At 30.7% G+C, this 72,089-nt stretch overlaps 2 protein-coding genes across 2 annotated transcripts; one reads left to right on the top strand and one right to left on the bottom strand.

The window, feature by feature from the left end:
• Positions 1-476: 476 nt before the first annotated feature.
• Positions 477-28,570, top strand: aos (protein argos). The gene is made up of 4 exons (XM_015509839.2): positions 477-1,269; positions 23,721-23,897; positions 24,974-25,180; positions 27,567-28,570. The coding sequence occupies exons 1-4, from the start codon at positions 970-972 to the stop codon at positions 27,783-27,785; spliced, it is 903 nt and encodes a 300-aa protein (XP_015365325.2). The 5' UTR covers positions 477-969; the 3' UTR covers positions 27,786-28,570.
• A 20,616-nt stretch (positions 28,571-49,186) lies between these two features.
• Positions 49,187-54,007, bottom strand: LOC149055875 (uncharacterized). Its single transcript, XM_089227267.1, has 7 exons — positions 53,248-54,007; positions 52,476-52,557; positions 51,975-52,074; positions 51,791-51,907; positions 50,699-50,857; positions 49,497-49,620; positions 49,187-49,361 (listed from the first exon to the last, which is right to left on the bottom strand). The coding sequence occupies exons 1-6, from the start codon at positions 54,005-54,007 to the stop codon at positions 49,549-49,551; spliced, it is 1,290 nt and encodes a 429-aa protein (XP_089083393.1). The 3' UTR covers positions 49,187-49,361; positions 49,497-49,548.
• Positions 54,008-72,089: the final 18,082 nt, after the last annotated feature.

Genomic DNA, 72,089 nt, shown 5'->3' on the forward strand with positions numbered 1-72,089 from the left:
CGAGGACCAGGTGCGCGCCGTCAACCGACCCGCGCCGTCAACCGACCCGCGCCGTTCATCCGCCCATCCTTCGTAGTCGACGTCGTCGTCGTCGGCCGCCGCCACCGCCTCATTCACCCGTCGCTCGTACCGTCTTTCCCCCGCCCGCACAGGACCCGCAAAGCGCACCGCCCCACCGCCACCACCGCTGCCGCACCACGCGATCGTCCGTCCGGCGGCGGCCCGTTCATTCATAAAAACATCCCTACTACTATACTCCATCCGGATCGGCGGCAGTGCGTGCGTGTCGAAGGCCTCTCCACTCCATACATACATACCCGCACACACGTATACACGCGTACACACACTCACACACACACACACACACACACACACATATATACACGCGGGTTCTAGCGCGCGCGCGCGCCGCTACACGCGCTCGCGAGCGCTTGGGTTTCTTGAATGGGGAAAACGCGCGCGGCAACTGCAGCAGCAGCAGTAGACGACGACGACACACACACAGACACACCGACCGCGATCGTCAACGGTCACACACGCGCTTTGTTGTCACACCACACACACGAGTCAACTGCTCGGCGTCGTCGATCTTTTCTACGCACACGTACTCATAACATAATATTTTTCATAGTTTATTATACACATTATCGTTTTTTAGATATTTTTTGCGACGTCGTGTGCGTTAACGCGAATTCAACAACATTTGAATTACATATTTTAATAAATCTGTAATTTTTTTCGCGCATTTTACCGACACGGCTCGATCGGATTAAAATATTCTTAACATCTGTCATCGCGTTCGAAATAATATGCAAACGATTTGAGTGAAAAAAAAAACTGTGATAATAATATTATATTATAATATACAGTACACGAACACGCGCGCACGACAAGTGTTCTTCGCCGACGGACGTTTCCCGGTCGTTTGAGTTCGCGTGAAAATCTTTTTTTGGGGGCCGGTGATGCGTGATGGTCGGACCGCGTGCGGTAACCGTGATGTTTTACGTGACGGCTGCGTTGACGTTGGCTGCGGCTGCAGTGGCGTCGGCGGCGGCGACGGCAGAGGCGTCGGAGTTCGTGGAGTTGACGACTAACAACGTCAACAACAACAACAACGACATCGACCACAACAACAATAACGGCCACGACGACCGGCGGCCGACGACCGTGCAACCAGCTTTGGTTGACCAACAACAGCCTCAGCAACAACCACAGCCCAGGAGGTTCAGACACGAAGCGTCCGCAGTCAGAGTCCTCTACCAGACAGGGGTAAATATTTTTGAATTTTTTTTCACACTTTTTACCTGCCATATTTTAAACGAAAACCCTTTCAAATTACATACTCGTATTGGTAATATTTATATATCATATTATTATTATCATTAAAATCGGTACAATCATAATATTATATTATAAGTCGTCTCGTTAATATTTTAAGCACCACTGGTGTGGCTGCAGTAGCGCGCTATAATATAGCGATCGTGCAGTGTGTGTGTGTGTTCGTGCTAAGACCCGCGGGCCGCAGTCGCGGTCAACTAGGCGCCTTTATAACTTTGTCGCGGACAGGCGCCACCATAATATGTATATATGTATATAATATATATGCGCACAAACAGCCAGAGCTGCAGAGATTGTATAGACCGATACGTATACTACATCATGTGTGTATGTTTTTTTCTTTCTATTATTATTATTATTATTATTATTATTATTGTGCGTATCTACAAATGTATATATATATATATATCTACACACACACAACATATACACGATGTAAACCAGATTGGTGGTAGGCATTTTGAATAGGAAGCTGGTTTGACCGGATCGCGCGCGCGCGGGTGTGTGTGTGTGCGTATGTGTAGAGTGTCTTAGCGTACCTATACTTGTATATAAGATAATATATAACGTATGTAACATTAATATAATATAATATTAATATTATCACCATCATCGTGATCTCGTCGAGGATTCCCCCGGGACCTCTTCGCATAACGAATGCGAATTTCGTCGGAATATTATTTTATATTTCCCGGCGGCAACGTGCGCGAGCGACCGAAAGCGATCGGCCGCTCGGCGGTGGCTACATTAACGCGCGAGTATCGCGCGTGTTCGTTATTATTTTCATATCATAAATTTGCGTCTTATATACATCACCTCAAATCGCGGTTGGTTCCGGCTACGACCTATGCAATAAAATATTATTATTAACGTGTGATAGGTTGTAAGAAACAATAAAAATAATAATAAATATAAAAAACAATATGTTTTTCGCCACCCCCTTCTAAGTAAATTATTGAGGTTTTAATGTCCTTGTAATAAATTAATGAAGTATAATAAAACATGGTAATACGTTGATATTTTAATTAGAACACTGCATACTTAACACGTATTAAAAGCCTAATACAACAGTACTTATAATCAATTTATTACCTACAGTAAAACGAGATATTTTAGAACAATCTAATGTTTTTTGGGAATGAATTAAATTCATACAAATTATATAAATATGATTAAGTATTAATTTTATATATTCTACATATTTGAGTATAGCAGTTGTTTCATAAATATTGCAGATAAATTCATATTTTATTACCACCACCCGGTGGTTATTATATAATGCACACATCATATATATAATATATTTGTATGTGCTGACTGTCGAAGAACTCTTGCGCGCTTATACACATATCCAATGCATATTAAATATAAATGACGTGTGCAGGAGACGCTATATATACGACATATGCGTATATGAATTAAGCGGCCGTTGGCCTATACGTATAATAATATAATACCTTTTTAGAATTTACCTCCCGACGATCCGTCGACGATGGGTGGTAGGGTATTGCTCTCGAACGTCTGACCCGTTACTATATTGTAAAATTATAACACATCGTATATGTGCATTAAATTTGTATTTGTATTACTGTCATGAATAGGTTAGAAGTATAATATAGAACGTATAAAGGTATATCGATCATTTTAATGTTTCAAAAATTAGTTCACTAACTGCTAAGCATACCCTATTAATATCATATTACTAATATTTTTATGGATCGATTACGACGAGGGCGTCAAGAATATTATCAAATTTTACCTACTCTGCGAACCATAGTTCTATTTGCAGGGCGAATAAACTATGTTTTATTCCACACGAATGTTGAGTAAATGGTCAATCACTCGCTAATCCGTCACACATACACACACGTATATATGCATATGTATTATATATACACATATACTTTGTTTCAAAGTTGTCAACAAACATCGGTCAAGATGAGGAAGCGTTGTGTATAATATAATATGACTAAATTATTGATGTTTAGGATAACACTATATGCGATGATGATGGGTATTATATGTGCATGGATGAGCACTGCGTTCATTGATATGTTGTTAAGCAACTTTCGATATATACGATTTAGGTTATGAATTAAATGGCAGTATACTGCAGCTGTACAGATACTCTACAGTACCACATAGTTTCAAACTGCTACAGTGATCAATTATGAAAATCGCCTTTAAAACAATGTACGCGTCATTCATAAGCAGCGGTGTAGGTAATGTATTATTTGACCGTTGCACTATACGCATCGTCGTCGTCGTCGCCCCGTCGTTATATTATTTGATCGTGACTCGTGATCACGGCCTCGTCATTAGACGTTAATGAATGATAGTGGCGAAGTGAGATGGAATTTTTTAATATTTTTTTAATTCGTAAACGTAATTGAATTACCGTTAATAATAAGGCGCCGGGCGTCTCATATATTATCGTCCCTTATGTTGGCAATCTCGTCATCGTACAATATTACAAATGACAAGATAACTAGTATAATAATATGGTCTGTAACGCTGTTTACATTCTAAAACCAGCATCAATCATTGTTTAGATAATATGCGATTTGTAAAAAAATAATTATTTTATTATTACCCGCAAAGTAATTTTTTCAAACCTTTTCGGAAATTATTCGTGTGTTATTTATTTACCGCACAAGATTTTATTATAACTAAATTATTAAATATTTAAGCTTATACAGCATAAGTTACTTAGATATAGTTAGATACATAAATTTTGAGTTATTCAAAATGCATTCGCGTTTTCATAAAATAATATAACTATATAATATGTTTATCATACTGTTTATAGACGACAACCCTATTATACTGTTTTTCAGTGGTCGTTCGGTCTGCTGTCATTTATATATAAATCCATCAGAAATTCAGAACTATAAAGACTGCGTTTACGGGTATTTAATTTCTCATTTTAAATTATAATAAAAACATAAAATTTTTAAAATATTTTAACAGAACTCCGAAAGACGTTTTAATGTATTAAAATTAATGTAAATGTGATTTCTCGTCCATATAAATAGTTTCCCGATTGGGTAATACTGATTTTTTATTAAAATAATCATCTCGAGAAATATAACAACAATCTTTATATCATAATAAATAATAACTGTACTGTGTATTGTATATAGCGTTCAGCACAGTATGAATAAAATCGTTACATTTTTTTATAAACACAGTAAAAATAAAACTACATCGCATTCTTCGATCTATCATCTTACCTGTGCAATATATTATGAGTAACTGAGAAAAACTTGTAAAGACTTTATACTTTAGTATTACTAAAACAACATACCTTAACTATTAAATTATACATTATGATTGATATTTATTTTTTAAACATGCACTTCGAGTTCTTGTATAAACTCATTTACCATGTTTATTTTGTCTATCGTATTTTCTTAGACACATGTTGTGTACACATTATTATGTTTAGAAAACACTATATGATTAAGTTATATAGACGTTAATGATTAGAGAGAACTTAAGGACCATTAAAATACTCTAATCTGATACAATTATTATCAAATGAGAATTTCAAAAGAGTGAAATTATGTTATATGTATTAATACGAATAGTGTATTCCCAAATGTTTTTTGTGTTCTGTCTGTTGATTACTTTTAAACGACGATATTAGAAAAAAATAAACATTTATATAATTAATATAATTTTCATTTCAGACGATTTAAAAATAATAAGTAGTCATAAGAATAATAATATATATTATATGCATACCTATATACGAATAATATTTGTTTAACGCATTTTAAATTGGATACAGATACCATAATTTTAATGTTAATGCACGCATACCAGTTTTACGTATCCAACTTACCCGACATCGTCATACCCATATGGTTTGAGATATATTATTAAGTACATCTTACATATATATAATATATATACATCCGCAGTTATAAATTTCTATCTGAATCGCAAACGGAATTCGAACATAGACTTTCACATCTACATATAAAATATATAAATACACCGTTGCGGGTACCTATATATTATATTATTCTACGAGTATAAAATATAAAAAGGCATTAGCGTGGAATTTCCTTGAAAAACTTTGCAAATATGTACCTACTTATATAACACGCGCATAAAACGTATGTATAGTGTAACATGGTGCTGTACGTGGGCCGATCAAATCAATATTGTACATCCAAAAACCGTTAAACTCGTTGCCGGTCACAATATAATCATTATAATCTATAATACGTATACCAAATAAAACAGTAATATTATTATAACGATACAACATATTCAACACACATACACACACACACACACACACACATACACCTACACACATTAACACGCATGATTTCAATAGATTTTAATTCTCACCCAACATGCAAACGCTTTAAAATTTCCATCTTAGTGTGAAACTTTTTCGTCAGTCGAGTCAACGGCGGGTTGTTGTGCAACACGCTGCACATATTATGATAATAATGATTATTGTACTACCGTCGTACCACCTGTGAGTGTGCGGCGTTATAAATAAATTGTAATACTGTCGATGTGCGGCATTTATTATTATTTCGCCGTGTCATCGACCAGACGAAATTTTACACCTATATGGCGACAATTACAGTCGACATGTATAATAATAATATATATATATATTATTTTACATATACTATAACGGCCGAGTTTCACAATGTTTCAGTTACCTGTGTATAATAAACTATGTATATATATATATATATATCATATACCATCGTAGTGTATTATATATCTAGTGTTAACTTCCTGGTGGTGTGAATTCGACAGGTAATTTTTTTTTTTGTTCCGATTTCGTCGGCGATAGTATATACATATGTCCGCGCACTTCCTGTCCGAGTGGTAAACGAATTTTCTCTCGGGTCTCCTATAACGTGCGTAATATACGTACACGTTATAAATATATATTAATATTATATTATACTCTATTATGCATTCGGTACGCGGACACGAACCACCCGCCGAACCGGCCGACTGTCCGTCGCCGCCACCGCAACAGCTACTGTGCGCCGCAATGATTATCATTATTCCGAGGGACTACAAGACGATGGGGATGCGGGGCGGGCGCCGTATCATCGCGTTTGTCCTATAATAATGCGGTGCGTGTATAGAGCTACTGGTTTTCGTCCGAGGGGGTGTAAAAAACCGAAAAAAAAAAAGAATAAAAGCATTGGAGGACGCACCACGCAGACAAAAAAAAAAGATATGAATGTATTTTTAAAAAAATAATACCTAATATAATAAATTCTTTGTAATATCATTATGTAGAGAACTCGGAAATTATATTTACCCACGAGATTGGTACCACAGTGCGTTTTTTTTCGCGTCGACTCTATACGGTCACTGTTTATTTGATATTTACCTATTATATTATTTATGTGCCTACAAAGCTGAGCTCCCGCGTAGTAATAATAATATTATATATACACACGTACAGCCCCGTCGTATTTACAACCTATACTGCAAGACGACGACGTACTACGAATATTATACATTGATCCGTATAAAATATACCTAGGTATTATACATGTATACTTATTAGTTAACCATTTTATCGGGAGAAAGAAAAACCCCGTTCCGGTTAATTTACCGGCCAAATCTGGTAGAACGGAAGCAGACGAAAAAATATCGTTAAATAATAATAATAATAATAATAACAATAATATATATATATATATTTATAAATAAGAAGAAAAAGAAAACGAAAAATGTAATAAGTTTTTTTTCCTCGTTGTTCATCCGATGGGCGCACATATATTTCTTCCAGCACGGCGTCGTCTTAAGGAATGCGGTTCTAGGATAGGCGTGCGCGATAAGGAACATCCGGTCCTGCGGATAGGGTCAATGGGTTTTTTGTGTATAAGGACGAGCCATGGTCGTGTTGTACACATTTATTTATTATTATATATTATATTATATATATGTACATTATATTATGTTATGTGTGTTTGTATATAATATGTACGTGTGTGCAGTTGGCGACTGCGTTTTTGATCCGCGCTTCCGGTACGGGAGGGATCCATTACACAAAAGGATAAATGTCCTTTTCGGCGGAAAGGTCAGCCGAACAAATATAATAGTACTATACTTTGCATTATATATTTATGGCGAGCATGTTGTACATTATACACACTATATATACTTACGTCCTATACATGATACCGCACCCACGCCCCTGGGGATTCTTATAGTGTCGTATGTGTATACATACATGTCCGCTACTAATACGATCGTCCTCCGTGTCTATATCCTTCTATATCTCGGAATTTTGACGTCCGAACAACCGTTTTTCCCATTTGTCATGTGTGATTATTAGAAGCAATTGCTCGCTTTTGTTGGTGACTTTCTTCATCGCTCTATTAATAAAAAAAAAAGTTTTTATGTCGTATGAATGCAAACGAGTTCCTTTTATGCATGCATGTGCCAGCTATATATTATATATTATAATACATATTATGAATGCAAAGTAATATTTATATAAATATAATTTCTAAAGCTTTTGATCGTGAACAACGCGGAGTTGAAACTTGGCTACATTATGCTAATAATATTATTCTATAGGTGCAGAACTCCGTTATTATTACGGACGATGATAATATATACATATATTGCTAATAATTGTTTTCAAACACTCATTTTCCAAGCCATGAATGTGCGTATAAGAAGATTATCGTTGTCTCGAGAATACATCACATGTATTTTAATGTGTATATAAGCTGAAATAAAACGACAATCGTTTAAAATTTCAATAATATAATGAAATACATAAATAAACGTAAAACGTTAGCATAATAATATATGCATAGGTATGCCGTATTCATATATATGTTATATATATTTAGATTATAGACGCACTTCGAAAAGAAATTATTCAATTATACGTTGTTTTTTAAAGTTTTATTTTATATTATACGGTTGGGTTGAATTTTGGTCATTACATTTAAGCTAATAAAATTTCCGAACGTTAAATCAAACAAATATGGAAAACGTTTCCATAGAAGCGTTAATGAAAACAGTATTTTATTTTTGCTATAATATTCTGTTTAGATGTTTGAGATATTTCTCCTCTCGTCAAAATCAAGTTCTCTATTTTGAACTGGTTTTGTTCATCTAGCAATTCGAAATAAATACCAACGTGTACGTCATATACGATATACCTCATAACCACAAGCTACGAAATACAATATAATCATACAAAATGTCCAACCTTACATTCCATCAGTCGTGTGTATGCGGTTAACTTTGGATTGTGTTTTTTTTTCAGACTCATCACTATAATAATTAAGGTATATAATATGATGTTGGTAGGTATAAATACTTTTTTTCATTAACATTTTTTGAATACTATGTAGTATATTATGTATACTGTACACGTATATAATATTATATACGGCCTGTATAATACAGCAGTGTGACTATAGTCGGTAACGTCCCGATGTTTTATAGTGCCCAGCCAATACGATCGATTCTGTGTAATGATTTTTAATGTTCTTCTAGAGGTAAATCAACAGGTGCGCAAATCTGGAGTAATATATAAATATATAATACATACTATATATATTATACACATAATATAGTAGCATAAAAATACATACATCATATAAATCTATTTATGTATTTCGTATACACATACAATATACGTATACAATAATAATAATAAAAAGCATATATATATATTTTTTTATTATCACTGTAAGCAGTCTAAAGAAGATGAAGAATAAACGAAGAATAATATAATAGTTAATTTCAAATACTTTTTTTTTATTTGGCCGACTACGGTCGTATATATATTACAATATATAGGTATAAAATATATACCTATACATAGAGGGAGTGATATTGATTTACGAGTAGATTTGAATAACAACGTGTCCGTGCCCCCTCACCTCAGGGGGGCAAGACTATATATATATATATAAGATGGAGGATCGTGTGATTATCTTCTCGCACAAAAGGAACACGCCAGACCATTGGAATGCAACGTGTTCGATAATACTGTTGTTTTTCCCTCCTTTTTCATTCCTTGGCACCCTAAAACAAAGCGAATTATATATACATGCGCACACAAACGCACGCACGAGCTCACTGACAAACTCAGATATTTATATAGGTACAAAATATATGTATAATATACATGATACATACATATATACACGTTTATATATATAAAATATACTCATCGAAGTCATAAACATTCACCAACGGTCCTTTGTTGCGGGTTATAATAATTATATATAGTGGTAGGCCCTTCTCCTCTTTGTGCGTCCTCAACATGTCTGTGTAACGTATAAGAATAAATAAAACCTATTATGTGTTTATTCATCACGGGTGTGTCCTTGAGCAAGGGCATTTGACGATTTTTCTTCGAACCGACAGAAATGCCATATAATTTTAAGGCGCATACATAAAGGTACGATAGTTTATAGGTATCTAATTCGGGCGACGCACTGTCTGCTGCTGATGGAACATTATTGCGTACTTCAACAGTTACGACAGTGATGCATGGGGTGGCAAAATTACCGACATTTTACACGTTGTATACTAATAAGTCATTAAATAAATAATAATTTTGATGCGCATGTACCAGGTAGGTTTTTTTTTAACCGTCGTCCGTCACTGCTTCACTGGTTAATATTATATACAACTGTATAGCTAGAAATCCCACTTGTGTATTGCGATGGGGAGGGTGTAGGTAATGTGACGAGTTTCATAAAAAAATTATTGATTACCGATTTATCATAATATTTATAGTATGATTACAATTTCAATACAATAACCAGTACTCAGCAGTATACGACAATCAATCCGTAATGTAATACTGACTAATAATAAACAATAATAAGACACATCGTGCGTGACATACATGGCTAATGAAAAAAAAATGTTCGTTCTACATAATCGTCTAATTGATTTTGATTGATACAACGACAACGTTCTCCGTAGCTGGCGCATGCAATCTTATGCGGACTTGTTGAGCAAGGACAGTTTACCCCCAACGGCCCAACCTCATCCACATCACAATGTGTAAATTAGCCTAAATAATCAGCTTTTGGTTAAACAATTTAATTTTAGTTTACGTATAGAGTATAAAAATATGTAGAAGTTTCGTAATAGCAGAGCACTGAAGTCTGAAATACTTGAATACAAGTTCCGCAGTAAAAACCATTCTGTATATTTGTATAATGTATATAGGTACTATAAATTGTGGAGCACGTATATACGTATTTAACTACAAAAAATAATTTTATTTACACACACACACACGCACACACATACAATACACATATATATAATCTTAGTATACCTACTATTTACTTGAAAATAAATGGTTTTCAAGCAATTTTTTAATAATTGTGTAATTATAGAGAAAGATGATCATGGTTTATATGAATCAACTCGTAATCCGTATATATATATATACTATGTATTATTTATTATATATAGGCATATATATTATATTATTATCGATGGCGTATATATAAATTAATTTTTTTTTTTTTGGTGGGGGGGGGGGTTACAAAATAAAATTAATATTTCAACACTCACTTTTAAATTCTAATTAGTTAAGCTCGAACCAAGGGTTGAACCCCCCCCCCCCCCCTAAATACGCCACTGTATATTATATATATATATATATATATATATATATATATATATATATATATATAGGTAGTCTGCATAAATTAATTTACACCATTTATGTGATAAGACGCAAAGTATATTATCGTGATGTGATGTGGTCAGCTGATACTCAAGGATTTATGATACGTTATCACGGAATAAATAAATAGTATATAATATACAACTTTGAACTTTGACATTAACTCTTGAGAAAGTGGCGCCAACGTAGTAAAATCGAATCACAATTTTAAATTTATATGCTATATTATGTACAATATTAATATTTATATTATTAAACAATTTATAATGACTTATTATTTACATACATAATGTATATAATATACGTATATATAGGTCAAAACGAGCACGCATAGGCAAATAATTTTATGTTTATTAACGAATATTGAACCGAAAGAAGTAAATACAAATTCTATAGACTAACGCTATAAAATGTTCGACCGTGGTTTATATAGCATATTATGTATGCAGTCGATCCGGTTCGAACGCGTATATAGATGTATGTATAATATGTATATTATGATATACACTGCACGTGGCTAAAAAAATCTTCGCAGAGGCAAGAAAAGACTATCATCGCTTCCTATATTGCTTACAAACTTACCTATTTTGGATTCTGAGCACAGAGTTAAGAAATGTACCAATATTGATTTAAAACCGTGGATTTTAACCTAACGTGGATTTTTTTAGATCACGGTCAGAGCGAGGAATGTATAAATGATTTTATAATACATTATAATCAATGTGTGTCTTTTTGTTTTTATGTCATCGCGTTTTGGAGCAGAATAAAGTATTGCGATTTGAGAGTGATGTCGAAAAGAATATTATCACTATTGGTACTTCTGGGGTATAAAGATAGGTCATTCAGACAGCAATTTTTTTTTACGTATTTAGGAAAAGTTAATAAAAAAAAATTGCTGTAAACGAGGATGTATTTTTGATCAAAATATCGATTTCGAAATAGTTCAGAAAAAAATAATTGTGTAGAGTTTTAAAATGTTCATAAAACTTTTATAAATCTAGACGTTCTGTAATAATTTAAATCTTTTTAAACGATTAAAACTGTTCATACTTTCTGAGTAATTTGTAGACACTTGAAATGTAAAATTTGTGTATGAATTATTCATTAAATATTCTACTAGAGTAAATTATTAAACAGTTGACAACTTATCAATGATAAGTATAACCACCGGTTCCTGCCTCTACTGCTAACCTAAATAGTTAAGAGCTATATTACCTATACTCTTAACATCACAAACAATTAACGTAGAAAATAAATATATAACTAAAACCAACGGAGCACTAAAATTCGGAAAATTTAAAGTTATAAAATGCTCATGATGTAATCATCACGATATATGAATATATTATGTAAGAAATAGTATAAAAAAGATTGAGTTCGTGACGTTCGTGTATTTATTATGTAGGCAGCTCATCATAACTATAATCCGGTGTGGCACTATCTTATACTAGTAGCTATGATATATTTATATGTACCTTTTAATAATATATGTCACATATATACGCGCGTATTATAATAATACAATTACGTCATAAAGAAAAGCGTATCGTGGGTAAAACAGTAGTTGACGGACGAGGTGCCGATTTTAATAGTCTAGGTCATGGATCACCATCAGTTTATATTTTCGGAGAGCCACTTTAGGAATTTGTGAAAGTTTTGATAGGGTCCATCAAAATGAAAGTCTTATAACTTATAAAATTTGTCCAAATCGGTATGACAAAATAAAAAAATAAAATATGTCTTGTTTGCTGGCGAGATAAATCTCGACCACTGGCTACAATTTTGGGGGACCACCGGTCAAGGTTTTAAACAGCACGACGCGTATTACATATATTTGAACGTGTGCAAGGGCGATGGTCGATAAAAAAAAAAAAAATTAAAGAAATGTCTTGCTGTTAGAGGGGTAAAAGGGGGCGGATAAGTATGTGTAGGCTATTATACAATGTATTATTATATTATCGTACATCGTAGGGTAGACTGCACATTAAGGTGCGTCCAATAATGAATTGCGTTCGCTCGTCCCGGCACGGCTGGTCGTGGCCGTCGTCGTCGTCGTCTTTAGCAATAGACTCGTCTTTAGGTTAGGCGCGCCGAGCGTGGCGAAACGCGTTTCCGAAGACATCACATAGACATCATATATATATATCATATATACCTAAATACACGATATAGACATCGTATTTACTTATAGACTTATAGTTACATACTTTTATGTATATAGACAATGTATAGGTACATACTTATATATTGTATACGAATATATGTGTGTGTGTGTGTTTGTATATACCTGAATATCCTATATATATATATATATATATATATATATATATATATAGATGTGTAGGCACGCCGTTTTTCTCAGTTCACGACCGGCGCCAAGCGCGGTTATCCGACGTCGTTATTATTATTATTACGCGGACGTGCCCCCGCACGGTGCGGCGTCAGTGCATGCGACGGCGAGTGAGTGCAGGCGACTGCGATATATGTTTGTAGTGGCGACGGACCTCGATTACGCGGCGGCGCGGCGACCGGGCATATGTATATAGGTACAATATATATGTATCTTTATGTGCGATCGAGTGGCGCCCAAATCGCGTCTGAAACCTGTCATTTCCTGTACACAGGGGCGTATATTCCGGTCACCGTCTCCGCGACGACGACGGCCCTTCGCATTATGTGTGCACCTTATACCTATATAATATGTGTTTGTTTATAGACAAACGTGCGAGCTAGATAATAATATTATGTATACGGCGAAAAAAACAAAATTGTACCGATTTATTATGACGTATGCGCTAGGCGCATTACAATACAAATCGGATATTTCAACATCTTTTTACATGAAAATATTTCACGGCATTCCTCTTTTTTTCGCTTTGCGTTCCGTACGCTTCCGGTCGTCCGCCGCGCCGACGTTCTCTCTCGCCGTTAGAAAACCCGTCGGAATCTCCGTCGCCTGTATAATATTATATATATGTACCTATCTGCAGTGCGTGCGGCTCGCTGTAGGATACCTACTTGTATATTATATTTATATAAGTACATGACAAGATTGAAGTCGTTATAATAATATAATACTATACGTTTCGAAATCTCGATGGCGTATCCACGGAAAGCTTCACGAACTGTACGATTCCGCGGGACACTGCAGAATTTGTCTGGTCGAGGGTTGTATGGCGCCCCGTCACCAAACGAAACGTATTCCAAAATCTTTAATACCTATATAATAGGTATCTATATCTGTATATTTGATACATATAGATACTTATGCAGGTAATTACACGCATCATAATATATTATATTACCTATATGTGGACGACGATTATGAGTGGCGCCACTATATTACAATATTATAATATAATATAATATTTAGGTCAGTATATTATATAAAATAGCAGCCGACCACGTCTGCCGCGTTTATATACATATACATAAGCATAATACGTAGGAGATACACGTCGACTTTGAAGAAAAAAAAGGACGCGTCGAAAAACTAGGTTATCATGGTATACGCATAATAGGTACAATGTATTTTTATATATAATAATAACATAATGTATGTACACTTGCCGCGATCTGTGCCGGGGCGCGATTATATATATTATAAATATAGGTACACGCGCAAGTAACCCCGACCGACAGCTGCAGCGCGCCTATATAGCCGACGAATAAGGACAATCGGCGAACACATTCAGTGACGACCGACCCTACATATATACATACATATACTTATTATTATATTTATACACATATACCTATCATATTCATACTTGTATATATATATGTGTGTATGTGTGTACAACCACTGCGCATATATTATTATATATTATTATATACTAAATAATATTATATATATAGGTGGGTATACGTATATATTCGGCGAGTTCCTCTTCTTCCTGCGCGCTATTGTCGTCGTCGTCTTGTTGAATGGCGCGCGGTAGTTGTTTTTATTCCGATTGTTTACCGCGAAAAAAGCATAGAAAAATTCTCCCACGATCGTCGTCGCGCATTTTCAACCACTGGCGGGTGGCCCCACGTGTTATGGTATGGGGTGGTGCGCACTTCCTCGTATCGTTGTCATATATGCAAATAATAATAATAATAACCATAGATTTCTTTACGGTGAATACACGTGCACAATATTATATTATTCTACAGCAACAACATCGCGGCTTGCAGTCGTGATCGTTCCATCAGAATTTATTATACGATATTGTTATATTATTATATATCGGTATCGATCACGAACGTTTCGCGTGGTTATAAACGCGACTTGACCTTAAAAAAATATATTAGCCCGTCGTACCCACTGCAACGCATACATTTCACGATGATATTATAATAATATACGCTGATATCCCGATACCGATTCGTATTACTCATTACTATTACATTTATCAGCGCGAGAGCAAACGTGAACATTAAACCGGTGCACGCTATATGTGTGTGAGTATATGCGAGTATATTATTATATATGAGTTGTCAATCACGGCGGCAGGCTACAGGTGATTGATGGGTCGCCGCGTCGTCGTCATCTCGTCGCTAGCGCGCGCGCGGCCAGAGGAAACAGGTGAGGTGGTGTGTCCGACCGTGACGTCGCGTTTCCGGTTATAATTTTTTTGGCGCGCATCGAGCGCTGCACACACGCGCGCGCGCTCACGGAATACAACAATAATAATAATAATGTGTACCGCGGCTGCTGTGTGTATATAATGGACGGAACGTACTCGGTCGAGTCGTGCAAGCCGGGAGAGCAGAGGAAAACCAGTTCCGAGCGCGCGCACGGAAACCCTTCGCCGCCCCGCGCGAAGACGGAACCGGTCGCACGGCATTGATCCCGGGTGGCGGCGGCGGCAGCGCGCGATTGTCCGACCGTTCGTTCCGTGAATGGAATGTCACGTGCGATCCGCTGTGCGCGCGCGCGCTCCTTACAGCGTTTCCGACGTCGCGGACCCGTGCGGTGACGATCTCTCTCGTTCGTCCGAGAAGGCAGCGGTTTCCCCTACCGAAACGCGTCCTCCCTCTGGCAGCAATCCACCCTAGCCCGCCCGCGCAGAGTCCGTTCAAAACAGAATAAAAATAATAATAATAAAAAAAGAACGAAATATATTAAAACCATGTACCCGCTCCGCCCCGTCCCGCCAGACTGTTGGAAACCGCTCCGCTCCCCTAACCCATTCACTGCAACCCCCCTCCCCACCCTCACACAAATCGCCTGGACCATTCACTGACGCTCACAGACCGATCTTTTTACGCCGCGCCGTCGTCGCATCAATGAAAATCGACTGCGACCGGCGGTGGCGACGGCGACGATTCAATAAAAAAAAAAACACGTTAGCGCGTGCTCGTTTTTTCATTCTTCCTGTCGCGCGGCCGTCGTTACAGTACATTGTTGCGTATCGCATATATTCTATATAAAATATGTATTGAATCATATTAATTTATATATATATATATATATATATATATATATACGAGTGTACATACCTATTTTGGTTTTTTTTACCTCATCATCTTTGACATTTTTCAACGTTTCTCTGAGTTTTCTATCGTAACCACCATCTGGTCAATTATAATATATATAAGCCACTGACATTGCGTGTGTATATTATGTGTGTGTGTGTATGAAGTTATTTTTATTATTACTATTATTTTTTTGATCGTTTTTTTCTCGAATTGTAGATAGACGGTTTCAAATACGATAATGATGGTTTTTTTTACATCTCAAATATACTATTACTTACATATTATTATAGCCTTCTGCGGGATGTTCCGTGCTAATGTTGTTTTGTTCTCTTTGTTTTGACGTCCGAGATAGAGTATAATAATATAACTGTTTATAAAACATAAAAGTTTTCAGTTGTAGGAACATAATATTTTGTAGTACCTAAGAACAGTTTTTGATAATATTACCTTTTATGAAATTGCTGTGGAGTCTTTATAGACAATTCATCTCAGTCTACAACTATGTAGCATACTAGATTATTAGTATATAATATAATACCATATATCCGAATTTTAATTCAATATTAAAATAATTCTGAAAATACCTTCTATAATGATTTAAAATCAAAATATTACAAAATTATGTTAATCGATAGGTTCAAGTATAGGTAATTTAAATTTATAACACGAGTATATTAACACAATTATTATTGTATTCATTCATAAACAAAACAGATATAATTGTTATATTATTTTTAACTGATATAGCCTAATGAAAACGAAAAAAGGCACAATAATACATTCGATATCGCTATTAATAATTTAAGAACATTATATAAGTACGGACCAATAAAATCGAAATTTACATCGTATCTTATAAAAATATAAAATAAAATATTACGCATAAAAATTTAAATCCTAAGCATATAACTATATATTGTGATATAATAGTTAGTATGTATTATTATAACATCATCAATTATACATTTTATATTATGAATGAAACCGGGAAAACATAATACATAGCATACGGTCGTTTTACCTAACTAAAATGTCCCGACTCCATAATAGTATATTATGTACTAAGAGTTACACAACAGTATAAACGTATATTATTATGTCCAGTGGATTTCCTGTAGCAGCAGATGTTATAGACTCGGAAAGACGTTTGATGCGTATTCACAAATTCTATAATGTATTATTATAAATTACAATGTTCAGTGTCAGTGTCGTAGTTATGATGTGAGGGGCGGTGGGAGTCCGAAGGGGTACGCTTAGTCACACACTCTCCCAGAAACTTTATTCACAATGAATAATGATGGACTTGTAAAACTATTTTATGCATATGTAAACTCTATAGTCTCTAGAAATAATACATTTACTCTAAAATAATATATAATATATTTAACAAAGGACGCGTAAAAATGCCCTAGGTAACTTTTTGGAATTGTTACCTTTTCGTTTCTATTTTAATTATTAATTAAACGTACTAAATCTTGTAAAAATATATAATGTTTTTTTGTTTATAACAAATCTCAAATAAAATAAATTTCAAAGCCTGAACTCAAATTTTCTGAGGTTCTGTCACTGGACAGTCTCCTCTTCATGTGTGACATGTCTTCTTTAAATCATTAAATCACTCATCATTGTTACTTATTGTTTTATGTGTAAACAGATTGTAATATATTTTTAATAAAAAAAAAAAAAAATCTTAAGGTGCCTCTAAAAAATGGTATCAGTACACTGCGATATATAGGTTAGGTACATTAACACAATAACGACATGTGTCATCGTGTCATGTATACATTACGTTGTATTATTGTGATTACACACATGGAGAATCCATTAGCCAGCAGGCAATATATTAGAGTAATTCCTGTACAAATGTAAAATACTTATGTTAGACGTTATCATACAACGCGTGTGTACTTATTGCTGTCAATGGTGGGTATACAAGGCCGTGGAGGGGGGGGGTTGGCCTAGCTCATGAACCGTTTTTTTTATCGTATATCTAATTCTAATAGTCTATAATTGTTTGTTCTGTTTATAGTATAAGCTTCATATGGTTGTAATATAATTATAATTTAGAGATTTAGACCATGTTTTCCGGAATTATAATTTCACAATAGTCTCTCATAATTCATATTTTTAAATTTTATATATAAGTAATTATTAGGTATTAGTTATTCGTGTCATAAAATTGTTTTTAAAAAACCAACCCCTCTCCATGAACAACCCCTGAATCAACTTCTGGATCCGTTACTGACTATACATGGTGCATTAGTTTGATAAAAATAAAATATCGTAAATAGGTATATTATAAAAATTATAGGTACAATATGTCAATATACTTAATATGTGTAGTTTCATATTATGTGCACAATGCACAAATATTTTAATGATATACCTAATACCTAGATATACACGAGCATCGCGTAGTCCCTCGTAATGCACGTGCGTATATAAATATGATAAACAATTTTAATATTTATTATATAACGTGTATAATGTGAGTGTGTTTGTGTGTTTTTTGCGCAATGTATTTGTTTGCGTCTTGCGCCGCAGATGTGTCGAATACTTGAATTGATGCCAACAGGGCCGATGCGATCAATTTTTTTTAAGGGGGTGGACTAGGTAAAAAATCGTGCCAAATCAAATTTTAATCACCAAATAACGACGCAAGTGTATGCACAAATATATACATTTATAATGCATAATATAATATATATTATCATGTCACCATCACCGTGTACAAATAACGTCACGTGGGACGATAGAATTTCGATGTGGAAAAAAAACATTACTAAAAATTAATAGCGCGTACATTTCGCAGTTTCGCACGGAAATGTGCATGTGCAATAACAAAATGCAATGACGTAACACGTTTCGACGCCAAATACGACGTCGTCATATTATTGTAAAATTGTCATTATTATCGACATTTTTTATTTTTATTTAATTGCAACGGAACCGGAATAAGCATAATACATAACCTCTCTGAAGTTTACATCATTAATGGTATACGCCGTGCAAACAACTTTAAAATATGGTGGCTCGTGGTTTCTACTTTATAGGTTACTTATGGTAATATAGGGTTTGACGTGAATCGGTCTGTATTATATTATATTATCTGTGTAAACTATAACTATTGACGGAATAGGAAGTGAGATTTATTTTGATTTTAACAATCCAAATCCACGAAAATTTGATTTTCAGAGATAGAGAAAGCCAACTTCAAATTCTTTAGATATATAGAAAAGTAAAGTAGTCACCTCGTATACAATATAATATGTAGTATGCACAGTTACGGACGTTACGGTAACTTATCGTATGCATGTTGAGACATATTTTATTATTGTGATAACAAGAGTAAAAAGAAAATAACACTTCGAATAACAATTACAAACTTTACCGACGTGTCGAACAGTATAATATTATGATTATATTATTGTTTGTTGGTAAAAACGTGTTCGCGGTGCGGATGTCCGACCGAATTATATGCAATTTTTAAAACGACACGCGCCACCGCCGTTTTCGGTGACAAACGTATTTAATAATAATAATAATTTGAGTCACATATTAATCATAATGTGCCAACGTTGATTATATCATGCGTATATATTGTAATAATATTTTGATCGTTAAAAAACTTAAAAAAGTAGTTAGTGCTACGTGTGGTTTTCTATCTATATTATCATCTTAATACGGTGCGTTCGCTGTATAAGTACATAATATTATCGTCTATGGTAAAAGTTACAACGCAAAAATAGCGCGAGGAAACAATATATACATATAAATACAATCCTTCTACTACAAAATTATTGTAATTACAATTTATGCTCTCTTTGAATAGAACCAAATAAAAAGAATATGATAACAATAACAAACGATTTGTACACTTACCTATACCTACGTGCATATATTACACACATAATACATATCATATAACATAAGTACGGAGATTGATACATTTTATTATTTTTTATTCTTTATTCATGAGAGCTTATTATATTATATACCATAACGTATCGTTTTGATCATGTGAGCTATTTTTATTTTTTTTCGCTCACACTAAAAATACATAATAACCCAAATACAATATTATATTATACTTATTATTATTATGTAAATAGCCAGTTACTATTGTCTAATGTCTATGTTATATAATATCGCATACAGTCATTACCCATTCACCTATTTACTATACGAAAGCTCATTGTACTTTAACGAAATCTAGATTCTGTGGTTTTCTCCTATCCTTGCACTCGTTCATGTCATCTCCTCAACGCAATCACACTGGAGAAGACAAGTATATAACAATTAACACGGCCTATTATTCTGTATGAACAAACGCTATATACACAACATGTGTATGGAAACAGCTAAAATTAAATGACAGCACATATTATATTTTTATATTGATATATTTTATTTTAAGCATATTTTGTCTGATTATTATTGTTATTATTTTCGATCGCGATTTTACATAATGTTGGAATAGTGTTGCACGTGCTGTAAAATCTTTTAATTTTGCACATGTTGAGTGATGACTATGTCTTACAACGTTTTTCACTACGTTCAATATAAACGAACTTACTGCATGTCACATGAATCTTTGGTAAGCAGGCCACGTCAGGCTTGTACTTCATACGACACGCATTTTATATTTATAGGTGTTTTAAAACGTTCTCTCAAATAAGACTTTAACATTTTTATTTTTGTTCAAAATGGACCGTGAAACTTTTTTAATTTTTGAATATGGCCAAAGATCCCACAAAGGTTGCTGGCCACTAATATATAGGCATACCTAAAACAATGGCATCTATTGTTTGTTGTTACCGTTTGGTTATTCCGTTAATGAATACTAAAATGTAATATATAGAACCCTAATAATATAATATGGTATAATAATACAATAATTTATAGGCATATAAATATGGTCTTCGATAATAATATTATATGGAGTTTTTAGAAATTTAAATAGTATTTTAGTAACTCTACTCGTAGACACTTTATAATTTTATTGTTTATTTTACTATTTAATTTAAATAAATATTGCACATAATTAATTTAAAAATGTATCATACCATATTCTTTTAATTCTGTGTAAAATACCTAGCTGCTATTTAGTTTAAAAAAAGATAATTTTTTTGACTCATCTACGTCAACTCGATTTCACGCCATAAGATTACACGTGTGGAGAGAGACAGCGAGATAATAAACCTCGGCGTGGTGTCTTCTTCTTAATCCAAATGTCTTATAAATTATAATACTGGACGAATGTTACGAGTTGGAAATTCAATAACTTGTTTTCTGTATACTACCAAATGGGCAAATATCTTTCTCGGTGGAGTGTTTCGGTCGTCGATCGCGGCAAATAACTTAATAAATATTATAATTATATATTTAGATACATAATATATCTATGTTGTCCTTACTATTCAGTCGTTAATTTTTACAAATTAAATGGTAATAATAAATTTCAGAACTTTAAACTGTACTTTTACTCTATTTGGGCACCGTTAAAGACCGATTGTAATTGAGTGGTATAATGGTTGTACTTGCTACGACAATCTTAAATAGTCAATAGGTACTATAACGATTCCTATAAAAGCTATTCGCCTCTTACGAATATCGGTTATGAATAGTGAATACTTAATAAAGATATGTATTTGGCCAAAATAAAAATATACCACACAGATGCAGCCACGTCGATACATGCCATAGTTTTTAATAAATGTTTATTTTTTATGAAAAATCTTACACTCATTAGTATTATCACCTAGCACATTCATAAAAGGTTATCACAAACAATGGGTCGTTTTAAAGTAGTTACCTATATGTGATGCACTACAATTGTAATTCTGCGCACACGTCTAGACGAGTTGTGATATGAAATATCGACTAAGATAGTGTATTAATTGGCACCAAAGTTTATCAAAAAATATAAAGAATGACAAAGTGGTTACATAAAGTATTCTGATAATCTTGACAACATTGAAAATAATGACCTACTTAAAAAAAAATGCATTAAGTCACCTTATTTTTTATCTCGTAGAAAACACGTTTTGAATACATTTTTATAGTACCTACTATAGATAGTTTAAATAATTTCCACAAAAATATTATTAATTATTATGTACTTTATATATGCATATATCTCATTTCTGTATAATAATACTGACTGTTGTTGTAACTTGTCATGCGCAGCAAATTATTACGCCACAATATTATAGAAAAAAAAAATGATGTTTAAATGAACTATTTGTGATAAATGACAAACAGATTTCATTAACATCAATAATTGCTGTATAAGTGATATTATAACACGTGACAGTACATTCTAAATTGTGTAATAAATTAATCATCTTTTTTTACGTTTAATATCGCGTGCGACTAAGATTTGATTTAGCAGTTTTTTTTTTTTTTTATATCCATAATATGATTTGTTTGTAGTAACTAGTAGATACGATAGATGAATACGTATGTTATCTCATATATTATTATAGAGGCTATACCATCATTGACGTCTGTATTTTTACGATAAACGTTTTGATCGAATCGTTAAATATATGAAATAATAATTAAACACGAATATTTCACTTATTCGATGACATCATAACTTACTGATCGTCGCAGATAACTGCACTGTATGAAAATCAATTTAGTGTTCTAGTGATATAAACAATAGGTGGGCAAAAAATTGATATACCTAAATTAAAATACCGTATAAAAACAGTCAAAATCACCAATCATAACAGAACTATGACGTAACTAATAGAATAACCATATCAACTGAACCATTCACCACGCGAAGTTAAATCACTCACATCGTAATACTACAATATTAAATTATTACGTCGTATGCGCTCACTACTTAAACATAGTATTATTCTAATAGTCCATTTTATAATTTCTATTTATTTCGGGACTGGGTGGGTATTGTAATATTATATGGACACACACACGCACATAATAATGATGATGTTAATAATATAATACAGGTATTGAGGTACATATCTATATTGCAATTTCATAAGAAATTTCTCCACACCAAGTGGGTGCGACCCTACGCGCGCGCGTATCATAATAATATTGTTATGATACGACTGGTTTACTAATTTTATTTCCATCGTCGTCATGTTGTCGTTATTAATTTGTATATATCCTTACCACATATATTATAGGTAGGTACGCGTTTCGTAATTTGACGCACGTGTAATAATCGCATCTGTGTTTTTATTTTTTTTTTCAGAGCTCGGAGGAAGAGTTGCCGGTGTGCGAAAAGTGGGCGGTGTGCAGCAAGGTGGACATGTATCAATGGCCGTGGGTGGAGAGGCAGTGCAGGTGTCCGTCGGGCGTGCCGCCGTGCTCGCAAATGCTGTCGCCGGCTGATGGGCACACCATCACCGACAAAACGAGGCAGTTCAAGGTAAAAAAAGAAAAAGGAAAAAAGAGAGATTAAAGAAACATAAAATATGAAAATCCATCGCGGCTAAGGGCCTTACGCGCTCGCTCGCTACTCTGCTCGAAAGCGCCTTGTGCGCCGCCGATATCCCACAATATAATACTATAACTATAACATTATTGTAATATATATCATGTATAATATATTATTATATAGTTTATATTATGTGTGTGCATCACGCGCACAGTATTGTAATAACGAATAACAGACCCGTCAGAATCATTCCGTTTGATCGATCGTTTCAATTTCGATAAGATTTCAATAAGTGAAAAAAATAAAATAAATGTATAGTACGCTTCCCCGCCTGTTTTTGTTATCAACACAATGTAGACTGGCGACTGCTGTTAATGATTTGTATGCTTAAATCTACGCGCATGTGAACCCACGGCACCGAATAATATATTATTATGTGTGCAACTGTGCAATGTGCATCTATACTACATCATATTATATGTTCATTGCCTAAGGCATCGTCACCCCTCCTTTTATTCTCATTTTATGATGCATATTTATTCAAATTATTCAGATTTTTTGATTTTAGTAGTTAAAGTTTAAAGATTATATTTAAATATGCATTGATTTTTATTTAAATTAGGAGTATCCCGTGGCTTTTTAAATTTATTTTCTAACCATAATTTTTTACAGCAAATTGTTGAGCACGTGATTTTTTTGGAAGATGTCGATTAATCTAAATCCAAGATTGAAATCGTAGTTTCGGAGCTAGATTTATACTTAAACTATAAATTTGTACTATAATTAGTAAGGGATATTACTTTTGATTGTGGTTTTACTTTTACATCAAATATCATACTTAGATAGATGTAATAATTATCTAGTCTTTATAAAATGCAGACAATTTTTTACAATCTATAAAATATAATTTTATAATCGTATCGCTAATAAATAAACATTGGTTTTCTTTTTAATAAGACAAGAGTCACTTACGATTACGACGAGAGTCGCTAGTCAGCCACCCCTGATATAATATAATATTATGCTTACTATTAAACGATATTAATATTTTAATTTCTATTATATAGCTATGCGAGCCAATCAAGATGTTGCCCAAATGTCGTTACTTCCGCGACATGGCGTGGACACTGCGCAGTGAGGGAAATGGTACGCTGCAAACGGTCCATTGTCACTGCCCCAAGGGTTCGGTTGCCTATCTGCTGAAGCGACAAACGTACCAGACCGAGTCCAAACAGATCGGCTACCAGTACTCGTTCGCATGTTCCCCGCAAAGCGTAAGTATTAGTGTATAACTGTGTGTTAAAATCGTCGAAAAAGTGTCCAATTAAGAATCGATTTTTAGAGAGGGTTCATGAGGCGCAGTGGACGCCATCTTGAACCATGAAAATTAACTCTCCAGGACCAGACTTCGGCAGTCGAATAATTATTTTTTAGTTGACTATCGATAAAATATTTACTATCCGTCCCCATATTTCGTATAAAATATTATAGCATATTATAAACCTAGTATATTTGTACGAGAATTAGGTATATGACAAATCGCAATAAAAAAATCACTAAATATCTAATAATGAATAATTAGCAAGCTAATAATCCCTAATGCGTGATTTAGAAGCCGACTATTCATTTAAGCAGTGCTTCTTGACTTTTTTCTACGACGACACCCTAGTTTAGATCCAAACACACACTTACCTAAATAATTAATGGGTTTTTGAAAAATTAACAACTATAAACCCATAAATTATGTACATTCAGAATGAGACTATCTTTACAGTTATTAATTTTTCTTATCTGTGTGGTTTTTACCATAACGCCTTAATAATGTCATATTATATCAATACTTTTAACATGTAAAATATAAATAAGAGAAATTGTTAGCGTCAAACGTCATTTAATTCCGCAACAAATTATTGTGTCGCGACACACAGGTCGAGAACCACTGATTTAAAAATCAAATATTTTTTTAAGCATAAGAAATCAACATGACCAAAAATCAAATCCCAAATCCAACCAACAATATATCATCGAGTAGACGTGATTCGTGTAAAAGGCCCATCTCGAGTAATATATTCAGTAAAATGATTCAGTAAATTTGTTTATCTCCCACGTGCGCTTACGTTTATTAAAGTTTTAACCGATTCAACGTCTGCGCCCCCAGAGTAATCATGTTTCGCGGTGCAAAGCGTACTGGTACTTGCCGGAAAAGCTATATTTACCGACACGCGGATACTCCATATTAAAATATTATAATATTTCAATGGTGTCGTTATAATATAATAGCACGCCTTCCGAGCATCACAAAAGGTTTTTTTTTCGAAGGGAAAAATAATGTCATCGTTTCATTGAGTGGCCGCTGCAGGTACTCATGAGGGGACGTAATACTATTAATTATTATTGTCACATAAGAGCGTCACCGATACGAGCCCGCGTGAACCGCTCTGATGAATTTATCGTTTGTTCTACAGTGTATTCTGTCTAAACTACAAAACAACAACAACAATAATAATTGGATGGCGTCGAGTTAACTCTCGCAAAGGATCCGGGACCATTGAATAGACTTAGTGGCGTTCTAAAGCATTATTTAGGTAGTAACAAACAAAATTGGCGACTAGGGGACGACAATGATGATGTAAAATAACAATTAAATGCTGCATTATATTTTCAAAATATTCGCGTAATAAATATAATTAATTATTTTGTCAGTGGGCGTTATTTGCTTAAATGCTTATGAATTTAATGTTATCTGCTGCGCATAAGACTTATAGCTAGTTTATTATCTGTATACTATGCAGTATTTTTGGTAAACATACTTCTCCAAGCTAAGACCCATTGCATTAAAAAAAATATTTTACATGGACATATTTGTACGTGCAATATCTATATTATGTTTTGTATAGGCGTAAAATATAATAAAGTTAGTGCCTTTTTTACCATTAGAGGGAGAGGGAAGTGAAATGACTATGGAAAAAGAAAATTAAATTTAAATGATTATTAGAAATACTGAAATATACTTGTATAAGTGACCAAGTATTAATAATTATTGATATAATTATAGTTAAACAAAATACAATCCTATAAGACGTAACCTACCTACATATTTTAGCTACAAGTAAAAATGGAATAAATGTATTTTATCATATATTACAGTACTTCATATTTTATAGTTATAATATAGGCACAATAATATATAAGTAGACACTTAATTATAAGACGATTTTGGACCTCCTTCCACGCCCAGAAAAGTTTAAAATACGCCACTGAATATGTGCCACGCGTATACCTATTCACACTACACTACATGATTTTTCGTCAGATTTTAAAGTATATTAATAATAAAGATAAAGTTTAAGGGACGTCCTCGGTGTGCGAGGCTAAGGGAAATTTGAGCCCTCTTCTGAAGAAATTGGTGTAAAAAGGCTTAGTAACTGACTGGTAATTAGCGGGAAAAAATGTAGTTATGCAATGTGCAGTTAAAAAAGTTATACCTAGTTAATTTTATCCAAGCCAACTTCACGATTTTCCTATACAATATAAAAATATCGTAATAATATTATAACGTTCTAACACTATATATGAAAACGTTTTGGATAATTTATTTTTTTCTTTTGCGTTGGGTATACTACCTTATTTATAATATGGAATTGCCTTTTCGTTTTGCAGCGACTCCGGTGCCAGCGTAAAGAACCTTGTCGGCTGTTCACGGTGCGCAAGCGACAGGAGATGGTGGACGAGGTCAACACTAACACGCTGTGTCAGTGTCCACCGGAACACGGGTGTCCGTCTCATCACACGGACGCGGGAGTGATACAGAGTAAGAACTACTCGGAGGAGAACATCCGAACGTATAGCGGATATTGTATGCAACCATCAGCCAACTAAACTCACGTACCCTCGCTCACAAAATCCCACCCTTAGTTGGCCAACCCACGAGGACAGCATAACCGATGACAGAGGGACATTTTTTTTTTTTTTTTTTAAATTATTTTGATTAATTCGTCAATATTTTTAACATTACGACGACATTAATATAAATTTTGATAATATATAATATAATATATTCAGGTATGCATATTATTTATTATTCTTAAAATATTTTTTTTCTGCGGACAAAACGAAGTTACGCGGAATTTCACTCAATTTTAACTAAGTATTCGATTTCTGAAGGTTATTTATATATATATTTCTCTTTGTTTTGTTGTAATAAATCAAAAAAGAAGAGCATTTTTTTCCTACAGAAATTACAAATTATTTATATTTTATTCAACTAAATTATTTTTATACCAAAATCATTAAGATAAATATTAATATTAATAATATATGTTTATCGTGTAAATATTTTACTACGTCGATAATGTTTATTATTATTATTCTTTTTTTTTATACGATGTTCTTGTTATTTAAATGTTTAGAATGTTTTTCTTTTAGACTTTATTAGGACTATTATTATTATTATTATTATTATTATTTTTTTTTTTTTAATGAAAAACATCATTATTTTTTACCTTTATTGTAATCTTGTGTAAATAGTTATTATCATTTTATAATTTGAGTGAGTTGTACAATACATTTATTTCTTGTGAAATTTTAAAGACGTTGATTATCAAAAAAAAAAAAAAAAAAACAAAACAAAACAAAAAAAATAAATATTTTTACTAAGCTTACAAGTACATATCGAGTTTATTAAAGTTTGTATACTGTTAAATACATTCATATAAAATTAATTGTAGATATTTTCCACAATTTTTTCAACATCAGACAACACATTTAACAATATAATAAGCTGTGTATCATTTAAAATATTAAAATATTGTGTTATTAGTTATTAAGACATATACCTGCTTATATTATGTCACCGTTGAATTTATTAATTGAAAATGTACACGGGTGTTGTCGTTTACAAGTTACAACCTAAACTATAAATATAAACTATTTATTTAAAAAAAAACAATAGTTTTATTTTTTCTTAATATTAGTGGCTTTAAATGTATTAAGCTTTTTTAAAACCCAAATAAACCTCTCGATGATCTAATAAAAAATATGAATACCTATTATGGATATAGCAGAATAATTGGATACATAATAAATTTATTAAGTTTATTTTATTATTCGTAAAATGAGAATCTGTCAAAATTGTGAATTAGAGGCGACTGAAATTAATCTTTATACACTCGCGGTTAGGTATACTTTTGCTTTTAATGAACTTATGTATATTAAACAATTAATATTTGATTGAACAATTTATTATAGCCTTATAGGTACTAATCGTACCAAACTAGGTATTCGTTTTAACATTTAACGTTTTTTGATTCCAATATAATAAATTATACACTGAATTTACCGAATTCACGACATTTTTTAAATGTCTTAAAAACTAGTATGTTAAGTATATCTGAACTGACTCATTTTTATAGTTCAAAATTTGGTTTACGGGGAAAACTGATAATATAATTATATTTTAATGTTATTATGCCTTTTTTTTAATGATCCATATATCAATATCAATATCCGGAACTATATTATTGTACGAGTCGTGATCGTTTTTCTTATCATGAATTTTTTGTATCGTCGAAATGGTTTTACAAACTATTTGCTGTTATTTCTTCAGTACAGAATGTTTTACGATCATATAACTATCAACTGTCTGCATTTTTTTCTTTTCAATAAATAGCCGGTTCCAATACCATCAAACCTACGCCTACCGTGTTTAGTTGTTTGAATGCAAGCCACAGTGTTGCATATATTGCGCCGTGATGTGTTTTTTGTAAGACTAAATGTAAGTTATTTATTAACTGCACCAACCACCCATTTCATGAGACGTAGTAATTAATTATACCTTGTAAAAGTTATAAAAATGGAATGAAAGCCTTAAGACCTTTTAAAAATATAATAATTTCAAATCTTGTACGACCTTGATGGTTACGAAAGAATCAAGTGGAAAATTTACATAATATTTTCTTCATGATAATATTATTTATTAAAATAAATTATTATATTTACGATTAACGAATTAACTAATTTCCTGTAATGATTAAAGCTTACAAATAAGTTAGTTGACTTTATAATGATTAGTATTTAAGAACTTATATGATAGAATCTATTGTCAAGCTCTGCCAAACATTGGACAGTTGAACAATAATTGATGATCGAACGTAGAACCAATAATTACTGAGCTGGATTTTAAATTCGAATGATTATTAATGCATAATCTTTAAAAAAATTGGAGTATGAATAAAATAACATATTTAAAAAATTTAAAAATTTAAACATTAGTAAGGATGTCGGAACTACTAACTTAACTATTTGCTACTACTACTGACTTAACTAACTTAACTAAGATATTTGTTAAGGGGTAAATTGTGGGCAATTTCTAGTTTTATCCAAGCGAATGGCCATTGAGAGGTCTTACAGGAAAATCAAATTATAACATTTAAACCAGAGGTATTCAAACTTTTTCATCCCGCGGCTCCTTTGGGTGTTCACAATATTTTGAAAAAATTGAAACAACGCATGATATTGTATTCATATGGCGTGTGTTATATGGGTAATAATAACAGTGACTTTAGTACTAGAAATAAAACTTCAAATGGTCGCGTCGTAAGGCGTGTCGTTTTCATTTTCATAATGATTGCAAATAATTATATGAGACTTAGGTATGATGTTGATTTCCGCGGCTCCCTTTGCAAACTGTCGTGATGTTTCTGTGAGCCGCTACACACAATTTGAATACATCTAATCTATACGATTTAAAACTACCTAATGAAAAGTGATCATTTAGTGAAGTCAGATTTTTATTTCTATCTATTATTTGAAATAGAAAACTTTATTCAAATTATATTAGTACTTATCTAATTTTTAATTAACTTCAAACAATAAATAACTTGTGATTATTAGACGTTATTGCAACTTCTGAAAATGAAGTTTTTAAAATTGGAGATCAATACGGCTTGTATGACTCATCATATTTCAAGTAAAAAAAAACTATCAAAGAGCGCCAATTCACTTTGCTAGTTTCTATATACGTAGTTATGCCGTAAATGTACATGTAATCGCAATACATTTTACTTAACTGTGTAATATGCCGTTCTTGCACATTAAAACTTGCACTTTTAAGTTTTACAATAATTAGTAAATATTAAATAATAATCAATTATATCATGTTGTCAGAATTGTTTTTTAATTATTAAATTAACATTTTAAATACTCATAGATATTATATTATAAATATTCACTAAGTATGCTCATCCCCGTTTTTTCCTTAAATAGTGAATATACTCAAAGATATATTTTAAAAATTCTTGAATATTTTGTATTATTTAATGAGTATCCCGAGATAAACATTTTCTTTTTTTAATTGGAATCACCACCTTTTTAACTGTAAATTATTAAGTGGATCATTTTTTTAATTTTTTTAATTTATATATATGATTGGAAACAATCGATTTTCGTGATCTCTTATTAGTCCTACCTACTTCTAAGATTTACATAAATTTTCGAGAATGTTATGTCCCGTAAAAATAATCGTTTTATTATTATTTGTTTCTTATAATATAATATTCTGGTCAATATCGGACCACAGAAAGGAAAAACAATACAAAATCTTTAAATATGAAACACTGACTCAATATCAGATCGATAACATATATTATTGCTATGGTTTTATTTTTGGCATGACAAATAAGGCATTTTTATTTTATAACTACATAGTATACTAATATCCAACTGCATCGTTTTTAAGGAGTTTAATATAGGCAATATGCGTGAAGATTTGTTGCTTCAGTACGCGTGTGTTAAATAATATTATCTATAGCGAACGTAGTGAACGTGTGATGCTTTTAATAGATATCATTATTATCAGTGTTTGAATTGGACAAAGAAATAAAAGAGGGATGCTAAAATATTTCTTATTGATTAAGGTAAGTAATAAGTATAAAGGGTACACCAAAACAATAAAATATTTTTTAAGAAGAAGAAGAAGTACTTCGGTCTCTCACGATCCCTGCAATTTAAGCACTAAATTGGATATTTTTCACAAGTACTGAGGCTTAAATTTATTTATTTTATACAATTCTATTAAAATTATTTTATATTAATATTTAATTTTAAATCTTACGTAAATCTAATACCTAAAAATAATCTATTAAAATATAGTTAATTAATAATTCAAATAACTTATATCTCCAATATAGAGTATAAAACAATGAAATACGTAATAATATGATCGAATGATTATTTGTTATAATTGATATTTGTATTATCATATTATATTATTGTATCATTATATAATATAACTTTTTTTTTTTGGTCAAATTTAACATTTTTTTACTGTATTTATGAATAACATATTAGGAAAAAATACGTTAATTTTATTTTTAACAGTACTCCTAACTCATCGATAAGAGGATATCCTCAGTGGCAACTGGTAAGTATTTCCATTACTTATATTGTATATTTTACTATTTTTTTATTTATCAATATGTTTATCTGGATGGTTAATAATACAGTCGACTATTAGTAACTCAGTTTAAAACAAATTCAAGTGGTCAAAAAAATTCGTTTTACAAAAAATTTTGAACTATCAAGATTTTACAAAAATATTCATTTTTTTTTTTTAATATAATATTTTGTCTTCAAAAAAATCCAAATTTATATTTATAAATATCACATGTACTTATAAGTTAAATTGTGTGCTGTATAATCATCAATATGAACATCAATACTAAGTTTTCCCTTTTCTCGGCAACCATTTTTTAAACCTAATTTCATCAACTGCAGATTAAAAATTCAGACGTCATCCAAGATTTTGTATTTACCTAATAATGTAATGGCAATTATTCGAATTTAAAAGTTTAAAAGAATTTAAAAATTTAAAAATGATTAACATTTTTTTATGCCCAATTTATAATCGCTTCTACTTCCTAACTAAAGTGTTAAGTACTCTATCTTTGCTAATGTTTGCTGTCTGATCAAGATTGCACTTTAAATACAAATGTTTTTTTTTGAAGTACCTAGGTAAACATTTATCTTGCTTCGTCCACATTAAAAAAAATCTAGTCTGGTGAATAGTTTTCAATGATCTTTGGTAAATATTATTAATCTATACGGAACATATTATATGAATTATATTATCTATAGCGCCACTTTCATCAGAAAATTGTTAAAAAAAACCACGGTATTTCTGGTTTCTCAATTTGTTTTTACCATCCACTGCTTACTTTAAAATATTCATGCCCTATTTTATGTCAATTTATTACCAATAGTAAACTGCAATAGTTAGGTTTTACAAAATATCGCGGTAATAAGCAACATATTTTTAATACTAAATTTAGATAAGAAAATTCGAGATTCGAATATTTGTACAATTAATTTTCTAGTTGACTAAATTATTTTAAACATTATAAGTGTTATTGTTTTCAGAAAAGAAATTTTAGTTATTGAGATATCAATAATTTCGTATTATCAAGGTTAGAGAGTTTGATATCAGTCAATTTTTCCCAACTCCGATAAATATTTTAAATCTGTGTGGATCCCTTACTATTGGATAAATTCTCTCACGCATGATGACGAAAGCCATAGAATTTAAAATAAATAGGTTTGTTTGGGCATAAAAAACTTTCTGTAAGTAATCTCATAAATAGAATTTGACGAATCTGTGGTACCCATGGTTAAAAAAAACTTTATTCAGGTTAACCAATTGAGTTTATAAATTCCGTTTGTTTATCATTTTATTTATAGAAAAAACACCAACGAATACGACCAAACATTTTTTTTCGTCGACGCATATCATAATATAAACTATTAAAATGATATGTATTTTTTAAATACTAGACGATTTAGATAGCGGAACACGATAGGCTGCAATATTTCAGAAAACGGTTCTCCGTTACCCACTAACAAAATATATACCAACGGGTATAAAAAGTCAAAGTTATAAAAACTGCACAGGTATTTTGTTACTGTGGTTTAGAGTACAATATAAACGACCGATTTTCCGTCAACATAACATGTACAATTGTTTATACAACAAAAGTGATTTCACTAAAATCGTTTCAAACTATACATATACTCAATACTCACTTAGGTACCTATATATTTACATAGGAAATAGACACACTATACACATAAATTTTAATATCATAGTATATTTTACCGATTTATTGTAATAATAATTATATACAGAGACACAGAGTGATTCACCGAGCATGCTCATTTCTCACCCACTTTTTTCTTCAGTAATAATAGTTTATTTAAAATCAATAAAATCTGATTTTTGAAATTTTTAAACATACTTAAAGACTATAATACTATCAAATTCTTGAGATTTTTTTTCTACTTAAGGGTTGTCCTTGAAGAAATAAAGTTTGATTTTTAAATGAGAACCTCCCCGCTTTTCTAACTGTGAATTATTCAGTGAATAATTTTTTGAAAAATTTGACGTATTAGAATCAAAATTCGTAAGAGTAGTTTTTGGGTTATTTAACTTTGTATTCTAATGATAAAAAGTTTATGATAATGGATTTATCATTTATGAGATATGGCGGCTACGATGATTTGAATATTTTAGTACCTATTAAATATTAATCTATCAAAATTAATAGTTTATAAAAATGGTCCAAGTAAACACAATTTGAATAATTAATTCGTCAGGTATATACCTAATAGTAATAATAATAATAATTAAAAAATTATGTATTAAATTTTTGATGCACTGAATATTATACGACTGATTATTGGACATCAAATTGATTATTAAACGAGTCTAAATCAGTTTTAAATTAATGATATGATTGAGATCGAACTGTAATGAATTTAAATTTTTTTATGACATATAAAAATGCTGTGAAAAATGTTTGATATGTTCTTTCTAGGTAGGTACGTTTTGGATTTATAAGTAATAAATCGTTTTTGAATAATGCAAAAAGCAAAAATTAAAAAGAAATCGTCTAAATGATTTCAATACGGTGTTAAACATTTAAATTTGCTTATATATCTTATTAAGTGAACAAAACTAAAGAAAAAAAAATCTTCAGATTTGTTTGAATATACATAATATTCTTTCGGAAATAGTTATTCATATAATCTCTGTTGCTTCATGCAATCACTTCTGTAGACAGTAATGGTTCTGTTCCACTGGCCACTGAGTATTATTTAAGTCAGTACTCGGTTATTATTATTTATAAATTATAATTTATAAATGTCGTGAGCACTATAATACTTGAGCCTTAAAGTCGTACGTCAAGCACTCAAGCGTGACGACCAAAAGAGTAGGTATAAAATATGTATAAGGGGGAAAAATCATTGAAGATTATGTTATTATAATCATTTTTTATTATACCATATTGTTTTTTTTATTGTAGGCTTACGTTTACAGTTTATACAATAAGAACGTCTACCTCTTCGTCTGCAATTCGTGAAAAAAAATAAAAATACATTTTTGTGCCTAATATATATTTTTCAAAGTAAATATTTAAAAATCACTTAACAAGTTATATGAAAAAAAGTTTTCAGATATTAAAACAAAATTCACTAATTTAGAAAGTCATATTATCATATAAAATAATATACATGCTCAGTCTTGTGTCACGATGAGAAATTTAACTGTATATATACAATATACATATTATGTATGCATTATATATAGTTATTCTTTATGATAAAGAAATATACTTTGATACATAATAATGATAGACTTTAAGTAGGTAAGTTAAATTTAAATGCATAATTTAAAATGTGAATATATTACAGTGTTATTACTTATCATAGAATTTAAAAAAAAAAATGTATGTTTTTTAATAAAACATGTTTCTATGAAATTAAAAAAATTAAATATACATATTAGAAATAATTTATCGACTCGTGATAAATAGTAGATGTGGGATAATGAAATTGTACTAAACTGCTGGAATATTGTTGATATAAACTATTGTAATATATTAACCGTACCTTTTAATTGCGAACACTTGCAATTTAAAATTAAATAGATATTATATTGCGTTATATTTGGTTAAGTTGTACTAGATTCTTTTGACAATTAAGTAAAAATTTTAAATTTCATTTTTTATGAAGCATAAATGTCGGTCAATAATAATTTATGTACGTGACATTATAAAACCACACATTTTTCTTTATTTGCACTTATTCGTGTAAGTAGTATTTAGAATACTAGTAAAATCAAAACTGTGACCAAACTCCTGTGGTCAAATTATTTTCCAAACAAAACGCTTAAGTAGATATTTTTTAATATTGTGATAAATATGATATGATACGTGAAAACACTCGTTCGTGCGCAAAATGTATCACATGAAACCGGTACATCTAATGTAATGATATTAAATTAAAAACCAATAATAATTCCGAGCACAAAAATATGTTAGAAACGAGGTTAAGTCATTAAAAACTAGCTAATAGAAAAAAAAAAATTTTTGTTAGTTAATGAAAATACATTATAAATTATTGCTTATACAGCGTTGAATTTGGTATGGTAACTATAATATACTTTTACTATATAACGTCTAGGCACTCTTTACTCCTTTGTCTATATAGTGTCTTTCTAATTGTCAGAGAGTAATTATTTCAAAATATCAATATATTATATTAAAAAATCATTAAAAATAACTAATTTAATATTATTTCGATAAATGATAATAACATAATGATCATCAGTCGTAGGCAGATGTCGATATATGTGTAATACAGAATACAAAATTTCCATAACATGATATATTGGGACATATCGGAGACAGAAGCTTTATTCTTAAACTTCAATCTAACTAGCATAGAGTTTTCAATAAAATAATATTTCATTATTAAAACTGAACAAAAAAGATTTGCGAATTCTGTAGATATTAAGTAGTATTCCTCATAGCTGAAAAATCACAAAATCAATAGATGCTTTTTGAAAAACAGAAATAATGCATCTTCTTTAACAACAAACATCATCAAGTAATAAATCTCTCTATTATTATAATTATGAATTTAAGATATTTTCATAGGTAACAATATAAATTAATATTATATACGAGTATATAATAACCCACTCCCTCCAAGACGACTTAAGCGACGATTATGTCATAACCTTCTATCTGAAATTTAAAATAGTTCAACTTAATAAAATAAAATATAAAAAACACTCAAAATAGGTGGTGTCATTAATGAGTGACTTCTTACCTCAAAAGATTCATATGTAATTACTATATTCACATTTGCTTAGCCAATAACAGATTGTAAATTTCTTATAAAAAATAAACATATGCATATATATTATACCTAAATCGGAACTATGTACATATTAAACGCAGGCGCAACTACAATAAATTAAAATTTTGAGGAAGGTACTCATCAGGTATAAATTTATCATGAAACGTTCACAGTGTGATGAAGGGAGGGGCTCTACTATGAACTACTCAACATTAAATATTTCCAATATATAATTTTTAGTATTACGGTGTAGGACGTGTAGGTACATGTAATAATGTAGGTATAATTAAAAAACATTCAATAAATTTTACTTTTAATAATTTTATTTTATATATAAGACTATTTATCCAAACTTTCTGCATCTATTTCGTCATTTTCTGAGCCAATCGCATTATACAAATATCTTTTGTAGGATTTTCAAGCTTTATATTTTTTTATAATTTATTATACTTAAGTAGGTGAAAAGGTGCTGTGTCGTGCACTGCTTCTTAGCCAATTTTAACTTTTTATCTTCATGTTGATAAATAAAAGAAATACGTTTATGTGTTTCTGGATTCCCGAGAAAATATTATACATAGCTTTATGAAGTATTATAATATAATGCAATTTTAATTTTTAATGCAATTAGAGAGAAAAAATGTGAACTGACAATGAATATTCTTAAAAAATAAAGTCATATTTATAGTTAGGGTATAATAGAAGAATTTTTTGAATTTCAAATACGAAGAAGTTGGGTTGCTAAAATTTTAGTTTCAGCGCTGAAAACATATCTATATCGATAATATATACTATATAGATATACCCAGCAAAAGATATTTACCGATTTAAAGACATATATGTGATAATTTCCATACGCCTATTAATTAATTTAGAATTGAATAAATTATTATGATTATGATATCGTACACAGAATACTTATTAGTAGGTATGGGGGTGAGTATGTTATTATACTTGATAAATGGTTTTGCACATAACATTATGTATGATGGACAATGATTCTTTTTATCACGTCGTATACATTTAAATGTACACATAATGTATTGCATTCGATTGTAGTCGTACACAGGTACTAATTGTCGTGTGATATAGAGTCGACGGGTTTTTTAGTTTTTTTTTTTTTACCGTAAACTCATATTTTTTTCGACAAACACGTCTCCGAAATCTTTAGTACAGCTTCCATGAATATACGGGTCATAACGATAATATAATAATAATATCTATGTATTATTCCGTCTGGTACTACATATTTCGAATGGCGAACACTGTTCTGTTACAATATATATATATATATAAGTAGGTAGGTGTATACGATTTTAGTGTATCATGTGTATTGTATAACACGTCATACATATATTAAGTACCGTATTCCTGAATCGCGTGTCTTCGCTAGACAATCATCACGACGACGAATGTTTTGATGTATGTCATTTTCCACACGATTATTTCATCCGAACGAAAAATAAAAGATGAAAAATCTGAATACTTTGATAGCTGCAGGTTTTTTTCGCGTTGCGTTGCCAGGAACATGCGTAATGTGTTATGATAAATTAATAATATTATGCTGATTTTTGGAATGGATACAATTATTGAAATATAATAATAGGTACGTCATTCGCCTATATTATTATTATATTACGATTAATCAAAAAATTTGCAGTGTTGACCATTGTTGATATGTATATAGGTAGTATATAGTATACTCTTTATATAATAGTATCATTCATTAATAGGTATATCGTGTTATATAAATAAATAAATCATGCAAATGCATATTGTACGCGTATTATGCGGATTTTTGTTATGACAATAATAATATTACGGCGCATCGTACTGTTCGGTTCTGATCAGAGCCTATTGTTTAATTATAGATAGTTTTTCATAGAATTAAAATGGGGGGTATAGTTTCATAGGGTCATTTATGCATGTTTACTACATTTTCAGAAAACCAAAAAAAACGTATAGCATGAAACATGCTCGACAAAAGAAATTGTACGTTTTGTGATACTAATTGTAATTTTCAAGCTTAAAAATATACTGGAATTTTGACCAGATTGCTCTACAATATTATGTTATTCGAATTCAGTGATATATTATGTTTTATAAGACACGAAATAATATGTCTAATATGTCATGAAAAATAGATATATTACACTTTGAAACTAGGCCCCTCAAATATATTATATATATAACATAAATAAAAAATTAATTTGTTTTAAATAAACAACTACTTATCGAATTAATTACAGATAACAATCTCAAATATTTTGTAAAAAAATGAATATTCGTCGTGACAATAATATTTCTAAAATTAACAACAATAATAAAATATTTTGTTGAAAAATTGTATCCTGCAGCCCTAATTTTAGTGGCTTAGGCAATTACATGTTATTACTACACTCTGACAGCTTAAACATAAAGTAATATTTATTTAAAATCATTGTATAAACCACGCTTATGAACAAGAACGTAACTGAAAAAAAAATTTTGAGGTGGGGGAGGTCCAACTTTTTTTAAATATAGATACTGAACACTTGTCATTACCTATAACCGCTAAAATGTTTGTCTACTTTTGAAATATTCAATGGGGTGGACCCCTGGATTCCTCCCCCCCAGTTACGGCTTTGCCCATGAAGTTGACTATCCAAGTTTTGTTTGTCTGATCGATTTAAAAAAACATTATAATAAATTGCAGATTGATTTTTAGAATTTGTAAATCAATATTTTTTCGAACCGATCGGTTAAAGTCTTGGTCCTAGCAGGGTACCAAAAAATTATAAAGTTAGCCAAAAAAATGAAAAAGCTCAATTATTTTAATAGATTGAAGAATAGATACTTTTACTATAATATAAGTAGTTAAATAATTTAGATGATTAGAAAATTACCTAGGTAATAAGCTAAGACATAAAAAATATAAATAACTTTTACATATAGTTAATCTGGTTAATGCCAAACTTTGTGTATGGTATTGATATATGATAATAATATATTAATATTATGATATGCGTACTTATAATATTTACAGAGTACAGGGTGTCTCACGGTGATCTGATACATAAAATAAATTTTGTTGGATTCAATATTTTAAAATATTTTTCTATTATATAATTCATTGATACTTGAATTACATTTTTAGTATATTTTTTATTTTTTTATTTTTTAATACTGAAAATAAAAAACTTCAATTCAATTTAACAATTAAAATTGTTTGATACACAACGAAAATATAAATATAATTATAGATAATTTTAGTTTAGTTTTCTATGATGTATAAATTATAATTCTTTTAAAATGGATTTCATATTAGTTACCTCTTACCTATACCAAAATTCACTAAAATGTCAGTGCTTTGAATGTATGATACTCTTGTAATTCGTAAACAACATGTAGATTTCATACAAAAATAAATAATTATAAGTAGGTTTATTGGAAATAGTTAGGCTACAAATTGTTTGATATCGGTTACAATTAGTTACTGAAAAGTAAAAGGTTACTAAATTTTGGTATAGGTCCAGATTAGACAGGACAAAGTTGAGAGGGGAACTTCATGAACGTGCAATTATCGCGGAAAAATCATTCTGTAATCTTATATCTATTAAGTGACAATAATAATAAAAACTTACATCTACAAATGTTACACATTTAAACTTTCATCTCGAATAAAATTCAAAATGTTTGACGAATGTTTATATATGTTTACTAAATATGTAAAATAGTAAATTAATTTTGACTTTTTTTTTTATTTTCGTTATATACCTATTATACATACCTATTTAAATACTTAATTTATTTCATTTATTTTTTATAATCAGTCACGATTTTATTTTACTTTATTTGATTCTTTAATCTGACGATACAAATAAAAATAATATTTTTTTTAATATTCATACAAATTAACAAATTAATATTTTATTATGTTTCGGCAAGATGAATTTGGTGAGATGGGATTCGGTGAAATAGGTTTCAGCAAAACGGGCCTAAATCCCTTTAACACCTATGCCCACGCGGGCCACGCGGCTATTCAAAACGTTTCTCTGTTTATCAATTAAAAATATAATATGTACTCGTATATAACATATAATACGCGTTGAAAAAGCGATGTTTATATGACTTATAATTCTGTATAAAACGTGGCAAAAATTGTATTTCTTAAGCGATTTTGTCGTAAAGCTTATCGCGAGTCTAGCTTAAAACGTCTAATGGAAAATCACTACAACAATATTAGATACAGTAGGCTAAAAACCTGTGTTGTTGATTCAACAACACAAGTTTGAAGCCTTAATCAACTTAAAAAAAATATATACATATATATTATAGATACCTATGTTGAGTATATAAATTAGGTACATAGGTGCCTACTGCCTATATTAGATAAAATATGACATATAGTTTGTATATAAAGTAGTTTTATCTGCACATAATAACCTAGTGTAAATCCTAATTTCGAAAAATATTTTTCGCTGTATTTTTGGAAAATGTTTAGTCATTTATTGTTTTGAAACAATAGTTTTTACCCGAGAAAGTAAAATAATATAACATTATAGTAAGCTCGTGTAACTGTAAATAAATCAATATGTATAACTTTATTATATAGTGTATAATACTATGATAATAATATTATATAAACGTTTCTTTCGTTATCTCGACGCGCGTGGGAAGCGGTGGAGACGGCGGCGACGGTGGAAGAGGAGGCAAGCATGTCTTCGACGGGGCTCCGTGTCACATCTTCTCTTGTTTTCGCCCGACGAGGAAAAAAATAGAACGCGTCGAGCACAATCGAATATTATATTATCGTTATATTTTATAAATATCTACAGCTTAGCTGTAAGCGATATTATAGAATACAATAATATTGATATTCGACCGTACACACACGAAGACGACACCGTCATGCCGCGAAAACGATTAATATAATTAATATTGTGCACAGATAAACGCGCAGCAAATCCGCCAGAGACGCAGCTGAAGAATGACGTATCCTATCATTATAAATTGTGTTCCGATGTTCATCTGATCGCGTGTTTACTATATCAAAATATACGATACCGCAACCACGGCTGTAAACAGGTATATAACATAAGTACCACGACGATGGTAATAAAATAATGTATATTATAATAATAATTATTATCGTTCCCCTGTCGGCCACGGACCGTTTAACTCATCACCCAGCGGCAAAAACCCGACGAAGTCGTCGTTATGTTCTATTTTATATATGTTTGTATTGTACTATATATTATTTTCTGTTTATCGTGTACAATAACGGTACGACCACCACCATCGTTCCACATTCGTCCGATACAATCAATTAACTGACTGTGTACCTATATACATAATACATGCCACTGATTGAATTTAATACACATAGAAACGCAGTCTGCAGATAGTTGCGGCGCACGACGCGCCCCTTCGCGATCGAATAATATTACTGACCGAGTAATAATTGGTATAAATATTTTCTTTTTCATGCCTTCATACGTGCGCTTGGATAGGACGGTATCTATAATTCACATAAGTAGAGGGAGGTATGTAATGTGGTTTCAATAATATCCAAGTATCTACATAGTATGGTATTAGGTTATATTCTTTTTTTTTTATTAATTTTATTATAAGATCTAGCCTAGGCTATCTACATCTATAGATATTATGTACAGATTTATTTTTGGTTATTTTAACATAATAAAGTAAGGCAGTGGCGCCGAACCCTGTATTAAGGTCGGGCCATGGCCCGACATATTTTGAAAATTTAAGATAGGGCCGCTTCATATTGACCATTTTCCTCTATTCTTTTCCGATATTAAGATGTTGGGCCTCTTGAAATATTTTTCGCCCTACTAGATTTTTAGGACTTCGGCGCCACTGAAGTAAGGTATATACTTAGTATCTATATTAGTAATTTACATAGAATTTAAATGTGTATGGCACGACATACTCAATGACCAGGTATGCTCAAAATCTAAGATCAGTGAAGTCACGAATTTGTTCACTGTAGTCAATAGTAATTCAAACATATATTTTAAGGTTCATGTAGGACAACTGAAAGAATACAATTTCAAGTCCATTTCAATGACATCTATCTTATGAAATTTAACATTTTTACAAAACCAAACAAAATGGGGGTGATGGATAATTAAATGTTACTCCCCTTCTGAACTTTTTATTATGTCGTACGTTTGAACAAAAATGTGCACTAAATTCCATCGCACATTCAACAAACTTGTGTAACGATTTACAACCTAACAAGTAGGTACATGTGTACAAACTAAACAGCTTAATATTAAACATTTTCTAGGTAGGTATCTATATTATATAAAGAGACTTGTCCTGGGTGATTCATCAACGCTCAGACCAAACCGCGCGCTGGGTCTAGAGACTTTAAATGTTGTACAGAGGTTCCTTAAGCAATTTAGAGGCGCACAAAGAAAGGATTTTTCAAAATTCACGTTTTAAAGGGTAGCTTTAATGGGGATTTTGAGATTTACGATGAAAATTTTGTTTATTTATGGTTGCTGTAACAACCTGATTTATGTGTTGACACATTTATCACTAAACAACGCGTCTTCGTAAATGCACACTTACAAATTTTATGTACGATAACAAAGGATTTTTCTAAATGTTGAAATGTATTAAAATAACAAGGTGTTTTACTTATTATTTTCAAATATTAATGCGTCTTCGTATACGCACCTCAGTTTATGTACAGTTCTTTAAGTGTATTAAAATAAACATTTTTACATTCTAACAAATTAATAAAAAAATAATTAATATGGTTATCGAATTATTGAACATAAATGGAAAAATTATTTCCCTCGCTATCATTCAAATTATTGGTGACGGAGCTTGCCTGTTTAGGGCAACATATTTTGTGTTGTATACTTGTATGACATTCAAGATAAGGCCCAAAAAGATAGTTTCCTATGTGATAAATCACTGGGAAGATTATTCAATAATGTCACATGATAGTGATGGAAATAATTATCGTTATTCTGCTGACTACTTTAATGATATGTTAAAATTTAATACTTATGGAGGTTTATGTGAGCTGGTGACAGTTGGACAATTATTTTTGGTATTTATTGAGGTGTATCTCAATGGTGAAGTTCACCAGGTGGACTGCATGAACAATTTGGTTCAGAAAGGAACCCCGTAATGAGATTTCGTTTTAGTTCTATGCAAAACCTATCTAATGGACATTTTAATGTTTATTTGCCATATGAAGATGAATTGACTATATATTTATCTGACGATTTTGATAACATAGGTACACAGCTCTCAGAAGCATACTAAAAAACGACGGAAGAAATTTACAAATAATATCAGAAAAAAACAACTTGTACAATCTGCTACTAAATATTAGCTAAAAAATCAAGAAGTTCATAAAGTAGCAGTAGCCAAGTATAAAAAAAAACCAGAAGTAAATAGGGTACAAGTTCTAGAAGTTGCAAATGCATTAATATCTGAACAAAAATCTTACGATCGTCATGATATTATAGCTAGGATATTTCATTTAAAGAATAAGACGTTAATGAAATTATTGACAGGGAATTTGTTTGCGGAAGTGCAATGTTTTATGTATTCGGTCGAATGGCAAAAACGTGGTTTGTCACACATACATATTTTGTTACGGTTAAAACAGCGCATTTCTCCACATAAATTAGATTGTATCATTAGTGCGGAAATACCTGATCCTGAAAAAGGTTCTCTCCTTTACGATCGACATATCTAAAAGCAGCCTGTAATAAATATAAAATCTTATAAAATAAAAGTAATAGCTAGTAGGTAACACAAAAAACTGTAGGAACACGGGTGAAACCGGGTTATTCAGCTAGTATATATGTATATATAATGCTAGCAGATGCCCGTTCACTAAATAATTTGTACATTATTAATTAAATAAATTTTGTCAAAATTTGAACTTTGAACAGTTATAAAAAAAAACGTGAAAATGTATTTTTCAACTGCTATTATATCAACTAATCATGGGGAACCTTGTATTATAATTTGAAGCTTTCTTGCCAAACGAATGAAATTTTAATTGAATTTATTTATAAAAAACTAAAAAACGGAAATCTAAAATGTCTATAAATAACTTTAAAAATGTTGAAATATTTTGAAAATTTTACCAAGTATATAGGAATTGATAAAATAAACATTTGGTATACATTTCAAGTTTCTACAATTATTCGTTTTTGAATAAAAACAAAATAAGAATATCGGTACAAGAGAAATATAATGAATATCCAATATTATAATTCGAATGCTCATAAAAATTTAATTTGACTTTCCGATAGAAATTTTTGATTGATTTATTTTTTTTCGGTGCTTTTAAGCTACTGGGAATTTTACCTCCCACTGCGCCAACTAGATTTACTTTTCAACCGGAAAAGCTACTGAAGTTGAAAACCAAAACATTATTTCGACTATTTATCGTGTACAGAGACACACAAAAAACACACATCGTTGTATATCCATCAATATATCCATCGCCCGGCTCAGTATCTAATATATACTCTTTTAAGGAATAATAAAAGAGGCCTTCAAATAAGTTTTGTTTTAGACCTTCATTTTTATAACTTATAAGTTAGGTCCAGATTCATTATTTATATTATTAATTTATTATCTAGTATTATCTATAATAGATATCTGCAATTTTTTACAAACTTCCCAAGTGCTCTACCATCATAACCAACAGCATAGTATACCACTGTGACCAGAGACGTATTAAAGAATTTTGCACCACAGGTAAGAAAAAAAAACGCCCCTTTCCAATCTAAGTTTCTTTAAAAATAGGTGTATTTGTAAATAAAAATCATGATAGTTTATTAGTATTTGAGTGTCATTGCTCTTTTTTTCGCCCAAATTACCTTGGTACCATATTATATCAAAATGCTCTCCAAAATTTATCACTCGGGGCCCAAGCCCCCCCCCCCCCCGTCCCCAATTGACGTCACTGACTGCGACACTGCAATAGTATAAGGTCAGATTTTATGTATACACAATACAATACAGTCTATCTGATTGTCTGACCTATATATATTGTATATAAATAATCACGTAAATATACTGCAACACGCGACCGGCAGGTCAGATGTTAAGGGTATATAATACGTTTAATGGCTTTAAGACTTATAGCTTGTAATCATTATATATTTTTATCTTATAGCCCCGCAGTAGAAGACCGATTGATATCATAGCTAGTTTTTTTTTTCTCTCTCTTTTTCTCTCACGCACATATCGTGTCGGCTGCAATGATAACGATGATGATGTGATGATGCTGTTGCTGCTGCTGCTGCTGATGATGATGGTGATGAGGATGGAAAAACGATTGTTTTTGGTGAAAATTCGCTGAAGCTGCAGCAACACGCACATGCACATCGTTATCATTACCATTATTATGCGGCTGCATGAGTACATAATTTTTATGCTATTATTATAATTTATATATACTAAAAGAAAGTCAGCAGAAGTATAATACAAACCGCTGCGTGAGGATTACAGAGGTATATATAGACGCATAGATAGATGCCAATGTATATAATATTTTATTGGTACAAACACGTATCTATTATAGACGGACGACGACGTTTTCCCTTTTAGGCGACGCTATTAAAACGACATCATTATTCGAGTGCTCTAAAAAATAATAATAATGATAAAAATAAATAAATGTATGGTAAATAATAGATATGTGTGTAGATAATACTTATTTAAGACGGGAACGGCGATTTCCGTCGTTAAGCTCTCGGAACAAGTGTGGCAATTTTTACGGATCGCCAACGCTTTTGTCAACGCATATACACACGCACACCAAAGTGTGTTTACCGCATTCGGATAATACGTCGTTGTCGTCGTCGTCCACCGCGTGTATTATTATAATTATTTGTCTATAATATTATAATTTTTTTATGTAGTGAGATGTTTGCATATTATGATACGCAATAAGCGTGTACACATGTAGGAAAAGTCACAAGGCAGGTCGCAGGTTAGTATACTTAAAATATACAATATACATATTACATATATATATATATTATTAAATAATATAAATTAAAATAAATATAAATTGCTCTAACTTACTGTGATTATAATAATAATTGAGCGTAATATGCATGATGAATGTTGATTGTTGTTATCATAGCATAAATTGCGACATTTAAAATAGTATAATACACAAAATTATTATGACTTAAAACCGCGTATTTGTAATAATTATTCGTAGCTGGTATACCTCAGGCCTGTTTTCTCTTCGGTTAAACGTAATTATTTCGATCGCGTATATTATGTATTTTTGGATCGGAAATCAGAACGCGCCGGAGAAGTAACACATTATTAATTTGTACACCCATTTATTATTAACGCCGGCTATGATTATATTTTCGATCGGACATGTAGTATATATTTTATATGTTTCAGGTATTAATGCATCAGTTTATAATATACACGCGTATCGTAGTGTTGTATAGTTAAAGAATTTTGTCATTTCGTTACCCATACCATTTTCGAGATTTACGACCAAAGATTATTACGTTTTACTTGAATTTGAAAACCCAAAGAAATTCTTTGTCGTCGAAATTTCACTGACGTTTATAACTAGACATATAATATATAATATTGTACATCTACTTTTTAATATTATTATTATTTTTACTATCATTTATATTATTCTATAGGTATACGCACCAATTTGAAAAACCAAGAGTCCGTACGGTAAGAACCTATATAATATTATTATACTCTCGCCGTTTTTACAAACATCACTTTTATTTGTTGTCACAGTAAAAATGAAAGACATCAACTATATTGCCTTGTACCACTATTATAGTTATAATAATAATAATAATAATATATATACGTAATAGGTACTAATGTATACCGTCTGTGGATAGTAATATATACCTACCTATGTTTCTTCATCGCGTCATTGTCACAGTAAAAGTAATGATGACAAGTAATAATCCAACATAATATACATATGTAGGTATGTAATAATAAACCTGACGTTATAGTGATGTACAATATACGTTGAACCTATATATAGTATACGTATCTTCTATCATACCCGTAGACTGTAATAAGCTATAATAAATCCACAAACGACTTGGATTTGCAATCAAAATGTTTCGATACGATTTCAAAAATATGTCATTTATTATAATAATGAATATTCTTTTGTTGGTGTACAGTTCGATCATACAGAAGCTGAGAGGCGTGTAGTATTATATCAATTGATATCATTAACGATCTTGCATGTATTTGCTGCAGAGACTCGAGTGTGATAAAATAATAGGTAATAATACCTAATAATAATAATATATAGCCACTACAGACGACGGTGTTTATTAAACGTACATAGAATAATACAACATTTTAAAATCGAATTAATCTATACCGTGTACTCGTTTCACGGTTGTTATTGAATTCTATTTTAATAAGCAATTTGGAGTGTAAGACCTACTGTCCTAGTGTATATATTTTAATGTAAAGAAACAGATATCACCTGCAGTAAATTGCGATGGATGATAATATTAGAGGCATTGACGCTTAAACAGTTTGGAACCAGTGCTGCAGCTGCACTTACCTAATACTTACCTAACCATGATAGACCTGTGACCAGATAAATTTTATATCTAGCTTACATAGGTACTAGACGAACACGAGAGTACAGGATACTGAAAAAACGATACTTAAAAGCCGGATTCACAGCTACGTCGTGTCGATCAAATCGCATTGTGATTGAACGTTATCTCTTTGGAATCATGTAATAACTAATAACCAATAGTTGCAACCGACTACACCAAAAATTGACTACGTATAGCTTAACTTTCAAACCAATTTGGTTTACTAGACACCAGTTATAACCATAGTTACTAAACCCTTGCGCGACACGATACGTAGTTGTGAATCCGGCCAGTCTAGCACTAAAAATGTCATTAGTGATGACGATGTCATCGTCACGATGATATCTACATAATATAATATGGTTTATTCAAACATTGGCTTACTTCGATCAGTTCGATCACAGAGTTAACATTTATTTCGAATACACGAATATGATATAAATTGTTTATATTTATATAATACTACGCATTCGTACTTCGTACACATTAATATAACTGGTCAAAACATCTGCTATCTGTTGTATTCTGCACAAGTCTACGGCCCTACTGCAGCTTAATAGAGCAAAAGTTAATTTACACGTTCCAACATGCCCAACTTGAATTTACATGTGCATATTGTGTTCTTCCCATATTCCATTTTGTGTAACTATTAAAAAATAAATCATATTTTCTAATATAATTACAATTATTCACGATTCATCTGTATTTCTATAATTTTCACATTTGCTTAAATTTATGCTAAGTGAGATAATTAAGTTATTTTTTTAATATCAACACTTACTTATTTATTTTACTACATTAATAACGTTGTATATTTAATGACAACAACTATTTTATAGTTTATCTGCTATCCTTAATTGAGATTTGACTAAGACCGAAAAAATTGAATAACACATATTGATGACCTGGAAAAGGGTATAATATGTTACTCAACGTAAAATAAGTTTAATATACACAAAAGTTCTTTAAATACTGCTATTATTCTTTGTATTGATTTAAAAATCTATATCAATCTCTTCAAAGATTATCATCAAATATTCTATATCTAAACTATTGTGATTTCAAATGTTATATTTTATATTGTAAATTACAATATACAATTTGTAATATTATATAGTTATAATTTATTATAATATATTATATTATATGTTAAGCTACACTGTACTTATATTTTTTCTAATTGCTAAAGGGTTTAATACCCGTTTATTATACATAAATAAATAAATAAAGCTGTTCAATTTATTTTATTGTTAATACTAATTACTAATATCGCCTTATTTATTTATATATATATATATATATATATATATTTTCCCTTCTATTAATACATTGTAATTTAAGATTTTCTTTTATTATCTATACTATTATATAATAGTATATGTATATATTATATTAAATGTTTATAGTACCTAATTAATGATATACTACTTAAGGAACTCACCACCTTCAATACAAGCTTAAGCTTATAGAAGGGTAGCAGATGACATATATTTGTATTTGTATTCAATAACACATTGTAAATTGTTTCTTTGCAAAATAAATAAATAACAAATTAACAAAAATGAACACAATAAGTACAAAGAAATAGATTTATCTACATAAACTAACGACTATTACGAATCACACATTAAATTCGGCAAACTAAGTATCAGTAGAAATTAAAAGTTAGATACTAAAATATATAAGGTTCTGAAATACTGAAGTAATTATTAAATTAGATAGTTTCGGAAATTATTACTTAGTCAATGAGATTGGAAACTATGCTAGTATTAAAATGCTAACGAATGTCATAATTTTAAAGTATTGCGCGAATCTAGATATAAGTATTTAATAAGATATTCAACTTAAAAAAATATTTCTTCTTTAAATTTGTGTTTGTATTTTAATATCTATTATTTTATACAAAAGTCAACGTGTATACGTAATTTAAAATTATTAATTACTTACCTAATATCAATTATAATATTGTTATGTTATACGTACGCTAGTAAATAATTCTAAGTTCATGATTAATTCAGCCGTTAATTTCATGTCCAATTTGTGGGCATCATGCATTTTCATTGCTAATAAAAGTAACTTTTTAAATTTCATTTCCATCTGTGTCCAGTTACAAGAGTAGAGTGCAAAATTCATGACGTTTTTCTGTATGAAAAAATAAAAATATGATAAAAAGGCTAAGACAACTTTTAATTAATAGATAAAAAATATTATTAAATTATACAAATATTTTTAAACTACGTTTCTTGTTAGATCATTAGTTAATAAAAGACTATACGTTTATATAATTTAATTAATCATCTTTCCATGTTCTTAAAATTAGGGGTTGGTACTTAAAAAATCTCTTACATCAATACAACACAATCCTTTAAATCAATATTCCTCTGGAAAATAACCAATGCCACATGCTATACTAGTAAACTAACCTCTCACAAAGACCTGAATATATTGAAAAATTCTAAACAAACATCCAAACATTGTACAAACGATTTCATTAAGAACTAAATCTTTATTCAAATCCATCGGTTTCTAATCTTTCTTCTCTTTATCTAATATATACCACCCTTCGTCGAAAAAGAAAATGGAAATCAAAAATAATATAATTAATTAATCATAACAACAAAAATATATATAATATGTACAATAAAATTAAGATTAAAAATATATATAGTAGATACATATTATATATCGTAGATAATAGATATGTATTAAATCAATTGAGTATAGGTTATTTTTTCTAATAAAAAAAAATGTAATGTATTATACTTCTTTTATTCGAAAAATGTACAATCTGTATTTATTAACATAATAAGTAAAAAAGATAAATGATATAATAATACAAAACAATGAATAAAGCACAAGATCAGAGACGTCCTCCAGTGATGGGACCATCCGATATAATAAAAGTTATATCAATATAATGAATATAAAATTTACTGATAAATGGTAGCATGGTCAGGTTTTCTTAAAATTATAAGTATAAAAATAATTGTAATAGTTTAATAATAACTATAATCAGTGCTATAAAATTTATTAAAAAATCGTACAAATATAATCAAGAGTAAGTAAAGAAATTACCTGATAGTTGAGGTTTCCAAATATGAGGCAAGTATAATATATTTGAAAGAAAAATGTAGGAAAACAGCACATTTTTAGTGATTGTGTTGACGTTAGTAACATACCATTAAAATAATTCTAAAAAAAAGTTCAACAATAATAAAGGCATAAATTAAGTATGTAAGTACAAAAATTATAAAATTACCCTTGTAATTATAAATGAAATAAATATGATTGTAAATGAAGCCACAATTAATTGAGGAAGAATAACCGGGCTAACAATTTTATAAAAATCTCTCATTTTCCTATTAATAAATAATAAGACAACAATTTACTATAATAGATACATATTATTTTAACATGGTGTAACCAATATTTTATTTTAATATGAAATAAATCATTAAAACTTAACTTCTATGGATAACACGTCTTAGTGTACACTTACTTAACCTTCATCCCTGTTTATAAAATTAACAGCTAATTGATAATTAGCTAGACAATAGACATATTATTATTTATAATCTTATTTCAAGGATTATTCATAAACATAGATAATAAATTTATCTATGAGTAATAATGTCTTATAGGTATGAGTAATTAGTATCATATCAATCGAAAATACTTAAATAGTTACATTAATTTAAATTGTAATTCACGGAATATCCAAAAAACATTAAAATTATTCTTGTATTGTAAATCATATTACCCCAATACTGCTTGATGATGGTTGATGATCAATTTCAAATCTCTTAAATGTTCGTAATTAGAGCTATCTGATTCAATTCCACCTTTAGTAAAACAAATAGTTTCATGATAATCAAAAAATAAACATTCATATTTTTTGTATATGCATGATTAAAATACTCGAATAAATTATAATACAATGTGTAAAATCGATATTTTTGAATTCTTAGGTTTGTTATAACATTTAAGCAGTATCTTGTGGCGATACCAACAGTGGATTTTCAAATGAGACTATACATATTTTAATAGAAATTGAAAGTCAAATGATTTTTCTGAAAATGTTGATGCATTGTAATCGTGATTTGAACAAAAAGTTTTTATGTTATTCTAGATGTTAAACGGATTTGACCTCGGTAGCTATAATTAATTAATGCAATTTATATAACTAAGCAATATAAAATTAATGTTTAATTATGACTTACAATTGTTCTACATTACTAAACACTAATATGAATTAATATTTATATAATATATTTAAAAAATATAATTTTATTGGATTATTACCCAATTTATATTTAGTGCAAAATAACTTGGAAACTTTTTGTTAAAATGTCGGTGACAATGCGGCAAAATGTTCAGAAATATTATCTGGTTCACAATAATTTGCATTAAAACATGTAGGTAAGTTCTTGTTTGGAAATCAAATTTGGGATCGCCTCGACGAATCAATTTATAATAATAAGTGTACGCTGATACAGACGGTTTATAGTACAGAAGTACCTAGGTATACTTACCACCGAACCAGACCTTTGATGCAGCCGTACAACGACCGTGTCCCAGTTTTTTGTAAGCCTCGGCGATTCCTCTCATCTGACACGTTATTGCAATGCATAGCATGACCATGAACGTGTCGAAGAGTATCATGAACAGAACGAAACACATTCCAAACATCCATTCGATGAAGTGGAAGACGAGATGCCATTCGTTGTACGTCTCGCTGGACACCAAAAAGTACAGGTTGTACGGGTTGAAGTGGTAGTTGCTGAACGACCCGTCGCGATTCTTTATTTCGACGTGTGCGCCGACGATGAAAAACGGCAATAGCGTCCACACCAACAGCACTAAATGGCAGCTGACGGCGAACCAAGCCGTAAACTTGGACGACACGTTGCGACACGTTCGGAGGATGCGGGCCGTATTGGGATCGGCGAGGGCGCAGGACACGAAATCGAAGCGCGTGACGTCCAGACACCGTCGAATGTCGTCCGAGTGCCGAACGATCGTATACGCTTTGAAGCACCCAAACGAAAAGTTTAAGATTATTATTATCTGGAGGATGCACTGCGTCACGTCGTTGGACCAGTCGTAAAGGCCAAACGGGCACAGTGACAGACAGGCTACCGTGAATGCGATCATGAGCATCACAATCACGTGGAAAACGTTATGGCCACCGAGTTTGACGCACTTCGGATCGATGATGTAGTACAGACCGGTAAATTTGGCCATCAATGTGCTCATGGTACAGTTGTCGTTGTCTCCGGACGAATTCAGCATTTCACGTGACTATTTATTATTACATCAGGTGTTTATAGCTATTAACTATTTGTTACTAATACGACACACAATAATATGGTATTTTTTTTCTCTTCAAAATTATTACACAGTTGACCACCCACACACAGAGGGAGGGTCAGCGAATAATAATTGTATTGTACATTATATGTGTGTGTGTGTAAAAGTCAAAAAGTCAATTTCCATACTCAATTTCAATTTCACCATATTGTATTTATTCTTTATTAAGCATCTCTCTATATCTATAATTCTTGTATTCACCAGACTTAATGATTACGTATACATTTCGTTATTTCAATATTTAATTACTAATTATAAAAACATACATATATAAAAACACTATTTTGTATATTTTTTGAAATATCTTCTAAAAGTATTATATATTTGCGTTCAACCAGGGTGCAATTGAAATTGATACGATGATGGTTAATTTTTGAATATTTATATATCAAGGACTATTTTCTATTAGTCATAAAAATAAACCTACTTTTATATTTAAAAAAATATATATTTTCTTTACGATAAAATATAGTCAATCTATACAATAAATTCTAATATACCTACTTATAAAGTTCATCTTTAAAAATATTTCGTAATTATTTTAAATGTATAACAAGCCTAATGAATATAATATTTAAATGTACATACCTTCAATATATTGTATTTAAAATCAATTGTAAAAGAACTAATTGTTTAATTGTTTTACATATATAGTGTAGTAGTAACTATGTATCAAAATCAGTACAATTGCACATATCATTGAAATTGGGCCAATTTTTTGAAACTACTTCATCCAATTTCTGTGTAGTAATGAAAAAGAATAATGTGTTCTAGAAGGTAAGGTTCAACTAAATATTGAATTCTTATAAATAAATCTCCTTATAAAAATGTAATGAAAAGTTACCAAACTTTTCCATATTATTATATTTAATTCTTACATAACCAGAAAATATAGTTAAATAAAATTGTATAGTTTGGTGGATGATGTCAATGTCAAGCGATTGCACTTCATTTATATAGAATTATAGATATTATTATATTAAATTATAGTATACAGTGTCTAAAAACTTTTTAACTTATAAAATCTATACATATAATTCACATTATTTATTTATTCTTCATTTTTTATTTATATTGATTGTTACTTATTATTTGTTTTACTCAAGATATTAGAGCTGGTTTTGATAAAAAATATCATAGGTTATAAATAGTAAGTACTATGTCTCCTAGTAATATGAACTCGAATAAGTAGTATACACACTAAAAAGGCAGGCAAGTGGGTATCACTGTACTATACAGTGTTTAGTAGGTGTCGAGTGGATCATTATAATGGACATGTTAAATACTTAAATTTGAATTAATTTATGAGTACCTATATCATTAAATTTTAATTCGATGGTTATACATATATATGAAATATGAAAAAAACGATTCTGAGTGGAGATGGTCTATCACCCTATTAAAATATATATTTATTAATTTTATATATAATCATAATATTCATAAAATTCATTATAATTTTCTTATACTTTATAATAATTTACTATTCATATATAATTTTCAACGTTTTTAAAAAATAATAAAATGATTTTGTTTACACAGTAAAATGTTGTTTTTATTTTAGTTTTAATGAATACATAATATATCTAAAAAAAAATTTTGTCACATACCATATCTTAACAAAATACATTGAAATTTTTAGTCTTTTATATGAAACTATAAGTTAACCTAACCGTATTGGTCACATTTTTCCTCCCTTAAAAGGTTGAAATAGATAAAAAAAAAACATACACACAAATCATTGTAAAGTTAATGTATGTATATATCGACATTGTTGATCTATAAAAGTATGATAAATAAACGCGAAATTAAATGATCACCAAAACGAAAGACAAACAAACTATATATAATCAAGAAACTTTTTTTTTTATGTTGATCTTAAAAAAATACAACTCGGCAGCATAGGCCATTAGTAGAACGAAACTTTTATATGGCTACATATTTAATATTATATGATACTGGTAACTGGTAATATTTTATAACAATAAAGATTTATGAGTACTCGATATTAGGTACACTTGTATAACCATTTAATATTTTCGTCATTTTTTTTATGGTTTATTCTGGTAACAAAGAATGCGACAGTATTTTTCAGAACTGATGAGAACCATTATTATGTGTTATAATAACGGTTTTTTGAAACGAAATAAAATTATTTTCGACAATAAGTGAGGTATGCTCTAGGTATACTATAGAATTTAACTTGTTTATTTGAAAATAATAATTGAAAAAAAATGAATGTCCCCTCAAAAAAATGTTTATCTACTTGATATATAACTAAATTAGTATAGGTGCTTACAATATTATACTCATCGTTTAATACCATTTTTTTTTCACGAAATTAATTGTATGAGTAATATAAATTGTATGTCAAACATGTGATTATTTAAGTATACTATTATAATTATTAGGTACTTCATTGTTAAAATTTACAATGTCTCATAGCCTCAACTTCCCAATCCCTGGAGCATTTACGCCTCTTATAAGTTATGATACTATACTTGGCAGTCAACATATGCAATGTTATTTAGTAAATTCAATTAGCCAATTAGTTGTAGGAATAATTATTTAAATTCACTATAGCGTCTATATACATAATACACGACCACGACCATTCTATGGGATACGGCAGTACGATTAATTAGTTTTGGAACTATTTTGTGATGGGACTATATGAAGACATACGAGGTACTCTTTAGTTCTAAATAAGTAAATCTTTAAATTTATTAATATACACAAAATGGGTCACGGGCAAAACCTGGTTATTCAGCTAGTATACTGTCAAAACTGACAAACCAGATACAAGAATATGGTAAATATTTATGAAAAATGCTAGATCTTACAAGTTACGATTCGACGTCTGTAATTAGTAATTACAGTTGTGTGACCAGCTCGATTCAAAAAGTGGAACTTTATAACATAATATACTTTTATTAAGTGGATTGGTGAGGCGCGGTGGTACGTTCAATCTGCGGAAACGCATTGAGCGTACGTTCCGGCCACAGTTGCTAGCTCCCGGATGGGTGACCACCCGGGATTTATAGTAACATATCCTTGTCACACATACACAAACACGTGTTACAACTCTACCAACTTAAAAACCTACAAAAAATCCCTACCATAGCACCCCACACCCAATGACCTATGTTGTAGCGGGTTCACCTATAAAAAAATACTTTTATTAAACACTCGCAATTTTGCTACCACGAGAATTTCGCATTTTTTTTTAAACCTAGGTAAATTGACGTTTTTAAGAATGATGGTGCAAAAAAATTATCTAAATCTTTAATTTTGAAAATTGTGGTGCATTTTTAATCCATATTATTTTAATCGCTAAGCCTAATTATAGTACTCTTTGGCCTTTGGCCAGTTTCGGTAGACCGTTAACCCAAAAATAATAAACAGATATTAAATATAATTACATTCAAGTAGTGGAAATTTACTAACGGGCTTGTAATCTGATTTCAATTAAAGCCGACAATAAATTTCTCCTTTTGGCTCGTGTCTCTAAACTCGAGGTCTTCTGAACATATTATTGGATTGAGTTCGGCTTCAAATCGCTCACCTAATGGGAAATATGTAATAAGCCATATATATATATATACCTATATATGTATATATACTGTACCCCAGTTGTTCAACTTAAAATCGAAAGTTAGGGCTTAATTTGACGACGGCGTTGTAAAAATATAACGATTGTACTAGTTGTATTTTAGAAAAAAATCGCATTGTAGCTAAACTGCATTCTAATAATCATGTGATTATTTTTAGTTAACTACACTGCGAGACAAAATCAAAATAAATAATAACCGTTGTACCGACGATAAACCCACGAATAACCACATCACTAGTCATCACTCATCAGTCATCTACAAACGGTTGCAACATTGTTACATAGTATAGGTAGGTATGAATAACGTCCAATATTGCGGTAAGTCCTTGACAATAATACTCAATTGATAATAATATAATACGATCGTCGCGTTGGTGTGTAGTGTGTACGTAACTGTTACGATTGTTGCATCGACCGGTGGTTGCACGAGTTCTGCAGATGCAGCCGGCAATAGACATTTAACTGGAAACACCGCAAAATTACGTTGTTTGTGTTCCGACGATGTGTCGACCGTGGAAAATGATAAATTGAAAAAAAAAACACTGAAAGGCTATAAAGTTTCTTGACGTCAACGATATTGTATACACACAAATATTCAGACATTGCTGAAGAAACCGCAATGGTAAATAATGTAGGTATAACAGGAATTTTCGATTTTTGTTTTGACGACACGGTCGACAGACCATCGCCGACTGAAACTTTGCCTATGCGTATGTCTACATTAATAATTGCATGCATAATAATAATGTTAACATCAATAATATAATAATATATACTTAATTGAAGAGCAATAAAACAATACCCAAACACGTTCTGAGTGAGCGATTTAACTGCAAACACTATGGAGAATAACAATGACTTTATTATGCGCGAGTCCTGCCTGTGTCTCCTGCGCAAATAATTACCCGCCCGAGTAAAATGTATATTTATTTCGATTCTGTATACTATAAACACATCCTGGCATTTTGATAATAATATCGGCGTGTAAACACTGCATGCACCCTTGGGCTTAAGCCCAAATTTGAATGAAATAAACAAAACAGCATACTGTTCGCCTTATCCGCATCTGGATTGTAGTTATTATAACAATTTAGATGCAACACATCTTAGAAAGTTATTAATCTTTTTTTTTTAATTTTACGACCTTCTATAAGTGACTTAAATCAACCACCTAATAGTCGACGCCATGAAGTCCATTCAATGCATGGTTTCTGTGTTCAATATTATATTTCCACGTCATATATTTATCACTTGGGCTTGTTGTAACATAATTGTTTTTAGATTGTGAACTATGCACGATGCATTAATATAAAAAAAAGGAAATTGATGGTCAGTTATCTATGCATATATATATATATATACTATACACAAAATAATAGGAACATATTGTTTAGTAGTTATACACTATAAGGTGCATAAAAAAAATTACATTGTCATAAAATCACTTAATGTTCTTCTCAGAACTCTATAATTGCTTATCTTATCAAAATTGAGTTCATCAAACGTTATTTAAAATTAAGACATTTATAAAAAAAAATTCAAATGTTCAACTACCTATAGGAACCTATATATATATATATACATACTGTAATCGGTATTCTAGTTAATCGGTGAGTCGGAAAAATGTTTAACCACTAATACTTTCTTATACCGTGTAGGTTTTTGAATACGGTGAAATAAATTAACCGTTACTGTGAAGGCGACATTATCATCGTTTTTATTTATTTCTTTGACTAACCCGTTACTGTCGCTAGTATTATACACTAATTGCATACAATATGTTTACAAAATTTACATTAAAATAGTGTCCTATGATGTACCGATGTATCTAGGTACATAAGCTACATATATGCATCGTACGTCATGTAAAGCGTATAATAAAAACATAGTATACTTACCTCATTTTGAGCAAGAATAATTTAAATGGTAATAATTATGGTTTAAGTCTATAATTTACAAAGTTGTGCAGTAGTTTAATTTGATCATATTCATGGGGGGGAGGGGGTATTGAAACATTAAACCCGTCTCTCTGCAGGTGTTAGGCCAGCCTAAGGTTAGGTAGGCTCAAAAATTATGGTTTTTAAGCAACCTCTCAGTAAAACCATTGCGATTTATATAATGTAAATAATAAATATACACGTACAAATGCATCATCAACCTTTAAAAGGCTATTAACTTCAAAACTAAGTCCGACCGACAAATTCTGATTGTATCATTGTTCTGAACTCCGTGAAATACATAATTATATATATACCTAACCTATAGGTTCCAAAAGATTTTTGGAAATATCTTTTGGGAGTTAACCTGCTGCATTGTTATACAGTATTCGAATATATTTTTGCAATACTGAATAGAGTTAATTATACAAATTTATATAAGTTTATAATACAGCTAACAAAATATGGGGGAATCGGCTTTTTACGTATATTATTTCTATAAAATATACTTTAGTACCTAATATATATGAATAATAATATTTATAGTTAAATATGGTTTGCGAGTTTAATAAAAAGTCATAGGGCCATAGGGGGATCCGACACCAAAATCCTATTATGGTTTTTTTTGTTAAATATTTCTAATAATGTATAAAAATCTAGACGATGATGATGATATTAGTGTGTAAAAATTATGAATTTTACTTCGAATGAAAACCTCAAATGATTTTTTTGTCCCTTTAACATTACTTGCACACATCGAAGTGGCACAATATTTACTTCACCATTTATATAATTACTGTTAAATAATCGATAAACACATTAATATTTTCACGCCTCAAAAATATTGATATAAAATGTTCAATAATACATTTCTTATCATCTTTATTTCTTTATTTATAAATTAAATGAAAATATATTTTTCATTTCAACTCAGTAGAAGCTTTTTGAATCCAAAATGAACAGACTAATCCAACAGTAGATATACTATAGGGCTATGAAAAAGGTAAAAATTAAAAATGAGACGCAACCAAGATATGCCCATGATTTGAAATCCATTTACAACATTTAGATAGATATTAGTTATTACGGAGCATTAGGTAGGTATATATCTAATGAAATCGTTAGGAAACAAATACACCCTCTTCCACCTTAAGTGAGAAGCAGGTGTACCAAGATGGGAATGTTAGACGTTAGTGTAAGAAAGATTATACGGTCAATATAAGTAATAAACGACGTGAAAGCTACAGGCACATATCTACAATAACTAAACGCTACGCAGTCGCTTTTTTTATGTAGGTAGGTATACTAAACGAATAGAAGTTTTTGGATTTTCATTGCGCTTATTTCGGGACTCCAATTATTTTATTAAAATTATTCACTGACCCAAATACACTGTTGAGATCATCCATCAAACGTCTATCAAACGTTTTGTTGTGGTAAGACATGGGAAAAATAAAACGTGATGGCGCTTCTGACACGTCACGCAAGCAGTAAAAACATATTATGGACACCATAATATTTCTTCCTCGTGTATTACCACCGTTGACTCCACTTCATCTTGTCGTCGTATATATACTACGTTAAACTTAAAACAATATTATAATTTATTATTGTGTTTGAAGTTCGACGACTATCCGTTCATAAGCGATACCTTAAATTCGTGTACGAATAAATTATTGTTAATAAATAATAAATATACATATATGATATATACGTAATATCAAGTATAGTTTTGAGTTATTAAAAAAAAATAACAAAACGAACAGTACCTATAGGTATACCATGTATCTTTTTGCTTCCGAATTCAATGGGAATTCGTCACACGCATCCGTCTAAAAACGGTACACAATTTGATTAGTTAGAACCGTCAGTTAGAACCGTGCATGTATATTAAAGCAAAAAATAAAGCAACAACTGTAGTGGGCAGTATTGTATTGATGGACGTCCATTAAAAATGTTTACGAAATCACAATCGTAAAATCTCTTATTCCTATCACTATTGAATGTAAAAACTTAAAACATATTATACCTACCGGTCTATCGTGTATCTATGTATATGCACGTTGTACAGCTATAACTGTGTCTAGTCGAATCTATTACCAATGTGAAGTAAACGCGATTCACATATTTTCGTAAAGATCGTCGTCCTTAAAGGATGTCTTGGTATTCAGAATATTAAAATGATATAATAATATGTAGGTATACGTCAAATTTTAATAATATGACATAATATAGTTAACAGTTTTCTAACAGTTAACAGTTCGATTTCTATCTTATTCTTTTGTACACTGCTCAAATCGAATGTAGACATATTTTTCTTTAAGATTTCATCAATGTCGGTAATATATCATAATATTTACCAACCAAATTCATTATATTCTGAAACACATAATGCATATTGCATAAACAATTAATACATTTATGGTCCAATAAAATGTAATAGATCAATCATGTGCCACTATACTTCATGTTTAAGGAACCATTAGCTCGCAATCGAATATTGATTCAATAACTAAATAATCAAATTGGCATATTGTTCTTCCACACTAGTTTTTATTATTATTTTAATATCTCACGAAAGTTAGAAACTTTAAAATTAATATAGTCTTTATAAAATATAAGATCAATTTTATCAGTTAATTTTATCAGTCAGAAAAGACTAACCATAGAAATATGGTCAAAAGTCAATCGCATGTAATATTATTTTGTATATAATTGGTGCGTATGTTTAAGACATGAGAGAAAAAAATAAATCAAGATAAAAAAAATTGTTTTTCGTAAAAATTTACGTCGAATAATATGAACCGACAAAATTATTACAATATGTATTCATTTTTAGTCACTCATTATTCGAACACTGCCTTAAACTTTTAAGCCTTTCGTCTTATACTTTTACATCAATAGGTGTACACGAACGTCTTGGACGATCCATCACGTATGTATATGCGATAGACGAGTGCCCATTATATTATATAATTGTCGTCTACGGGCAGCGTTCGTCAATAATAGCGTATTTCGGCCCATAATAATATACAATCGACTCGTTCACGATCTGTGAAAATCGGATAAACTCAATCACCAGCAGCAGTTAATCAATTATTTTTATTATTATTATCTCGTTTTGGGGTGACAACCGTTTTCGGTCGGCATCACGATGGTCGTCTAGCTGATACCTATAGTTTAAGTTATATTATATTATTGGTAATGCGCATCCAGGTCACGCTGTAAAGCCAATTCTATTCACGCGTTACAATACGAAATTCCACCACACGTCAGCACACAGATGACCCGGAAACTTTACATCGATTTCGTTCTCATATATTTAAACGCGTACACCATAATATAATATAATAATAATAATAAGTTATAATATCGCAAACAAATGACCGAATTCGATAATAATAATAGTATAGTATAGATACGAAATTATAATGAGCCTCGCTGAAAACGCCTATGCGTCCTCCTTAAACCGGCGATCGCGATGTAGGAGAATGATTTAATGTTTCATTTTTTCTACTTATTCTTTATGTAAACTATATGCTACAGTGACAATATCAAAACATGGACCGATAAACTAAGCGTTATTGCCAACAAACTGGAATTAACAATTATAATTGTTACTTATAAGTACTGCAATGCCGCGATATTACCTCGAAGGCTATAATTAATAACTGCATTGAAAAGTTGCTAAACACCCTACACCGCCGTTGTGCGTCACAATAACACTATTATAAATTTATAATTATACCTAACATTGGTATGGATTTAATTACTTAATTGTTCAACGCAGCCACACGAGTTGAAACGCACTTTATTATAGTACATTTGATACTACAGTAAACACGCGGCCATATGAATGTATAAATATTGATCTCCCTTAGCGGATAAAAGTTCGTTATTGTTGAAAAATAACGTTTTAATTAGATTTTAGATATAAATTATTTCATGAATGCAGTGCGTAAGCACCGTTACATGTAGTTTTATATACCTATTGTTATTATTTGCATGGTTGTAAAATTTAACAATCGACATTTTTAGTACCTACCTAAGTATATATGATGGCGTTTTCTGATCAATAAATTAAAGCAAACTATCAGCAATCAAATCGGGTAGCTATCCATAGATTTCAAACCGTTTTAACGCTATCGTATAAATCTAGGAACAATAAAAATTAATAACCCACTGAACAAGCTTTTTTCTCATCAAATAAAATTATAAACATTTAAGATAATTTAGTTCTATATTATCGTTGTAATTTATTGATATAAGAGCCAATTAATTTTGACCAATTTAAAATGGTACCTATGAATTCAATTTAAAAAATTAACATTTTACATTATTAATATGTTTAAAAAGAAAATTAATTTTAAATGTATTTTAAATGTGTACAAATATTTGCCTCCAACGCACATAGGTAAATTGTTCGTCTTGCAGAAATTCAATATAAATTATCATAAGCTTAACCTACTAAGGCTCTCAGGTGTAGTCCTCTGTCTATGCTTGAATAAAACGTCTATAGTGGCAATGTAGTATAACACAAAACGTCAGACATAAAGATAAACGAGTAAATTTGTATTTGAAATTGCTCATATTTTTTCGATATGATCCAGTCAAGGTTATTTGAACACAATTGTGTTATTTTTATTTTTTTCCTACATATTTTCCTATGGCAATTTCATATTTATTCATAATCATAATTCATAATACATAAATGGGTGCTTGTATTTTCAGATTAAGTAGGTAGATGCGATATTTTGTATGTGATTATGTGAAGCTTCTAAATTTTTTAATCTTCAAGGGAAAATTTGATGTTTGTTATTAATATTATCTTTATATTTTTGTTTTCACGTTTGACTATTGTGATGTCTTAATATTATACTATAACAATATTGTAACTTTTCAATTTTTAATACACTTACTCATCGCAAAGTCTTCTTCTTTGCCTTCCTCACAACTATTTGGAGTCGTCCGCCTTTGACCTAGATCTCCATTTTTCACGATTTTTCACGATTTTCCACCTTCCCTATTCACGCACCAACAGCCCCCATATCATTCTCAATAGTATCCAACTATCTCTTCTTTGGTGTTCTTTTTCTTTTCACTTCAACGTTCATTTTCATAACACTACTCTTACTGCTTTTGTTTCCTCTCGCCTCATCACATACCCAAACCATCTCAATCTATTTTCTCTCAGCTAATTAATCATCGCGAATTACTTAATATATATACATATGTATCTTACAATCGTAGAAGCTTAAAGTAAGTACAAAATATACCTACACTGAGTAGTATACCAAGCCTTACCTGCCTAACTCATAATAATAATAACACATTAACACATGTCCAAAAATCAACTATAATTATCATACAGTTGGCATAAAGATAAAATAAATTTTAAATCTAAATAAAGATATCATATGTTCTGCAACTGCACTGCTTGCATGTACACGGCCACATCCCTTTCCCCGAGGAAGTTCCCGATGGAACTGTAGCTCATTCAAGACGTTCGCGTTAATTGTTTCCAGTAAATTTGTAACATACATAATCGCAATCGCATACTACTGACCTATGACATTTTCTATTGCTTAATATAACAACGCATAGAATATAATCATACATTTATCTGTATATCAACTCAAAATTTGCGCGCTGACTGACCTCACCTTAATTGTGTTCGTAATAATAATAATAATAATAATTAACGTGCTAATGGCCCTAATGTATGGCCAAATATAGTCCATATACATTGTCTCTATAGGTCATCTACCTCAGGTCCTGGTTTCCCACATAAAATATCGAAGTATATCGATGGTTATCGCGTTACACACGTACGAACAGCGTGACGTTGCTGCTGCCTTCGATATCCTTACATGGGTCCCAGTCAACTTGCAAATAATGGCGTGCAGGATCAGATGCGGGCAGCAGTGCGTGGACATGATTATATTAGTATGGGCCTGCAAGAAACGAGCGCACAGCACCTACCCTGCAGCTGACATTTGGTTAGGTTATTTTAACGGGTGTTTAGTATAGAAAGAAAAATTCTAAGCAAACCCAACGTTATTGTAGAATATTATAATATAGAATATCTTCTGATATCTCGAAAAAAACATAAAGTCGATTTAAGAGAACAGGCATTTGTTGTTTCGCAAGTGCGTTACATTATACAAAATGGTACGCACTGCAGATAGCATATCACGTTTAGCTCCTTTAGCTTATATTTTAGAACTAATTGATCTCTTATAGAATTTATAAAGTTTTAAGACTATTATCTACATAGGGCATCTCATTTGCTTTTTGTTATACTTTAATTTTAAACTGAGTTATGAGTGTCTTAAAAGTTAAAACTTTAAATTTTTTGTACATATTGAAATACTCATGACTTGCTTTAAAATTAAAACATATTATAATAAAAAACATATGAAATGCTCTATCGATAGTATAATCTTCAATTTTATAATCGGTCAACTCACTATGATGTTTTAAACATATAACTGAGATAAACGTTGAGGTCACGATTTGTCATGTTACGCATTCGTAAGACGGATACAAAAAATGCCTACGTATAGCTTCCTCGTGATAAACGATCGCGTGATGATGAGGGACTAATGAGCTAATAATGACTGATTTTTATTAATAATTGTGAATTGCGATGAATTTCTAATATCATTATATTTACTTTTTCGCGTTGGCTGCAAGAGCAGGCATCAATAATAATTATTTATTATTCGATTTTCACTTATAGACATAATACTATGGTGGTTTGGTATGTAAACTGTGCACATCTACCCATAACGTATATACCTATATATTATCTTGACCAGCGAGAAAACCACGCGTTGTTGGAGGTACCCAACGACATAAGAACTATCGAGTTTTCGAGAACCAAAAAATGCATAATGATAATAATATAATACAATACAATAATTATGATGTAGACCGAAAACAATAAGTTGTGGCCGCGGCATTCGCGAGGATCGAGAGTTTCACCCGATCTTCTCATATTTTATATTATATTTTATTTTATATTTATGGTGAGTACCTTACTGAACACCGCAACGGTCACCGCGGTTGTAGTATGTACCTAAACACAAATTAACATTCATATAGTATATATATATATAAATAATTCTGGAATCATATATCGTCTCGTCGATAAATGTGTGCATAATATAATAATCTGGTGTTGTTATAGACCAATAATTATATATACAGCGCGCGTCCAATAATCCAATTAATCGCACGCGGCGGTGACCACTGCCGCCACCGAAAATATTATCATCAACATCCGGAACGGATACGCGTCATCATTTCTGAAGAATTCTCACACACACGTCAGGGGGAACGCGGTGCGGAAACGTCGGTCGGAAGCTGATGCGGAGGATCGACGAGAAATAATAGCGAATCGACGGAGGAATAAAAAACCGAGAGGTAACGAAATGTGATCGATTTCAGTTTTTGTGTTTATATATGCGAAATATTATTATATATTATGCGTATTACGATGTATAAAACGCGGATAAAAATGTGGAGAAAGTATAACGATCGGGTAAAATCAATGTAGACCGCGATACTGTATTGTTATTGCTGCACACAACACACATATATAGTAGGTAGACGTGGGCGGTGCGGTCGCAAAGAACGTGCTAATGCGGTCCTCGTGCGTTTTTTTTTTTTTTTTTTTTTTTAACTTCCTTTACCGACCGTTTCTTTCGCGATTCGAGTAATTTATTCTCGTTTTTTTCCTCCTCAACACCCGCGATTCATTCGATCGACGACGACAACGATTGTGTGTATTAATCGGTCTAGATTATGTCTCGAATGTGCATAAGATAATACGCCCACAATATTATAAAACCACGCCGTTCATATGTTTAGAAAATTATTATAATAACCTGTTATTATCGTATCGTAATTCACGTATTAAATATAAATATAGGGTATAACAGGAAGACCTGACAAAAATCGTAAAAATTAAATGGTTGATAAACAATATAAGAAATATACCTGTGTATGTTTAAATATACTCATGTCAGGAAATTCCAAAAAATAATATAAAAATTATTACGTTTTAAAGAAATTTACCCAAAAAAATATTAATATTTTAAATAATTCTAAAAATAAACTATTAAATTCACTCTTTATTAGGTACTTACTACTTAAAAAATTGTTTTTCCTTTAAAATGGTTCTTATAACCATATTTTGTAAATTAACTATTTTGAATTTTTTCAAAAAAATTTAAATCGAATTTTCAATGTCAAAAAATAAAAAAGCGGGTAAGTCGTGGATGTCGCTCTGCTGTACAGTAGTTTACAAGTGGGTTACAGTAATGGATGGAATTAAATTTGAATCCAATGATATTATATCATTGTATATGAAAAACGATTCTGAGCGAAGACGGTTTATCTGTGTTGGATATATTATAGATTATTAAAAATTTTCAAATCTTAGATTTAAAAAGAAAAATTTTTATGAATTTCTATTTTAAAATAATTTGCAAATTTTCGTGATTTTTACATATGTTGTCAAAATTGAAACTTTGAATGCTTGTAAAAAAAATTGTGCCAATTTATTTCTTTTATTTTTCACCTGCTATTGTAAAAATATGTTAGGAGCCTTATATAACATTTTAAATTCTTAGATATAAAAGGAAAATTTTTTATGAATTTCTAGCATAAAATAATTTACGAATTTTCATGATTTTTACGTATGTAATTTCAAAATTTGAATGCTTATAAATAAAAATTGTGAAAATTTTTTAAAATTGCATGGTGGATAGAATATACTTATATAAACATTCGGTGAAAATTTCATGTATCTATGGTCATTTGTTTTAAAGTTACATAAAAACCAAAATCGATTTTGTCGAAAAATGTTATATGTGGAGCACAATAAGTGGATATAAATTATATATAAGACAAATTAAAAATATTGATTAGAATAAAAATTTGATCTGTCTAGTCTTCATGTTGCATCCTATAAATATATAATATTATATCGTAACAAGGCCGTCTATTTTTCACAGCAATACGTAGTATGTGTACTAACTACTAAGTATTAACTCTGACAATTCACGATTTCGTGTATAATAATACACCGATTGTTCAACAAAATTTAGTACAAAATGTAGTTTACTGCAATACCAAATTAGTTTAGAAATTGTAGCTACATACACATTATTTTTGTTTTCAATGTTAGTTTTATGTACATTTTTAGTATTTTGTATGATTAGAAAAAAATATGTTCAGGCATAAAAAGAATGTAAACTAAAAATAATATAACGACAGTTGATTGTATAGCTGTACAATTATAGTCCATGTTATAAAAATATTATTATTAAGTAATCATTTTTATTTTTAATTATTTATATTTTTAATTATAATATTGCAATTTAAATAGTACGAATATATAGGAAAACGGAATTAAATTATAGGTGTAATAGGTGTTTTTTTTTTTATCACAATTTTTCCTCTTTATATAAAGTTATAATATTGTATATATTATATATTATTAATATGTACAATGTATATATATATATATATATATATATACATATACCTAGTACCTACCTACACCTACCAACAAACTGCTGCGACTAGACTATCGAGATCGAATGGTACGATATGTCGGCCGATGGGTCGTTTCCAATTATCGCTTCGACAACTCTATCCGAACGACTATATGTATAAATATTATTTTAATGTAAGCGCGTTGTACCTGCACGCCCCTTGGCGATTTTCAACGCGAATTCCGTCGTGTTACTGGCCAATAAATAACAAAGTCGTTAAATTTACGCGTGATATTTGGTTGAAGTGTCGTGATTGACGGGGCCGAGATGTCCGATTATGTATATTATATGCGGTGCATGCGATGAGAACACAATTTGTGCACTTATTTTTAAATTCGAGAAAGTGTGGATTTTTAATATAAATCTGTAAAAAAATGAATTTTAAAAATATTACGGAACGTACATTATATATTATAGATATTATAAATAAACCTACCTACTTAAAAGTTAAAAATATATTAGAAGCGATTATTACTTTTCTGTTTTTTATCGTGCATAATGAATACAAATGCAATTCCAACAACGAAATGAAATGCAGTATCTCGCGATGCATGCAAAAATATTATGGATTATTCTTTCACCTGATTTGTTCGGCTTCAGTGATTTTTTCTGCATGTGTGATCTCTAACATAATATAACCGAGAATGCATTAAATTAACATAGACAATATTTATACTGAACTGTCCATTTAAATTTAGTGATCTGATTATCTGATTTTAAGATGTAATAATATGGGTATTAAAATTGTGTCATTAAGTGTGTTGTGTATTTGTAAGATTGTGTTAAGTCAAAACACAAAAATATAATATATTGTATAGCCTAATAAAGGAAAAAAATTAACCAGCTTAAAATATTTGCTTTCCTACTAAAAAACTGACCGTCTAAATGTCCGATTCAAACATTTATTTTTATAAATAGAAGATATATAAATAATTAGTTTAAAATGTAATAAAAAGTATCTTGGTTGTACAAAATTTATTAAAATTACAAAGCTGACAGTTTAATAAAATAACTCTATTAAATAAATTAAACTTACTTATTTGGCAAAAATTTAAATATATAATAAACGTTAAACTAGGTACTTGACATATTATTATACTATTTCGGATTCCCTATAAAATTGTACCAATATAACATATTATAATTGGTATGATTTAGTATATTATCTTAAGTAACATTATAATTATATGGATATATCATAAATTTATGATATATTAGTTGATTATATTATACAATATTTTTAAATAGTTATACATCGTAATGATAAGTATTGTGATTGTACTCAATATTTAAATTTTCTAAAAGTATAATTTTCATTTTATTTCATTAGTTAGAATATTGAACATATTTTAATACTTCATTATTTTTGAATTACAGAACAAGAACACAATTTTTTATATTTATATAACTATTGTATATAATTATGTCATTAAAATTACGTTACACGAATCGAAGGAAACAAATTAAAATCGTCTGCATATAAAAATACTGAATTACACAAATTAAAATCTTTTTAGAATTATACAAGTACACGACTAGTGTCTTCTAATTGAACAAAACGGTATTTTTTTCTTTATAATTTCATTTGACTTTCGGTTGGCTGCAGATGAGTGATGACATCATTGAATCAAGTATTTAGTGGCTGTATGTTATTGAAGCGTTGGTCAAGTATGTTCATTGTCACTGTGTCAATTTTTTCGTTATATTATTATCATGTACTTTTTTTTTTGTCTAAAGAAGACGATTTTTAATTATATTGTGTGCAGGAACAATCGAACATGGTCTTCTGAAACAAACGTCGTCCTAGTTTTACAATTCCACCGCGACTATGTCCATTCCAACGGTAATAAAAATTACTGTCCTTTTTTACTTACTAAATATGAAGTTGTTATTATTTTTATGGACACGTTACACTTAACGCCTCAGTAATTTTTGGTTTATTTTTTAACAATTTTTTACTTAAATCCGAGATATATAATATATATATATGATATTATTTTTTAAATATTAAATTATATGATATTTCAAAATATGGTCCATGATTTGCAACAAATAAATAAAAAAAACGTATCATCTTGGTCTAGACTTTTTTATGATGAATGCAGAGCGTAGGCGGTGGAATGTGTACGTGTCGATAAAAGCGGCGTCATAAATATTATATCTATATTATGCACATAATTTATTATAATAAATTCTAGGTAGTAAAGTTCCGTATTCTATCCATTTTTTTCTGTTGTCAGTGATAAAACATATTTTATATTTTATGTGTTTTCCGTTAAATCGAGCAAACCGTTAATAGGATAAAAACAAATGTACTTCGCAGCACTGGAATGGATTCATCCGGAAATCTATAGTGGAGCACGCATACGCCGCCAAGTCGCGGCTAAATAATCAGTCAACCTCGCCGAACATTATAGGAAAAATTAACGGAGCTAATTATAATAAAAACTTATAAGTTCGTTAAACTCGTTGGTTTACGGTTTCGAGTGTGGTGAGTGGTGACATAAAAGAATAAAATATAATTGTGATCATTGAGATCGATGACGGGTTTCAATCATAGCACTCACTCGGTTATAGGCCGAATGACAAATAGCATACATACATCGCAAATCGCAATAATGGATTCACAACTCGAGTTCATACGTTTTACTCCCAATACGTCATTCTTAAAATATTAAATTGCAAAACCCCTACATGCTGTGTGTTACAATAAAGCGATTACAATTTGTGTGTATTTAATTATGCATACCTATACGAATAGCCAAAAATAATTCATCGTCCATTGGACTACAATATAGTACATTGATATAATCAATGAATAAAGGTATTTAGAGTGCATTTACAGCATGCGGCTCCTCAACATGCAGTCTGTGGCACTTAGGAAAATG

This window comes from Diuraphis noxia, unplaced genomic scaffold, assembly GCF_037042655.1.
Source record: "Diuraphis noxia isolate RWA-SAM2 unplaced genomic scaffold, SU_Dnox_SAM2 contig0004, whole genome shotgun sequence".
Lineage (NCBI taxonomy): Eukaryota > Metazoa > Arthropoda > Insecta > Hemiptera > Aphididae > Diuraphis > Diuraphis noxia.

What these genes read in the sequence shown, in the direction of transcription:
- LOC149055875 (XM_089227267.1), bottom strand. Translation starts at nt 54,007, where the DNA reads ATGCTGAATTCGTCCGGAGACAACGACAACTGTACCATGAGCACATTG. An exon ending in TTGGAAACCTCAACTATCAG is followed by an intron (nt 50,858 to 51,790) that starts GTAATTTCTTTA and finishes TTTTTCATACAG; the next exon opens with AAAAACGTCATGAATTTTGC. An exon ending in ACTTAGAATTATTTACTAGC is followed by an intron (nt 49,621 to 50,698) that starts GTACGTATAACA and finishes ACCCTTTTCCAG; the next exon opens with GTCATCAATATGTGTTATTC.
- aos (XM_015509839.2), top strand. Translation starts at nt 970, where the DNA reads ATGGTCGGACCGCGTGCGGTAACCGTGATGTTTTACGTGACGGCTGCG. An exon ending in GAGTCCTCTACCAGACAGGG is followed by an intron (nt 1,270 to 23,720) that starts GTAAATATTTTT and finishes TTTTTTTTTCAG; the next exon opens with AGCTCGGAGGAAGAGTTGCC. An exon ending in TCGCATGTTCCCCGCAAAGC is followed by an intron (nt 25,181 to 27,566) that starts GTAAGTATTAGT and finishes TTCGTTTTGCAG; the next exon opens with CGACTCCGGTGCCAGCGTAA.